At 33.8% G+C, this 72,089-nt stretch overlaps 1 protein-coding gene across 1 annotated transcript; it reads left to right on the forward strand.

Annotated features, from left to right (window-relative positions):
• The first annotated feature begins 11,433 nt into the window (after positions 1-11,433).
• LOC146998879 (uncharacterized) lies at positions 11,434-53,770 on the forward strand. Its single transcript, XM_085810262.1, has 3 exons — positions 11,434-11,561; positions 37,925-37,999; positions 53,516-53,770. The coding sequence occupies exons 1-3, from the start codon at positions 11,434-11,436 to the stop codon at positions 53,622-53,624; spliced, it is 312 nt and encodes a 103-aa protein (XP_085666388.1). The 3' UTR covers positions 53,625-53,770.
• Positions 53,771-72,089: the final 18,319 nt, after the last annotated feature.

The raw sequence follows: 72,089 nt of genomic DNA on the forward strand, positions 1-72,089 counted from the left end.
ACAAGAATGTGGAGTTTATTTGAAAATTCAACATAAATTTGTGATCCAAAGTTAAGGCAAATATTGATCGTTACGGTTCAAGAGCAGACAAACTTGGAAATATATTACCTCCGTAAATTTAATAATATGTTTTAAATATATTTACACATAAAGGTAGCATTTATGATGGAAATTAAAAAATAACGAGAAATATATCTGAAAATTATGAATTTATTTGGTAACACCGAAAAACATCATATACGCCAAATGTCAGGAATTGTCTTAAAATTTGAGAAATATCCTGAAGCAATTTCTCGATAAAATTGCTCCAGACAAAATTTATAGATTCTGTCTCGATAAAATTGATAAAATTCCGTTCTTATGGTGTACACTTCAATATATTTTAAAGAGGTTTTTAGAATGAGATGAATCTAGAGCTTTAACTACAGCAACTCAATTCATAAAATGCTACTCCTGCGTTCCAAATGAGACTGATAATGAACGCAATGAAACCTTCTATCAAATTATTCATAATTTCATATTCTCTTAGGTCAGTTTAGCCGCAGATGCTTCGAGAAGTTTTGATAGCGATAGAACTTCCATCTAAGCTGTTTTTATTTTTCTTAAAAACTTTTTTTGCAGTTGGATGAAATAGTGACCCAAATAATTGCTTAAATTCATGCTGAAAATAAAAAGGAATTTTACGTAGTCATCTTAAGAATTTTTTTTTTCATGTTTTGAAAAATTTCAAAAGATGCTTATCTACCAACCAGTTTGGTACTTAAGCTTCCGAAGAGTAGAGTCGAGGTAAACGTCATTTAGCAGTCTCATTACCGAGAATATTGCCGAAGCAGCACATGAAGGGGCGAATTTTTACTGGCTATAATAAAGGGGAAGTTTCTCTCTAGTTCTGCTGAAGAACGTCTCAGAGGACGAATTCAAAGGCTTTCCAGCCTCTCTCCTATTCTAACACTCTCTAGAATATTTTCGACTCGATAATAACTCATGCCCCTCAGCGGGCTAGAGATAAAATTGCTGAACACTGTTAGCTCCGGCATGGCTTCGTTTAATGGCGAATGGGCTGGCTGCGTGAGTTTTTATTACCGTATGTGTAACGTGTATACGTACAAGTTTCTTTGGAGAGTCATACAAGAGAGCATCCCTTCCTTAGGCAGATAGCCTAGTCAACTGAACCAAACCAAACAAACCGACAGAAGTTTAAGTGCATTGTCACAAATACACTGTACACTTAACGAACATCCACGCCTTCTTCAATTTACTGGCTATAATAGAGCTTCTGTTTGTCTTGAAAAAGATTTGAACACGATTCCAAAGCTATCGCAACCGGCTTTCCTATCTCGACGACAGAAAGCGGCTCAAAATAAAATATTTTAAAATTCTAGTACGTTTACTTGATCGTTATTAAAAGTCGAATTCTGTAAATGTTTCATTTTATTTTACATAATATGAGTTTTAGGCTAATGTGGTCTTGGTTTGTCCTTTGTACCAGAATGCGTATCCATTAAGTAGATTCATGTGAATATATAGTAGATCCATGTGAATCCCTTAAGAATGCTTAATGTATAGAAAATATTCCTCTTTGAAATCGGCTTGGTGAAAGACAGTCTGAAAATACGAATTACCTCAGCCATGCAAATATAAAACTATCAGTGAGTTTTAGAAAATCACGAACAATTCTATTTTTAAATTATTAATAGCGTATTAAAGTCATGGCGCGGAAAGACGTAATAAGCATTAGATTTAACAACGAAGCATTAGAACTGGATTTTTTTTAATATATTTATAAGTTATATTGATTAAATTTACGGGGTTAATGTATTTCAAAATCTTTCTACCCTAGTTTGACCCTTAAATGTGATCAAATTTTAATATTTATTATTTAACTTTATATTATATATATTTAGTATTTAACTTTGAATCACAGAAAAACTCTACTTACCTTAACTCTAACCAAACTTTACTTTGATAACAAAAATTGTGCTGAATAGTTAAACAAATCTCATCATGTATATACATATTTAGATATTTGTCAAAGTCCATATTGTGAGACCCACTGCTTTTTCAAAGAACTGGATTCCAAATAGAATGTTTATTTCGATTGCCTGCGAGGGAAGTCTGTTAGAAGGCGGTCGGTTCATTTGTTGACGAATAAACCTAAGCATTCTTTTAGCAAATTAAAGACGTAAATCTCGTCATGTAGATAAAAATTTCTTCCAAGCATATCGAGACTGATTTAAGTCCTTGAGCTTTTTAAAAAAACAAAAAACATCCGTTTATTTCCAACCGCAAGCTTGGATTCCAATATTAAAACTAATTTCGAGCTTCGGAAGCAAATAAAAGAATTTCACATTTGGGAAGTTTGCGACACCTTTTTATATGTTTCACTAACACTTACATATTTATGTAGGCCATGCTTCTTTGCCATCATTTTTTGCTCAGATCAGAAAGTTATACAAAAGTAAACTATATGTGGCACAGCTCATAGGTATAATTTAGCTCAATTAGTGGGGTGTTGGCCACTGCCTCAATAAAAGGGTAGCTCCTGCTAGATTCAACTCAGAAAAAATTAGATAGTGTCTGTGCTACTGGCAAGCTACGTAAGAGTCGCGTAGACCTATCGGGTATTTAAATTTTAATTCAACTTTATATTTATAAATATTATAATAAAACTACAAAAGTGAAGCAGACTTTTCCTTGTCATACTAGTTTTATTACAACAAGTTTCCTTTTTATATTTGTGTTGTATTTTCAGTTATAAACCAGAAGAATGGGTTAATAAACCTTAATTTAGATTTTCACCAAACTTGCTTTGTGTTTGAAGTTTGTAAGATTCTCTACTGTGTATATTAAGTTGAATGTGACGAATCTTAAGAAATAGTAAGCGAATAATCGCTTGAGTTCGTTACACTGTAAATAAAACTTGGAAAGGGTTAAAAGACCCTTTATTATTCAAATAAGATTTAACAGAACACCGGCTTGGAGTTTTATAATAAAGCCGACACTGAGGCTTCAACTTGAAGAAACTAAGAATTAAAACTTAACTAACCTTAACTAAAAAGATATAGCCGAAGCTATCAAGATTCTAACAAAGTTGGCCCCTTAACGCTAATTGACTGCGAAGCTATTAAGGGCCTAAAGTACGGCCCAGCGTAATAATAGCTTAAGAGAGAGTAGCCCAAAAAGGCGGACGCGTGCTAGCCAGAATCTCTGGTTCTCTCTGGATTAAGACAGTAGAACTTCGCGGTTAAATACCGCTCTTCCTCAATTTGCATTCAAACGTGATTCTAAAACTACCTTCTGGCCGGAAGTGGTAAGTTGAAATTAAGAAGCGATAGGAAATGAAGTTTAACTCAAAATTTAACTGTTAATAAAATTAATATAATCTTTACAAGTTAAATAAATTTTAATGGGACTAATTTTTCAAACATTTAGGTAATTTTGAATGTTAGTTCATAGGATGGGTGTTTACAGATAGTTCAGGTTTGTAATAAATTTTAACCAATTCAAGCGAGCGCAGTTTTTAAATTAGGTTCCAATATTGTTTGTGCTATTTCAGACTAACAAAGCGAATGCGATTTCCGAGTTGATAATACCAACATAGTAGAGTCCAAGTTGAATCTCGTTTCATAATTAGCATTTCATAGTACAAAAAACCTCTAAACCCATAAGCCAATTGTCTGGAAGTAGACAACCATTGTAACAATCTTACGTGGCAGAAGAATACATTTTCCCTTCAGTTAATTAGCATTAATCTGACATTAATTATTATGGCAAAGATTTCCAGAAATTTAAACAGTTTAATAGTTTTGTATCAAAATGTAAAACTATCAAAAAGGAAATAAAACTATTAAAAGTTCATTAAAAAGGAACATGAGTAACTTCTTCCAAAATCTACAAGCTGCGATATAAATCTTATTGAAAGATTTGAAGATAGGGATTTGATTATTGATATGACTTGGCATCTAATTGTCATTAGAATATTTTATTTTCATAATTATGTTTTACTTTAATTGCAGCTTGTATAATGATGATTAAGAGATGATAAGATGTATAATTAAGAGATTTTCCGGCATTAAATCAGTGCGCACATCGATTACACATTTTGATTAAAAAATTAAATTCAAGAAAAAAGTCTTATAACAAAACTGTGATCAATTTTTGAATATCAGAATCAATTTTCTATTCCTGTTTGAAACACGTAAATTATGTCAAATTTATAGAGATTAATGTTAAAAGGTTATAATTGTGATTTGGTCTCAGGAAATCTCACAAGTACTTCTTTCTGTTTCTTAACAAATGTTTGATATTCTCGATCATTGCTATTGATCAATATGAGCATTTATCTGTGTTAAATTTTCAAGAAACTCTAACAATTTACTTACTTTTGAAAATGAATGCAAATTATATAGGTTGGATTGTCAAATATTTCTGAAATTTAGTTCTTCGGATTCCAAAACATTTCAATCTACTTTTGATATATATCTGTCATGACAACAGGTTTCAATTCGATGGTGTCATGTATTTTTAAAATTAGAGTTTCAGATTAGAATATTTCTGAAAGGAATTTCAACAACTTTGTTAGTCACTAGTTTTTTTGTACACTATTGCGCTTCATGTATTTTAAAACTGGAACCTTTCACAACTGAACTGGTAAATATCGGAAATTGTTAAAACAAACTGCTCTGCGTAATTTAGGCAGAGCGGTGTCTTTCGAATAAATAGAAGTTATGTTATTTTCAGTGTCTTGTTTTTTTCACGCTGCTGTTCTCCGCAAAATATCTTAGGATTTACTTCGGAAATATTATTGAAATGGTGTCTGTTGTTAACTGTGCATTTGAAGTAAAATTGATAGAATTTTAAAGAAGTTCTAAAATCCTTATCTAAGGACGCATTCATTGATGCTTCATTGAGCGCTTTTCTAAAGCCCCACAGGAAGTTTTCCTTAATTTAAGTAATTTAAATAAACGTTTAGGCTTGCTTTTTCAAATATGAAAACGTGTTCTAAACCTAGCGTATTAATTACCACTATAGTTGTTCTAGAAAATTTTCTACACATTTTTACCTTCCCGAAGATCCTTTCCCGTCCGTCGTTAATAGGTCCTCCCACTATAAGTAAAAAGAAGGACCATTTCATTTTCCACCTGCTCCAATAATACACGAGACTGCATATTTATGGTGACAAAAAAAATAAAAAAGAAAAGAAACGGAAATACTCAGATACTCGCTTGAATGTGGACTTTCAACAGTTATATCATGCAGGCTGGTTTTAATTTGAAGCTTTAATCCAGAAGTGTCCAATATTTTAGCTTCCTTGGGCCATACTCTCAAGAAGATGAGATATTTTTGGCTTCACATATATTTACCAACATTAGTGGCAACTCGTGAGCTCTCAAATAAGCTAATCACCAAATTGTGTACGTTTCATTTAAAGTTCTCGGATTGCCTGAGGTTTTATTTCTGGAAGAATGTTTTAAAAAGAAATGTACGAGTTTAACTACTTTATTCCAAATTTCCCGAAAATGTATAAAAATCTGAATGTCAAAAAACGTAATGATAATACCAGTGTATCTAATTCTACTTCTGTTAATAGTGTAAACAAAAAATCAACTGTGGATTCAGGTGTTACTTATGCCGATTTTACCATATCTGGTTATCTGTCTAATATTTTCTTTCTTTTTAAGGAAGATTTTCAAAAATTCACCATTAATTTTGACGGCAATATGTGGTTTGGTTTCATTTTTTAATATTTTAACTGAAAATTTAGCAATCGGTTTAACCATGACTGGTTCAATTTTAGGTGGACGAACTTCCATAACTTAAGGCTCACCCTGTATATTAATTTCATTTACAGTATTTATACTTTCGTTAGTATTTAGTCTAGGTTGAACAAAGCCATCTGCATCCTGTAACTCATTTACACATGTTTCACCCTTTTTTAGGGCCCCTTGGTCTTAAAATTTAACTTTCTGTAACATGGACATATCGATGCGCTTGCTGGATGTTGTGTGTCGAAGGTGCTACTTGACTTCTCGTTCGCTAGGTTGCAGTTGACACCGTTCATGGTAACTGAGTCACACTTTTCTATCAGGTGACCTCTACCACACTTGGAGCAGGCTGTATCCGACTTGCAGTAACGTCTAAAGTGCCTAAATTCTTGACAGTTGTAACACCGTTTCACTTGGAGATATTCTTTGAAATTGCAGGTGCAAAGTCCAATGTAGACTCTTTTCTTGTCTAATAGCTCTTTGGCCTGTTCCCTTGCAACACCCACTAGCCAATGGCAGGTGTTGTCCTCCTTTGGGTAGGAACGAATAGGGAAAATAAACTCTTTCGTGTTACTTGGGAATACGTTGGAGAAAGCCTCTGTGATGTCTGTAGCTGTACTGTCCTGTGGCACTCTAAAGACTATTATGGTACGCCTAGGTGGTCTGGGCACTCTTACACTTAATGAGTTATCTAATTCCAAAATTTCATTGATGGCGGTCCTGAGTTTGTCTAGGTCTGTCTTCTCTCTACACCTGAGGAGTAGTTCCTGCAAGCGCTTAGGCCTTACTTGGACGACGTTAATCCCCACTTTGTAAGGCTTAATACTACTCACTAGCTGCTTCTGAACACTTTCAGTAGTGCGACTCGTGTCTTTACTCGTTACTCTTTACTCGTCTGGCAATGTATTATCCAGTGTCTAACATTAATTAGCTTTAACGCCACTGTATGAAGTACCAAATTTGTATGTATGTTTATATATTAGTATATTAGCACAATGAACACGTATGGTTATCTAGATAAAGGTGGACGTGGCGCTATACCGATTAACCGTATTGGTAGAGGGGTGGTGCCCACGTCCTCCGTCGCATGTCGCATGTATTTACTCGTTTTCTTCGACTCGTGTCCTAATGAGGAGTACGTGGTCAGGAAGCTTTGTATCTGGAGAAACATGTTTTAATCTTCTGCGTCTATTAACTACAACGGTAAAGCCTTCGTTTGCTGCTGCTTCTTCCTGCTGCTGCCTGCCCTGTGCTTGCTATGCTGGTGAAGTTGCTGCTACGTATGCTGAGGACTGTCGTTTAAAATGTAAATGTCTTGTTAGTTCCAGAATTTGCCCCTCTTGGTTAGCTATAGGGATCTCTTGCTGTGAGGCTAAATCCAGATCTCCAGTCTTGAGGCCTTAGACGATGGATTGTCGGGAGTAATCGAGTTAGTAACATCTTTGCCTGAAGTAGAAGAGGTATCGAGTGTCCCCATTAAAGTTGGGAAAAGAGCACTGCTTAGTACACAGTTGTAGCAAAAGCGAAACTCCATAATCAAGAAACCTGAAGCTGAATGTATTAAGTGCTGTGATCAAATATGGCTGCTGGTAAGTACTGGTACTACTGATATGAAAGCTGTAGTGAGAGCCGACTGCAGCAATTATACGAACTAAACAACTATTGTAAGAGCTTATTACTGCAGTAATTTTAATACTGAGAAACTAACAATAGTAAGTGATATGCTTATATACATACATACATGAAATAAATTAATACCAAAAATAAAGGGGGTAAAAATAAATTAATACACAAAAAGCTATGAAACTAGGTACCAAAATGTTTAACAATGATAGCTGAAATGTGCTTGTGTTGCGAAAATATCACAAGACCAGCGAAAATAACAGAGCGCTGTTATCCGAATTGCACATAATTTAAGTTACTTTACATATACACAGAATACACTTCAGTTATGTAAGAAACCAAAGCAAATTGACACACAATAATGAATGATGATTACAGTAGTTATATGTTGGTAGTAACTATCATAAAGTTAAATCGAAAAAGAAAATTGTGCAATATTAGTTGCAACAACAAAATAAAAACAACAACAAACATTTATAATTTATGCTTATGCGCTTTTATAAGCACTATGCTTAAAAAAAATAAAAGTTCAGAGATCGTAAAAACAAGAATTGCAAAAATTAAAAGAAGAGAAATAATAATAATAATAATAACTAAATAAATAAATAAATAAGCAGTCCAAAAATTAGCAGTGAATGTGCTACAGGAAAAGTGCTTATTGATGAGAAAAACACTGTATTCAGAAAATGGACATGACGTGCTACATTAAAAGCTCTAATTCTAAGCTCTGTAAATAAACAGTAGTAATTCTAAGCTCTGTAAATAAACAGTAGCACATGGGAAGTTGTACTAGAGCAATCCCATAAAATTAAAACTATAGTAGCTAAAAATTTAAAATGCACATCAAAATGTAGATAATAGAGTGCCCTACCTTTTTACTGTTAAAACGCTGCAACACTCCCAGTAGAACAAGAGATATTAAAAAATTAAACGTGAAAGTGGCACTTGTAGAGACACTTTATAAAAACATATAAAAAGCACTCACGATCAGACTACAAGGTTGAGACTTGTAACGGAAGCAAGCGGAAGGTACCAGCTTACTGTTGGTATGTAGATTGAAGTTGGATGGCTAAAAGGTGCCGAGAAATCCTTTAATATAAATTCGCCTCTGAGCGGCACTTCACTGAGCGGATCACTCCCCAATTCCTTTTACAATGGTAATCGCAAAGACAATGGAAATAACATTATATTAAACCATATCTCTAGAACTGTTCGGCGTAGTCACGAGTAGTTGACACCAAACTGAAGTTCTCGACAAGATATTTTCGTTTATATAAAAATTATGCACTTTTCACTTTAATACAGCGCTTTTAGCGACTAAAACGTAGAGCTCACTTCTGCACGCACGCGCGGGCAAAAGTCTTTTTATATATTTTAATAACTGTAAAAATATTACTAATTCCTACGGAAAATAAAAATCACATACTATTTAAGCTACAATATTTATATCTGTTATAAAAAAGTACAACTGTATAAAATATACTGTATATTACACATTTGATAAAATCACACGTTTCTTCCTAAGTGTTTTTCTCAAACACTTTAGGCAAAATATTTATATGACAGATATTTTTACTTTGATGAGCAATGCGCTTTTATAATTTATAAATAAATCAATATCTGGGGAACAAAGACAGTAAAATGTCGTGCAATATCATTTTAGTCCACTTTCTAATTTCTCCGGGTTAATTTCTCCGATGCACAGTCTCGTACGCTGGAGAAAAAACATTTTTCAGCGTTTGAGACTGGTCATCGAAGAAATTAAACCGGAGAAATTAGGAAATAGACTGATATGATTTTTTTTCGTAAAGTGTTGCCATTACTCGCTTTGAAATCGTTGAGTTTGTTAATCAAAAATTCGTTAAAGTTTTACGAACTATGAAATACATAATAAAATAAAATTCCAAATTTGGGCTTCCATATTTCTATATTCGGATGGAAACGTGCGTTATTTAAAATTCGATGGCTTTGTGTACCGTTGCTTTTTTAGTGCAAGAAATATACATGCATTCATGCAGATTCTTCATTATTTAATTTCTTTAACTGTAATGAAGGGCTCTATTACTTGTGGCAACGATTTGAAAAGGGAACCGACATTTATAGCGAATCAACGCAAAATGCCCAAACGAAATTAATAGTTCTTCTGGGAAAATTGCCCCTTTGGTTAATAAAACTTTCTGTTGCTGATTATAGGCGCTTGTTACAAGAATTTTTATGGACAGTATTTTAAAATAAATTCATTTTACTTACAATCTGAAAGCTTTCAGGTTTTGCATTACGCCCAAAGGGGCATCCCTTTAACGTTTAATGTGTTACCTTTATTTATTAAATATCATGTTCTTCGCACTTAAATCATAAAATTTAATTCAACAGCAATATCGCAAAATAAGTTTTAAATGGGTAAAGCTTTAGAATTTCCGATATACAGACTCGTGCGCTGGAGATATTTTTTTTTTTTCATAAAGTATTGCCTTTGCTCGCTTTGAAATCATTCAGATTGTTAATCATAAATCCGTTAGTGTTATAAAATATGAAATCGATCATAAAACAAATTTCAAATTCCAAGTCTGGGCTTCCATATTCCGTAGAACATTAAGTTATTCAAAATTGGATGGCTCTAGGTACCGTTGTTTTATCCAAATGCGAGAAACAAACATACATTTATGAAGATTCTTCATTACTTAATTTCTTTAAGCCAAGGCGATAATATTTGGTGGCAACGATGCGAAAAGTAAACCAACATTTATAGTGAACCAACGCAAAATGCCAAAACGAAATTAATAGTCCTTCAGAGCAAATTGCCCCTTTGGACTAAAAATAAAAAAGTCGTCTGCGACTTTAATCAACTTTAACTTTCCATGGCAACTTTAATCGTTTTCTTTTTCTTGATCGCGCTCCCACAATAGAAAAGTACAACTAAAAGATGTTACAAAACGGTATATTTTCACGAAAATGAGTTTGTCTTGTAGGAAACTTGTGCAGGTTGGGCTGTCAAACACTTCGGATTTTGTATTGAGATTTAATTATTATGATAAAAATTATTTAACCAATTTGTTACTCACTAGTTTCCTCATATACTCATGTGATTTATGTGTTTTAAAATTACAATTTAGCTACGTCATTTCATGAGATCTCTTTCGTTCTATTTTTAATGAAACTGCTTTGCCTATTTTTTTAGGCAGAGCTGTGGCTTCAGAATAAAATGTCCTTGTCTTATGTCTGCTGCTTTGATTCTGCTTAACACGTAAAATAATGCTCATAGTTACCATTTCGATGTTTCATATACAGAAATTTTGGCTCTGATCTAACAATAATTTAGATTTGCTTTCTCAGCTTGTTTATACTCTTATAAAATTCGTTCCACACAAATGATTCCACAAATTATTACAACATTTAAGCATAACCCCCTTAGTCATATTCACGTTCATTCGGCTCGAAAACTCACTAAAGGACTTCTCACTACAACGCCCACAGTTGGAGAATCTGAGGTTACTGGCAAATAATACCTAATGCTGAAATAATTGCTTTATGAAAAGGTATTCAAGATGTTTTATGGATAAAAAATGTAGTAAATGAAATTTCCAGTGTTAAAAATGTTTATATTTTTGAGGATAACGAGTCATGTATCAAAAGTATTGTTAATGAAAACTTTTCAGGTAGGTTGAAACATATAGATATAAAATTAAAGTTCACTCGTAAGACTGTTAAGGAAAATATTATTAGAATTGCATATGTACAATCAGGTTTACAAATTGCAGATATGTTAACTAAGGCTTTGTCCAAAACAAAATTCTATGAACTGTTATCATTGAGCTGTTTAAAAATTGTGTAATTCTTTTATGTTTCGTATAACATGCGATTAAGGGGGAGTGTTGAGATATTTGTAATCGCATTCTTACTGGTTAAAAGGAAGTATAGCTTTCTGTCACGTCCGATACATTCATTAGCTTTCAGCCAGGTCCGAGTTATTCTGAAACTTAAATCTCATTCTGTATGTTACTTTTGATTGGTTATTTATTGTGTCTTGTTTAGGATTTGTTAAACCATGATCTGTTATAAAGTTATATATATGAACTCTGTAACCGCTTATGGCTGCTGCTTTTTCTTAAATGTCACGCTTTTTTGGTTTGGATTTGCTTCGAGCTGGTTGTCTTTCACGCATCCGGATTCTTGGTAAGCATTTTCAAGCTTTGTTCTAGCGATTGTTTTGTTTTGATGACCAATGCCTTGCTTCGAGTTACGTTAAGGATCTCGTAAAGTTTAGGTTTTTGTTATGGATTTAGATTTTCTTAGGAATAGGGATTTAATTCATGATATTATTGATAATGGCACTCCGGAGGATAAGTATAAGTTATGGATTAACTTAAATACGCATCGTAATCAAATTCTAAATGAAAAGGTTACTGTTGCTCCTGATATTCTTGATGAAATTTGTAAACTCACTGGAGTCCTTAACTTAGGCATGAAAATGTTCAAAAATGTTGATGAACTTAATGAAAATTTTCCCATTGATAATGAATCTTCTGTTAGTAAGCCTAGTACTAGTAAACCAACTGATTCTCAAAATATGCAAAGCATAATAATACCTCCCGATAATATTCAGAAGGCTACTGCTGATAAACAGAAAGAGGAATGAATCTATCCCAAAAAAAACCCACAAACGCAATCTTAGCGAAGATAGCAATCATTCAACCACATCTGTTAAAAATAAATATTCCGCTCTCCCTAACGAAGACGATATGGATGTTCAAGTCATCAGTTCTCAGAACTCTCAAGATAGCGAAGGATTCGTTAAACCCAGAAAAACCGCTAATAGAATACCTCCTATAATCATTTCGGACGTAAACGATTGGAAAAAACTCCGCGATGAAATTAAAAAACTAACTTCCTAAATGGAATGCAACTTTAAAGGCACTGATATACACATCAAAGTTAAAAGTTCAGATGATTACAAATTAATCACTAAACTCTTAGATGATAAAACTATTCCGTATCACACATTTCCTCTGCCAACTGAAAAGCCCATACGCGCTGTGATTAAAAAAACTCCCAGCACACACTAAAACAGAAGACATATTTGAAGAGTTAACTGAAAAAGGAATCCCAGTTAAAGCTGTTAAGCAGTTCACCAAGAAAATTAATGGCGAAATTGTCAAAATGCCCACCTTCTTAGTGGAAGTAAAAAGAAAAATATTTATAAAATTACACATATCCTAGATTTAGGAATTAAAGTTGTTAGCTTCAAATCTACGCCAGGTCCGACACACTGTCACAACTGTCAAAGGTACGGTCATAGTAAAACGCACTGCAAGCATAAAACGCGCTGCCTAAAATGCGGCCAAAATCATGCTACGTATACTTGTACTAAAGACAAAAATCTACCTGGTACCTGTGCCCTTTGCGGAGGTCCGCATATAAGTTCTTATCGTGGGTGTGTAATGCACCCTGATAATATAAAAGAGAAGATAGCCCAGCAGAAATCAAGAGAAGAAAATCGTAATACCAGAAGAAATAACCCACCCCCACCTCCAAGGGACTTAGGAAATTTTCCGCCGCTTCCTACTCAAAATCAAACCCAAAATGTTGAAAATAATAACAACGAAAATAATACAAGTCAAACCAATCGGAACACAGAAAGTTCAGGAGAAGAACAAAACTCCGCCCCCGGATTCTTATTACGGTTAAAAAACTTATTCAACCAAGGCAAATTACTTTTCCAGAAATTTATGACAGCAAAATCACTAATTGACAAAATCCAAATCGGATTTGAAGCATTTGAACTCTTAAGCAATATGAACTATGAATTCTAATCCTTATATTAATGTTAGTAGTTATCATATCACTGCCTCGAGTAGTTTAAATGTCGCATATTTTAACGCAAATGGTATAAAAAATAAAAATACCGAGATACTTAATTACATTAATCGTCATGATATTGATATTTTTCTCGCTAACGAAACTCATCTTAGAGCATGTGACAAATTTAAAATACAAGGATTTAGAACTTATCGTTCTGACCGCTCTCATAATAGAGGAGGCGGGACTTTGATTCTTGTTAAAAATTATCTTCGCTCCACTCCATTTATCCTCAGCGGCAATACCAGCATCGAACACACAGATATCATTATGCACTCTCGTACCAACGAACCAGTGGTTTTTATCTCTGCCTACAATCCACCAAGGAACACCATCAGTGGTCACGATCTCATCAGCTTTAGCAACATCGCTTTTCCGGTTGTCATAGCCGGCGACCTTAATGCCAAACATAATTCATGGAACTCAAGAATCAGGAACACTAATGGTAACATACTCTATAATTTCGCACTAAATAACGATCTCAGAATTTATGGCCCTACTGACCCTACCCGTTACCACCATACAGGTACAGCTGATGTTCTTGACATTGTCATTACGAAAAATATTCTTCAAATTCCATATCTTAAAGTGAATAATGAAATGAGTTCAGATCACCTTCCAGTCAATTTCACATTTTATGGATATGAAAGGTCACTCCCTCTCAAAAGCATCACTAACTGGACTAAATTTAAGGAAATCCTTGAAACACTACCTGCACATCCGGTTTTAGCTGATATTTCACACATCGAAGAACAAATCACTAAAATCAACAGAAGAATTAACACTACTATTATCAATTCTACTACTTTTAAAGAATATCAGAAGCCCAAATTACCTGACTACTTAATTGATAAAATTAAAGACAAAAATAGGACTGCCAAGCAATGGAGAAGGACGGCTGATCCTACTATTAAAAACGAATTAAATAGAAAAATCCGTGAAATTCAAGAAGCTATCTCTGAATATAGGTCAAATTCTTGGGATGATCTCCTTGATTCCATGGACTTTAACCCACGAAGTGTCTGGAAAATTGCAAAAACACTCCATAAAAATCAAGACTATAATATTGGTCCTATTAACACTAATTATGGCATCGCCTACTCTGAAAAAGATATTGCAGAAGCTCTTGCCGCCCATCTGTAAAATACTTTTACTAACAACAATTATTACAATGAGGAAATAGAAGAGGATGTTTATAATTTTAATATTCACCTTTCGGACCGCATTGGTAATGAGCATATTAATCCCATCTCACCTAATGAAATTTATGACATAATCAAAAATCTAAAAATCAGAAAAGCTCCGGGTTTCGACGGGATTTCAAATAAAATTCTAAAAATTCTGCCTAAAAGCTACATTGTCCTAACAACTAATATCATAAATGCGTGTCTCAGGTTAAACTATTTTCCACAGCAGTGGAAACATGCAAATATTGTTAATTTCCTTAAACCCGGGAAAAATCCAAGAGAGCTTAACTCATACCGTCCAATTAGTCTGCTTCCTGGGTTGGGCAAAGTTTTCGAAAGGGTCATACAAAGAAGACTTACAAAGCACCTTCAAGATAAAAATATCTTAAATAGTGGACAGTTCGGCTTCAGAACTGGACACAGTACTGTTCATCAACTGCTTAATGTAACAGAGTATATCGCTGATTCATTCGTTAAAAAGAATACAATTGCAAGTTGTTTTTTGGACTTAGAAAAAGCATTTGACAAGGTGTGGCATGATGGTTTAATTTACAAGCTACACCTTCCTTATCTGCCAATTAACTTCATTAAACTTCTAAAAAGTTATCTGAGAAACCGTACCTTTCAAGTAAAAATTAACAACACTTATTCTACGAAGAAATATATCAAAAGCGGAATTCCACAAGGAAGTGTTCTTGGATCCAGTCTTTTTTGCATTTATACAAATGACATGCCCGTCCCACTTAATTCAAAAATAGTTAAGTTTGCTGATGATACAGCGATATTGACCAGCTCAATGAAACCACAACTTGCTGTTGATAAGCTTGAAATTGCAGTGAATCACGTTGTGCATTACCTTAAATCATGGAGACTCAGCATTAATCCCTCTAAAAGTAACATTCTACTTTTTCGCCGACATCGAAAATTCACCCCAGTTGAAGTGAACATTAAAATTAATAATCAAGAAGTTCCTGTGGTTAACAGCACTAAATATTTAGGTATCTATTTTGGTTCACAATTGCTCTTTAAAGAACATTCCGAATATGCACTCAGAAAAGCGACTGTCGCAAAAATTGCTCTTCAACCCTTGATTGGCAGAAAATCCAAATTAAATGTGAGAATTAAAAAGAAAATATATATTACACTTATTCGTCCGATACTTCTGTACTCTATCCCTGTTTGGGCCACCGTTTATAAAACCTACAGAAGAAGACTACAAATTTTTCAAAATAAAATTCTACGCGATATCATCAATGCGCCGTGGTTTGTCAGAAACTTAGATTCATAAAGAATTGAAGATCCGGCCCGTTCCTGATGAGATACTCACTACAAGCCACCAAAATTTTCAAAATAAAATTCTACGCGATATCATCAATGCGCCGTGGTTTGTCAGAAACTTACAGATTCATAAAGAATTGAAGATCCGGCCCGTTCCTGATGAGATACTCACTACAAGCCACAATTTCTTTCAAAAAATAGCTAACTCAAGATATGACCATATTAGGGAGCTAATTAATTATGATCCTACCCTGGAATGTGCTGCAAAAAGGCCCAGAAGCATCTTCCATAATGTGAAGTGGTGAATTGTAAATAGTGTATATAAAATTTTTATTATATGAGACTATACAATACCCCACAGCATCGGACTTTGGATTAAAGCTCACTTATTCTTCGTATTTTCAACTACCTCAGATGAACATTGCGACATCCTAATGGATAATGGCATTGCTCTTTGGTAGCTTTTTATATTTTTTATGTTCAATTTGTTTTCTACTACTTATGATTGACTTTGCGACACCCAAATGAGTAATGGCTTAGCTCATAGGTACTGATAGCATATCATAGGTCTCAGATAGATTTTGTGTACATATTGTGTATATAGAGAAATTCACCACTTCGCGTTTTGAGAATAACAGCTACAGAGTACAAAACTAAAACCACTGTCTTGTTGGTTGATCAAGTGTTCTCTTGCTGTTTTTTTGTGTATACATTTAATTTACTATGCTTTACAAGTATTGTGTGTCTTCAAGTGTGAATTCTTCATTTTCACTTTATTATTTGACTGTGCTTACCTGCAAGTACTGATTTCTTTTTCCACCGGAGTGTGAACTTCAAGAAACACTGGCCGGGGTTCGTTTACGGGAGGGTGACTCCTGTCGTAACTGCCGCCGACCTACGACGTTTCAAGCCACACCCACTGGGTAGAACTCATTGCAATTCAGCCTGGCAAGTGCCATTTGATTTAAACTATGAAATTCAAAGTATTAGTGATTTAATTATGATTGTTCATCACTATTTTACTACATAACTTAATATATTTTCATATTTTGTTGCCAGCTCTAACAGTTTCCCAGATGCACTTCTAAATTCTAAATTTCATTGTGTACTCATGTACTATTCTAGCTTCTCCTATAGAGGCGCGGCGGTTACCGCCTTATTCTCATTTTTCCAAGCCATGACATGACAATACCATGACAGGCAGTTAAAGCAGTGGGCTGCTAAATGCTGTCTAAATCAGATAACTGAACTGAACTGAAACGGTAGCAAGATAGAAAAATGTTCTTTATTTTTTAAACTAAATTGCGCTGTCTGCGGTGGTTATGTAATGAATTGTAGTTTTATTTCCTTTGTTGTTTGTTCGCTGCAAAAGCTTTTAAGAACGTATTTCGTAAGTTTGGTTTACAGCGTGTGCGAGGCTGATTCAAGACGTGATGTAAAATTGATAGAATTTTGAAGAAATTCTAAAATCACTATATGTGGATGCATTTTCGAGAATATACAGAAAAAAATGAACAGTTTGAAGATTTAAAAATTTTTGAAAACATTGACTTAGGCTTTAAATGTTGAATAATGTTTCACTCAGAAGCATAGTTCAATAGCCTCACCGGAAAGTTTTAACAGTTGAAGTATTTCAATTACTGTAAAGGTTTTTCTGCTAAACTCTCAAATGTTAAAATGTATTTTAAGGGTGTTACGTAATAACCTAGTTTTCTCTCCTTTTTTTGTCTTCACGAAAATCCATCTTACATCCTTTGTTGATTCGAACTGGTTCAAACACTTAGTGATCAGCAATTTCAACCTTTGGCTGCCGGTGAGTCCCCCCCCCCTGTAACAAAAAAAAAAAAAAAAAAACTTTCATTTTTCTACGTACCCCAATAAATCACAAAGCTGCATATTTATGCAGCAAAAAATAAAAAAAATCTTATGTGTACACCTCATGAATTCCTTGTAAGGAATATTCAATTACACGTGTTTTGTGCATTTCATTTAAACGTTTTTCCTCGAATTTCATTAGAGATATATTTCTCGTTCAATTAATTCAATTCTTGAGGGGCAAAAATACATAAAACCCTTAAAATACCTTCAATTGAAAACTCAAAAATTTAAGCGAATATTAAACACCAAATTCAGTTAAAATAATTTAAAAAACGGTTTTTCCAATTAAAATTAGAGTTTCTAGGCAAAAACAAGCAATTCGGGCAGCGGGCAAGAAAGCAAATTTTTTGGTGCACAAAAGTGAAAGTTTACTTTTGGCACTATGCGGGAAAAAGACACCGAAAGTGCAGAAACTCACATAATTCACTATTCTGCTAAGTTTCAAATGTAAACAAATATGGTTGCTATGGTTAAAAAAAATTAGGTTTAGCCTCTATAGAAACTCTTATAAATTGTTGATAATGCTACATCCTTTGAATGCAGATTAATTAAGGAATAAATACCTTATCCAGAAGATAAAAACAACATAACTCAATCATTTTAAAGCAAAAATTTCAGAAATTTACTAACATATAATGATAAAACAATTGAGCTCATGGAGCCGAGTATTGAAGGTATTTGTTCACAATATACGTACTACTATATAATGATGACAATGAACAACGAATGATCATGCATTGAAGCATATTTATTTTTCGGTAGGCATGACTGATAAAATTCCGACAAAATGATGACAACATGACAAAATGACGAAGTGATGACAAAATAATGAAAACTGAGTGTCAGAGAAAAATTGCTTTGTATGCTATCTGAAAATTTGTTGACAATATCTATATGGAATATACAAAGAGTTGCGAAAATGCAAAAATTTTGATTTCACTTACGAAAAACTTGAATTTTCATAATTGTTTATTGAGCCAAAAATTAATTATCGAGCCTATTACTTCTACATTTTTAGAGTTGTCTTTGTCTAGCTTATTGAAGTGTAAATAACTGTATGCATTTATGTAGTCTGGCTTTATCTCATCATTCAAAAAAAACCCAGGACATTTATTTCAAGCATTTTATTTCAACCCAGGACGAGTGTCAAATAGCCCGTCTGTCTATGGGCCGGGTTTGAATCCCGATGGCAGCGTAAAGTATACCATTGGGGCGGGGTCTTAATATTTCTATGGGACTTCTCTCTCGCTTCGTGGGTCTTATTTATACTCGATTTCGTCAGGGTATTTGAGGCCTCTGCTTTAATGCTTTTCTGATAAAAACAATGATAAGTTTATGAATATAAACAATGACGTTTGAACTGATTAAGGAGATGCAAAAATACAATAAATTCGGTACCATTTCCAAAAATCTTGAATTTTAATATACGTGTATCAAATGAATATGTAAGCCCGCGTATTTTTTCCTATTTATGTTTGTCTAGCATATTGAAATATAAATTCTAATTGCATGTATTTATTTGGGCTTGGTTTATCTGGACTCTGAAAACGCACTTTATTTCAATCTAGTTCAAAGGCGTAAATACCACGTCCGTTTATGTTGACGGCCAGCCTTGAACAGCCACTGCTGCAGTTAAGTATGGGGCGGGGTCTTCATATTTCTGTGACGCTTCGACCACGTTTGCCCACCAGCGGCCGAGCGGTAACGTCGCTGAACACTGGTAGTTAAGGCCGAGGTGCGAATCCCGTGAACAGGCTGGCTGCATAGGTGTTTTCGTGGTTTTCCCTATGTGTAACGTGTATACGAGCCAGTTTCCCTTAAAACCTCCTCCACGAAGGCATCCCTCCCTTAAGGCAGATAGCCCTTGAGTGGTTTGCCGTAATCTAATAAACCAAACCAAACTTCGCCCACGTTTACCAAATTTACCCCCTAATACCTGCTTTAATACTTTTTTTTCCAATGGCAGATGGGGAACAATTGCAAATGTAACCCAGTCCATTAATCTGTACAAGGCCGGATGTGGTGGTCTCCTTATTATGAAGGCACTTAATAGGTGGGCCATCATCGCTTTTCCTATGACGGGACGGAAAGTTACAACCATGCCTTCTCCGGGATTCGAACCCAGGCACTTCGGCGTCGCAGTCAGCTTCCCTGACCACTATATCGACTGGGCGGCCCTGCTTTAATACTTTGTTGGCTTATTTTGACGTTCATCTGGAATCTCTCCGCTTTTGCTCAATGGCTTACGTACTTTATGTAAATAACTAATCATGTTCCATTCAAAACTGCTAATTTTCTAAACTGTTTGTAAATTTGTAAACTTTGTAAATTTATCTTTGTATGTCTGAAAATGGAAGTCATTCGCATCGCTATGAACTGATTACTGTGCATCAATTTACCTACTTATGGTGACATAACTTTCAGTGGGTTTTATAACTCTTCCTCCCCCCCCGCCGAAATTAGACTCAGTGAACGCATGTTGGGCTCCTTACTACCTATGGATACACCGACTATACTCGCTGGTAAAAGCCAAACGTGTAGCCTGCAATTGCCGGGGAAGTAATGCAAATGAAAAATTCTTCGACTGCATCCTTAGCCATCCGGTAGTTATACATGCTCCTAATGAATTTACTTTTCGACCAGCCAGGCTAGAGCAGTCGGACATTCCTAACATAGCTCTGCCCAAAACGACAAGAGATATCATGCTTAATGTGTTACAAAAAATGTCTTCTGATCACCTGCCAATCATAGCTATTCTAAGAGTAATCAAGCCTGAAACAGTCACCACACGAGCTGTCACAAACTGGCGCTTAACACTGGAAATTCCCGACGTTTTCCGACGTAACGAACGAAAATGTCATAAATTTCGTAACAAACAGAAACAAAGCATTTGTGAGAGTTCTTCCACTTCCAAATCTCAGTTTTAAAATTTTAATATTAATTTCTACAAGTAAAACTTAATTTACGTGGGTCAACGAGGTGCACAAAATGGATGCAGACTGTGGAAACACTTATCTGCATTTTGTTACATTGTCTTTTTAAATTTAGTTTCTTTACCACATGTCTGTAATCAATATGCGCACCGATTTAATGCTTAAAGTTCTCTGAGACTATACACATTATAGAAGCTCCAATAAAAGTAAAACATAATTATGAAAATAAAATATTCTAACAACCATTGTAATCCCAATGCATAATAATAATCAAATCTGTAGGTTCAGATCTTTGAATAAGATTTATGTCACAGCTTGTAGAATTCCAGAGGCGTTACTGATGTTCGTTTTTAATGGCATTTAATTTCATCGTAATTTTAAAAACTTTTTGTTATCAGGTCTAGGATATGAGAGCGAACAGTGGCAACAACTTCCGAAATAAAGCAGATTTTCCATCACCAGCTTGCGAGACTGTTGTCGCTCGGAAAAATGAAGGCAAAAATTACCGTTTTTTCAGGTTTTTAATGAATATATCTGATTTTAACTCCTTTTCTTTGGAAAAAAGCGGACGTCGACCTTTTCCAGGACCCAGAACAGAATTGTAGAAAGTTTGGTAAAGATAGCTATAGTAGTGACTGAGTTATTAGCGAACAAACTGACTTTCTTCTTTACATATATATAGATTACACTTTTCTTTTCATAATTTTTTGTTTTTTTGTGTTTCTTTCATGTTATTTATTGCTTATTTCACTGTTTTTAAGATATTGAAAAGTTTTGCATGATTTGTTTTAGGAAACAAGTTCCGAAGTTCTTTTATACCCTTTAAATTCTTAAGATTTTGCATCGGGAAGTTGACTAATTTATTTATTAGGATAATTAATATTTGTATTAAGGGGCATTGCTTATTTCATTGTAATTTCTTTTTATACATAATACATATTTATTGATTTTTTTTCCTTGATAAAGTTGTTCTGCAGAGTAAAACTGTGCAGTTTTTTAATTTAATGTTTGGTGTTCGCTTTTTATCATTTATCTGGTATATTTAAAGGCTAGACGGAGACTGGCCGCGTAGCGGCTAGTTGATAATAAAATTAACCAGGCGCATTGAAAGCATTGCTACCGCTCGACCTTGCCCACATGAATGGGGCACCTATGAGGACTGTTAGTCGTTATGTGGAGTTTTCACAGATGGTTCAGCTTTGTAATCAGGTTTACTCAACTCAAGCGAAGATTCTTTGTAAATTAGTTTCCCTTCCGGTTTGCACTTTGTCCAGCTGATGGTACAGAACAGTAGAGGCACGAAACACTACTTTTTGGCAAACATACACTGGTTATCATAAATTAAGGAAAAATCACAAACATCACGATTACTGAAAAAGTTACATGTAGAATTTAATGAAACTTACCCACAATATGCAACATAAAGTAGCGTATCAAATAGCATAAAACGAAATTACCAGACACATATGGTAGTATAGAAATTAACACATGTATAAAATGAACAAATCGAAAGCGTCAGTTTGCTGTAGGAAAAGTACCTTCACTATGGAATATGAGCGCCTCTAGAAGCAAAACACATACAGCGATGTGTGATGCTTTCAATTATGCGGTCTATCAGTTCCATAAGAAGCGAGAGCCATCGCTCTTGCAAAGAAGTTGAAAGCGCGACAAAGGTCTGAAAGGGCGGATTGAGAGCAGCTAGACGTCTCCCTAAAGCATCCCAAACGTGGTCGATAGGATTCAAGTCCGGGGATCGAGCTTACCATTACATGCGTACAATTGTTTACTGTTGAAGATAATCATCTACGATGCGAGCCCTGCGTGGTCTTGCGTTGTCGTCCTGTAACAGGAAAGCATGACCTATTGCCCCGGCATACGGGCGCACATAATATCAAGGATGTTATTTCTATAAATCTGAGCATTCACGGTTCCGCTTGGAAAGACATGGAGGTCTGTGCGTCCATCCAAAGAGATGCCACCCCAAACAACCTGAAAAATGTAATATTACTACTTTGTTTACTGTAAGCAATTTTCTTCCCGGAACAAAATTACATCAATTTTATACACAATTACCGCTAGCTGTGCCGCTTGAAATTTTGTACAAGAAATTCAGCTTTGTTAAATTTTGAAATAAGTGACTGCATGGAGATACTGAATTTTGAAAAAATAAAGCGCTCTTGAAGAAATTTAATAGCAGTTTCATTTGTAAACTACTGTTAACGAGAAAATCAAGAAACCGACATACGCCATATACAACACATCTCCCAAGGAATCTTGCACAATTAATCCTGTCTCCCTCTTTTAGATATTTTTCAGCTTTATGTTCACCCCATGATCTCAAATGTATACAGTGTAATATTTTTGCATCAAAAACAAGGGAGAAAAATCTCTTAGTCGAAATCGAGAATTTAAAATTAATTAGCAGTTATAGCAGCTAGTGTCTTTCATTTCGCCATCGATAGAACCTTTCAATCGGTTAGGTGCTCATTAGCCTAACAGATTCCTGTCAATGGAATCAATAAAAATTAGATCTTAGTGCAATCTCTTCCAGAAAAAGAACACTTTGCGAAAAACTGCCAAAATGTTGTCATTGCTATTTTTTCTTAGTTGAGGAAAGCGCTCTGGTTTACGCATACCTTTGTGAAATATTTCTCTACATCAGGCTTTTTGAGTATTCTAATGAATTCGCAAGCTTTAGACTGAATGGAGAATTGTCGGCACTATATTTTGCAACAAAAGGTCGGAAGTATGTTGCTGAAATATATACAGCTAATAAAAATGCAGAAAAATCTCCCAATTGCGTCATCTTTTGTTATAAAACCACCGCTTTGCGCCTAACGGGCAATGCAGTTTCATTAAAAAAAAATGCTTCGTAGAACGGGCGATGCAGTTTCATTAAAAGAAAAGAATGCCACGTAGAAAGCAACATGTCGTTTTCGGTCAAAAGTAGCTAAATTGTAATACCGTATATGTTGACGAGAAAACTGGTATGCAAGAACGTTTTTCTATATATAGTAATTTAATACTCTCGCCGCCCCAAATTGGTAGCTACATTTAGGAAAACATTATGACGTCAACTCGTACAAAATAATTTATCTCTCTTAAGCAAAAACTTCGTCGTCAAACTCTTCTTCCGCGAAACTTGGCATTTCGTCCCGAAACTATATCATGAACAAGAAATTCCTTAAATATTAATGAAAATTGTTTTATTTGTGATTAAATTTATCTTAACTTGGCATTTTCATTCTCAATTTCTACTTTCCACAACTGCTGCGCTTATTTTAGGAAACTTTTATGACGCTAATTTATAGCTTTTGCACGCTGTTAAGCGACGCCCCATTTCTTAAGGAATCTACCGCTAGCATATTACAAAGATTATGTTTTTGTGTTTACGGCAAAGCTCTGAGTGCTGTCTGTCTAAGGAAAGGGATGCCTTCGTCGAGGACTTTCTAAGGGAAACTGGCGCATATACACAATAAAGACCAGTTCCAGTTTTCCCTTTATATGGCACAGATGGTACAACGTTTTCCGACTCCATAAAAGTTAGGCCCGAGGCCGCTTGATAGTCATGTGTTCGTGAGCGTGAATCTCCGAACAGCAAGCAGTGAGGGGTAAAAGGGGGGTCACACATCATTACAGGCCGGGTAAGACATAAATTTCTTCTATCACATTAAATAACAAGTCCGTAAAATACATAAATTTCCAGCAGTATACACTGGTAATAATGAGTACACTTATAGAGCAGGATGTCATCGCATTCGCAGTAGATACCGATGCATAAATCTTGAGTTAAGGGCACCTAATGCCCAAATGTTCAGGATATGACAACTAACCTCTTAAAATGGTCCTAACGGTATAGGCTATGATCAAAAAGTGCCTAGCGGACATTAGGTAACGTTAAAAGCAATGAAAGCAAAATTAATTTGGGGTAGTCTAAAGTCAGCTTCTGGGCGCGATAGTCATATTTGCATCAGTAATATACAAGTAATGTATCTTGAATATTAATCTGTAACGCTGTAACATGTTATTTTGTATGTCTTGTCGTGCACGTTGATTACCTTTCAGGTGGCATTTTGTATTTTGAAGGGTTGCTATAGATAGTACAAATAAAGGTGCTATAGATAGTACAATAGTACAAGTAATGTAAAAGTAGAACATTGATCTGTGATATTTTAATTCGCAATATTTTGAGTCTCTGTAACGTATTATTTCGTGGATTTATTTAACGACATGTGCAAAATCTTTCTCATTTAATCAGTAATAATATTCAGTGTTATATCAATAAATCAGTACTGTAGCAGTATTAATCAGTGTTAATATCAGTATTATATCAGCCTTTTATCAATTCTGCATCTATCATATTTGCATCAGTAATGTACCAGTAATGTATCTTGAATATTAATCTGTAACTCTGTAACATGTTACTTTGTATGGCTTGTCGTGCACGTTGAATACCTTTCAGGTGGCATTTTGTATTTTGAAGGGAAGCTATAGCTAGTAGTGGACGTGGTGCTATTTTAATTAACCTTTGATAAGTAGATAGTGCCCACGTCCTCCGTTCTTTCTCTCTCTCTCTGGGCGCAATAAGGTCATTGAATTCACAATTCATTAGGTAGTGTGATTACTGGTGGAAACGTCCTTACGAAATGGGGCGCGGCTTAAAGGATGTGCGAACCTTAGATTTTTTACATTAATTTGCTACTGATTTAAGAAGGGAATGCTTAAATGTTGTTGATTGATTACGTAGAACCTTGAAATTGCTTAAAAATGTTCTAGGGACATCATAATCAGGATCAATAAACAGTACAAAAGTATTCAAATGTCGCAACTGATTTGGGACAGAGGTTGTATTATAGTGCGTTTCGTGAGCATGGCCTATTTCCAGAAATTATCTGTGTTGCCGTCTCCGGTTTGCGTTGTTGAGTATCGACCTGCAAATCATGATGAAAACTTTACGTAAATTACCCTATAGGATTTGTGGTGGGCTACAGTACATTAATTATAGAAACGTGCAATCACAGGAATAAAAGCAATACAACTGTAAAGATATATATATACTAAGGCATGATTTAAATTATTAAATGCAAGAGAAAATTAAAAAAATTATAATAAAATATCAAACGCAGTGAGTGTTGATAAAAACAGCGGCATAAAATTTGATTTATTAGTATCTATAATATTAATAATTTCATATAGAGAAACACTGCTGATGTAGCTTCGCTTCAATCACATTCATTTATTACTTCAACATCTAGGTTTGGATACAGTTAAGTTGAAGTGGAGTGGCAACATTAAGTCACCATGAAATAAAAAAAAAAGGCTGGTTTTTCTGTTTGTGAAATTCGATATGAAACAATGTAAATAAAAATTATTCTTATCGGAGTCAGAGCAGTGCTTAACATCCTTCTATATTCCAGACATTTCAACTCCAGATATTATCTAACGTTTTTTAAAAACTTCGTTCGAGGTTCGAATGCCGCGAACGGGCTGGCTGTGTGGTGATCCACGGTTTGAAAATGGTTTCTGAATCAGAAGAGATTCGTGCACTAACCTAGTGCTTCGCATTAGAGAGTAAAGAACATCTATGATATAAAAATATACTTTTATTTACACAGCGAAAACGCGCAGCAACATTATTAACGAAAGCTCAATTCTCCTAATAACATACTTCTTTTTACACTCCACTTGCGCATGCGCATTGGCAATTACCAAAGGAGCTTGGCAGATACTGCCATCTGTTGGATAAACTATTCGCTACATATTCCTCCCACCTGAATTTACTGGGAGGTAAATTCACACATATGTTAAGTATAATATATGCATAATAGTACAGTATACAACATTGAAGTATAAAATTATGCCTACCAAGATGTTCTAATTAAATTGAAATACAAATTTACCTGGAGATGCAGCATTCCATAATTTTCTAGACATATTAACAGATAATACTAAACCTAGAAAAATAAAAATAAATCAAATTATTACAAAGTATTCAAACAAGTACAAAACATTTCACAGACGTATCACTGGTTTCACAGTTCTACCACTGCTGGTAGTCATAGGAATATTTTCAGTCATATCCTTTTGGACTGGGTTATCCAGCTCAAGTCTGTACAGTCTTTGCACTGGTCTCAGAAACTCAGAAGTCTCTGTTTTTATGACAGCAAGTCTTATTTGTCCATCACGACCAGGTAGCAGCTTTATGACACGCGCCAGGTTCCAAAAAGCCCGTTTTTTGTTGTTATCTTCAAGTAGAACAATTTCACCCACCTGGAGAGGTTTAGCTATAGAGTTTTTAATTGACTGCTGACGTAACTGTCCTAGATATTCCACACGGAATCTTGCTCCAAGTTGTTCTCTCACCTTTTGTAGATACTTAGCTCGTTTACTCAGTTTTTCCTTATCCACTGTATCGATATCAGGTACTCCTGATTTGGAAATCTCCCGCAGGAACATTTCTGGAGTTAATGGGGATGAATCTTCAACGTCTTCCGACACGTAGGTAAGTGGCCTAGTATTGATTACTCTCTCACAGTCGCATAGTACTGTAAGCAACTCCTCGTAATCCAGGGCAGCGCGACCTAGAACTTTTCTCAGAATCTGTTTCACCATTTGAACTAAACGTTCCCACCAACCGCCCCACCAAGGTGCGGAAGGAGGAATAAATTTCCACTGAATTCTTTGCTCAGCGGCTTTTGATCGCAGACTCTCCCAATCAATTGTATGAAGAAGGCTCTCCGCTCCTTTAAAATTACTGCCATTGTCTGAGTATATTATAGATGGTCTTCCGCGACGAGAAATGAAACGTCTCAATGACTGGAAAAAAGCTTCAGTTGTCAAGGATGTTACTGACTCCAGATGAATGGCCCTATAGACCGCAAATGTGTAAAGAACAATATAAGCTTTTCGACCATCTTTAAGGTAGAGGGGTCCTGCCAGATCGACACCCACCATCTCAAAAACATTTGCATCACGTACTATATCTTTCGGCAAAATTCCTGGAGTTACATCACAACTTTTGGATTTAAATCTTTGACATTTAACACATTTTCTAATGCAGTTTCGCACTGTCTTACGAGTTTTGAGGATCCAATACTTTTCCCGCAAATGAGACATCACCATAGAAGTACCAGCATGCAGCAGCTCATTATGTGCATTCATTATTAGTAATTTTACTACTGCATGATCAGATGGCAAAATGACAGGAAACTTAAAGTCATCAGTATCGTCGCGATAAGAAATATTGGTTTTAGCTCTGATCAAACCATCACGATCAACTATAGGTCTGAGGTCTTTAATTTTATCATCGTTCACACTCTTAAATGATTCTCTTTGAACCAATAACATAAGAGTTATCTCAGCTCTTTTAATTTCCGAAACTGACGAAATTTTGGAGGTTTCGTTTGTAATTCTTCGTAATTTAAAGTAAAACCTAAGAATCCAACCTAACATGCGTACAATTTTCTTTATGGATGAAAAGTACCTGTAATACCAATTGTCAGGTTTAGAATCTTTGTTAAGAGTTGTCAATACTGATTTACGCCTTTCTGAATTTATGATCTCTTCGTCCGGCAAATCGGTGCCTCTTGACCATGACGATTCTGGTTCTAACAGCCATGATGGGCCCTCCCACCATTTCGACAGCAAAAACTGTTTAACTGAACAGCCTCTAGAAGGGAGATCGGCGGCATTCAGCTCCGAAGGGATGTAATGCCAATCTTGTATTTTTGTAAGTGTTCTGATTTCTTGGACACGATTCCAAACGAAAGTTCCCCACCGTACGTCTCGCTGGATCCAGCACAAAGCGGTTGTTGAGTCAGTCCAGAAGAATGTTCTTAAATTTGGCATGTTCAAATCTGAAAAGACCATACGTCCCAAGCGTGCTCCGATTAAGCAGGATAATAATTCCAAACGAGGAATGGATATACTCTTTAAAGGCTTAACTCTAGTGCGTGCTTGCACAAAATTTAAATAAATCTTATTTTCGGTCTTCACTCTTAGGAAAATACATGTAGCATAGACATGCGTGCTGGCATCGCTGAAAACATGAAGACTTACATCTTCGTTAACCGATCTGTCAATATTAAGCCATCTAGGAATTTTGACATCAGACAGCAGTTTCATTTCCTTTACCCATTGTATGGACTTCTTTTCTAAATGTTCTGGCAATTTTTGATCCCAATTTAATCGTAATTTCCAACACTCTTGCAATATCACCTTTGGGAACAGGGTAACGGGAGAAAGGAAGCCTACTGGGTCAAATAACTTATGCGCGCAAGAAAGGAGTGTTCGTTTACTCGCGACAATCTCCTCTTTCTTTAGTGACTCAATTTTACAGGAAAGAGTATCATCCTTCAAATCCCAGTTTAACCCTAAAACGCAAACGAATGTATCTAATTTAGAATTGGGAATTATTTCGGTTTCACAATTCGACTGCCATCCTCTAAGATTAAACTTTTCCAGTGACAATAACATTCTCGATTCTAGTACAAATCTATTCAATTCTTCAACATTCTTAAAACTAGTCAGGCAATTATCAACATAGAAGGACTCCTTCAAAATGTTGGCTGTAACTGCAAACTGATCTGGGGCACGATTTAAATGATAGTTCAACGTAGCGGCTAACAAAAATGGACTACAGTTAAGCCCAAAAACCACGCGACAATGTCTGTAAATTTTAGTATTCTCTTCTTCTGCACCTTTCCAAAAGAAACGCAAATAATCTCTATCCTTCTCTCTTATACCAATCTGCAAGAAAGCTTTCTCAATGTCTGAAATTACTGCAAGAGGATATTTCCGAAAACGATTCAACAATGTTGGAATTATTTCTATTAGGTTGGGACCTTTCTCAAGACAATCATTTAAGGAAAGTTCTCCTTTGGCGTGTGCCGAAGCATCAAAAACTGGCCTTACTCGCGTAGTTTCACTAGATTCTTTAAAAACCGGCCTATGAGGCAAATAGTGCTCTCTATCTACTTCGCCTTCATTTACCTCTTCAATAATTCGTTCCTTCAACCAAGTTTTAAATACTTCCTGATAAACTTTAATTTGATTCGAATCTAATAATTTCCTTCGCGTATTAGTCAGGCGTTTTTCTGCCAACGTTTTATTATTAGACAAGCGAGAGGGGTCCAGTACCCAAGGTAATGCAGTTTCATATCTCCCGTCTGAATCCAAATTCAAATTTTCCTCAAAATATTGCATGGTCTCCTCATGAATTTCAGCTTTCTTTTTAGACACAACTGGGTCATTTATATCAATAACGTCTAACTTCCACAAGTTTTCTGCTGATCTTTCGTTTAGCAATAAAGAAACATATGCAAGAGAATCATTTATACCCGAAGATTCCTTCGCTGGAATTTTACCCATTAAAATCCATCCCAAACTTGTTTCCATCGCGACCGGACCACTTTGTAAACATTTAATATTTCCGGTGAATAATTTTCCAGCAATATCAGAACCTATCAACAATTTAATGTCACTTTCGTTTTCGAGAGCATTACCCTCTACATCTGACACTTGAATATTTAATTTACGAAGTTCTTTCAACCAAGGACCTTTAGGTATTTTCTTAACATCAGAACAGATAACAGATTCACTTAAACAATGCACACTACATACATATTTATTATCAAGGCTACTCAAATTAACTATATATTTAGAATGCAATTTTTCTTTTGTTTCTACACCTCCGAATAATTTATGAACTAATTTCACTTCACCAACACTGTTACATTTCAAAGAATCTGTAATATCTTTCGTTAAATAACTTCTCTCGCAACCCGTATCTATAATCCCTCTGACTATCCTTTCCCTGTTGCCATTTTTTACCCTTACGATTAATGTTTGTAGTAACACATCGGAGCTCGCGGATCTGCTAGCCAAAACATTGACCTCATTTTCCGCCACAGGCTCTACTTGTTTAGTCTCTTTCAATTGAGAAGGAACTTGTTGACACATTACTGCCAAATGCCTTTTCTGGCAAATTAAACACTTAACCTTGGACTTACAGTTACGAGAAATATGGTTTTTCTTCAAGCATAATAGACATAAACCCTTCTTAAATATTAAATCTTTTTTATCCTGATATGTAAGCGTACTAGCTTTAAAACATTTTTCTGTTAAATGTGGCTTATCACAAAATAAACACGATTCCTCAACTTTCTTAATAGGAGCATTTTCTTTAAATTTGTCTCCTGTATACAAATCATTACAAGTAGGAATATTAGACTCATCATTAATGTAACTTTTAGATTTTCTACTTTTATCAAAAGAAAAACGCGCTAATTTAATTCTCTCTTCAGATATCACTTCATTTTTCAACAACAGAAGAATAGATTCAAGATCGCTCTTACCTTGTTGTGACGAGCTCTCCCGTTCCCTCTCCCACACGCGTAAGATGTCAGGGGGCAGGCAAGATTCAACTAACGGAAAAATAACACTAGCGTATTTATCTTCAGTCACACCGAGAGATTCCAGAGCACGCAGTTTTGTTTCTAAACTGTCGTACAACGATGATAGCGCAAAGTCCTTTTTGGTTGCATTATTATTTATCAACACAAGATTCAATAAATCCCGAACGTACACTTGTATAAGAATATCTTCACGTCCAAAACGGTTCTTTAAATGTTCGATGACTTTCGGATAATTTTCTTTAGTTGTCGGGAAACTCTGCACTATTTCCCGTGCTTTCGATTTGGCAGCAGTAGCCTGGATCAGATATACGAATTTCAAATGATCATCTAGCACTGGATCTTCGTGTATCTTACTAAAGGTATTCCAGAAATTCAACCATTGTCGTGGATCACCTGTAAATTCAATCAAATTTATTTTCGGAAGCTTCAAATTCGTTGCCGTTGTTCTTGAATCAACAGTTCTGGTTTCATTTACCGATGCATGAGTCAGCAAATTTTTCTCTATTTCCACAGTGATTTGCTTCACTTTCATCCTGGCTGCTATTAATTTCTCCTTGTAAGTCTCACATGACTCAAATTCTTTAGTATATTCTTCTTGCGAGACTTCTTTCGATTTTGATAGGAGATCCAATATTTCTTCATCCAACTGTTGTAGTCGAATTCCTTTATCTTCCAGGATTTCCAGGGACGATAATAGAACATCACTGTTCAATTCTGACTCCTTCAAATGTCCATGTAGGCTATTATATGCTTTCGTGAAGGCTGCACGCAGTGGTATTCTTCTTAATTTCAAGGCTTCCATTTCTGCTGTTAAACCATCAAAAGTGTCCTTTACCTAACTAATGCGTCCTGTCGCGGACGCCACTTTTTATTGTGGTGATCCACGGTTTGAAAATGGTTTCTGAATCAGAAGAGATTCGTGCACTAACCTAGTGCTTCGCATTAGAGAGTAAAGAACATCTATGATATAAAAATATACTTTTATTTACACAGCGAAAACGCGCAGCAACATTATTAACGAAAGCTCAATTCTCCTAATAACATACTTCTTTTTACACTCCACTTGCGCATGCGCATTGGCAATTACCAAAAAAGCTTGGCAGATACTGCCATCTGTTGGATAAACTATTCGCTACAGGCTGCATGGGTGTTTCCGTGGTTTTCCCCATGTGTAACGTGTATACGAGCCAGTTCCCCTTAGAAGGTCCTCCACGAAGGCATTCCTCCTCTTAGGCAGATAGCCCTCGAGGCTTTGCCGTAATTAAATAACCTAACCATATCAGTCAATCGGTGGGTTTAGAAATTAGGTGTAACCAGAGTTTGATGACTTGTTGCCTTTGTTTAGTTCTTGCTCGCATTCATGACAGGTTCTCGATCTTTATTTTTTTTTTCTAAATTAGACAAGCCAACGAAAAAAACTAGATTGTCTATTCTGCTCCGGCCATCATCCGTCGATGAATATCCGTCGGTTTAACGTCTTCCACAGAAATATGGTAATATCTCGCTGCCCCTTAGTCGTCGAATTTTGCATTGAGAACACCAAGATGACATCACACGTACTGCCGCATCAATTGGACAGAACACACAACTGCCTACTTCACTCTGGTGTCATCTGCGGGCACATATGCATGCGCACAACCATGTCGGATACTGCATTCACTACGTTTTGCCAAAACGGCATATTCAAATTTCAAACGGTTTTATTGTTACGACGTTTCATATTTTCATTTGATCAACCCTATGTCTTTTTTACATCACAAAATGTTGTGTTTTTGTCATTGCTTCTCTTTAATAAATCCTTGCATCAGCTATAATTGCTATTAATCAAAATGGTTGAAAATGTGTATTATCCTTTCACCTGCATGTATCATAAAGGTAATGTATCAGTAACATTTCATTTTCTTCGCACTCACGTTTATAATTAATAAGCATATTTGCAATATTTTCACATCAGAAATGACAGCTTTTTTTAGTTTTCATTCATTTTACACGACTTAAGGTAAAATGTGATTGTCTGCATGAAATCACTTCCTTGTACTCACATTTATAATTATTAAACATATTTTTCATATAAGATACATCAGAAAATACAGTCGTTAATTTTTCATTCATTTTAAGACTTAATGGAGATGTTTCTGATTCAACAGTTCCGTCCCACCAAATTACAAACATTACCCCTTTTCACTTTGGTTAACCATTTTTTGAAGATAAATACACTTTCTGAAGTACATACATATTTGTTAATGGGATCGCATAGAAATAGATGACATTATATTTCTTCTCTCTCTCTAAAATTAGGGATATCGAAATTACCAAAATTAAGCCTCCATCAAACGAATAACTTTTTCTCAACCCGCGTACAATTCTACTAATTCCTTCACTATAAATTACACACTGAGAAAATTTGAAATAACGCAGCCAAACCCGTAAATTATCTCTTAGAGGTAAAATTTAGAAAAACATTCAGTAGTCAAATCTAAGCAAGTGCGAGAATTCTTAAATAAAAGTCTGCAATTACGTGATTTGCTTATTTGGGTTGTCATGTGTTGCCACTGATATTTGAAATTAATTGTTTAGTCCGGGACATCTCCTCTTCTTCTAATGTGGCACAGGGAAATTAAACGTTTGGACTTTTCTGGACTAAAGCGTCAAACAGATAGACTCTGTGCTACACCTACTGAATGCCTGTATTCAAGCAAGAATCAAAGTACGAGATGTTACTCTTCGATTAACTTGCCGGGATAAATATGAAGCTTAGTGAATTATTGTAATTCGTGGAAAATTAAATGTTATGTTCTTTTCGTTTATAGTGGTGGAGCTAAAATCAGGTGAGGGGTGAAATTGCCGAAAATTGGTAAATTAATCCAGGTCAAATAAAAAAAAAGGAATAAGATGGACATTCGTAAAAATTAAAAAATCTAGAAATTTCGAGAAACCTATATAAATGTGAAGGGTTATAGCAGAAAGCTTGTACTTTTATTTAAAATTTTAAGTGACAGACCCTTCCTGTGGTGGTCTTGAAAATCGCTCCTAAAGAAAACATAATTCTGCTTTTCAAAGCATACATAAATAATTTTTGAAAAATTTTTAAATCTTCAAACTTCAAATTTTGTTTCACTTGAAGAATGTACATTCAGCATTATGTTCAGCATCTTTAGAAAATGGCTTTTGAATTTTCCTTAAATTTCCGTCAATTTGACATAAAGAGTTGAATCTCATTTCTGAATTAGCTACTTGAACGTTTTTGCGGTAAAAACCACACGAAGGAAACAATTTAGAAACAAATCAAACAGTGAAAGAAGAAATGTACAATTTATTTCACAGCCACCGCTCTGCCAAAACAGGTGTCGAGGTTTTATTTAAGAAGAGAAACCTGCCGACTTTAAACTCTCTGCGTTTTTAAAATACATGTATAACAAATGCATATGAAAAAACTAGTAAGTAAAGAATTGCTTATAGAGTTTCTTCCATAATAAAAGCAAACAGAGGCTGTAAATATAATTCATTGCATCATCGAATCGGAACCCATTGCCATCTCTGACGCATTTCATGAAGAAATTGATAATTTTTTTTTTAATTTGAGAAACAATATTTTCAGAGCATTTGACAGGCCAACCTGTATAAATATTATTCATTTCTTTAAGTGCTATTAAAGGGTTATCACAGATTTTTGTCAAACCTTTATCAAGCATACATGCTAATACTGATCAACAGCAATCTCCGAGAATACCACACATTCTTTTAGAAACAGAAATGAAGGTTTTGTCAGATTTTTCTGAACGGCTAAGTCTCAATTTGTATATTTTAATAATAATCTGACATATGTGACAAACAATGAATGGAAATTATGAGAGAATTAAGTCTGACAAATTTTACGTATCTCAACTAGCTACGAAAAATTGACTCAGACTGTGAAAGAAATTGATCTGCATTTTAATTGAAGATTTTTTTTCTTAAACTTCATAAATTACATATCTGTAATCAATGTGCGAACTAATTTAATGCCAGAAGTTCCTCAAACTTTAGTCATCGTTATACAAGCTCCAATGAAAGTAAAACAAAATTAAGAAAATGAAATATTCTAATAACGTTTGTAATAGAAAGTCATATAAATATTAAAATCTGTATTTTCAAATCTTTGAATAAGATTTGTATCACAGTTTGTAAATTTTCAGAACTGTCACCCATGTTCCTTTTTAAAGGAAATCAAACTAATGTAAAACTGGAATCAAAACCATTTAACTGTTGAAATATCTCCAAATTCTTGCGATAAAAATTAATGTCATTATAATGCTAGTTAACTCAATGGAAAATGTATTCACTGGCCGTTTAGAATCAGTCCAATTGTCTTTAGATTTAAACCTGTAACTTTTAGGATTCATGTTTGTTTCATACTATGAAATGCTGATTCTTAACAGAGTAAAGAATTAATATTTCATAGTATCTAGACATGACTTGATAACCCTTAACAGAATTAAGAATTATCATTTCATAGAATTTCAGTATAGTACATCATAGTGATGCTGATCATTCGATGCCTGTGCCGGTCAGATAGCACCGAAGCCGAGGGAAGCTGCAACGTTACAATGTAAATCTGAACGCATCGCTTTTGGCATCCTGTAACCTCATGCACGAACTGCCCCGATTGCAGCAGATCCCATTTCTCAATAACAACTTCACCAAGTGGCCTGAAGCGTATCTTAGGGTTTGTTTTCCATGGATAAATGATACAGCATTGAATTTCCGAATTCGGAGTGTCTCTTCAGCTACATACCGTTCAAGGAGGACATTTTGCATCAGCTGTAATTAATTAACTCTGCAAGGTATTCGACATCGACAAAACGCAAATGATACCTTAACATCCACAGTCAGACAGCATGGTAGAGAAGATTAATCAAATCTTCTTAATAACCTTTCACTGATAGTTTCTAGAAAGCAGCGACGTTAGCTCTGCTCTTACAGGCCTATCGCAATGGCCTACGATATTACCAGCTCTTTCCCATTTCAACTGCTCTTCGATCGTGACATGGACATGGTAAAGTCATGGTGCGATAAGAGGTGTATAAGATGGTGCGATAAGAGGTACCACACAAAAACAGCGTTAACAACGAAGAATCAAAAAGCGGGCATCCAAAGGGCGGACCAAAGCAAGTATGAATGAGACCCAAGAACAGAGTGCAAAGCGGAAAATAAATACTAAAACTCATCTCCGATGACGTACTTTATAAATCGATCGTGACTTATGGCTGGCGTTTACGAGAATGGCTCTTTAGCGCTCCGAAATGGATTAAAAAATACGCTCTCTGAATGGTCAGAAAAAGCAAGCCCAAATAAACGCATATAATTACGCATTTCAACACGTTTGACAAGCATAATATGAAAAATGGGAAGAAATACGTAGCCTTTCTTTTTTATTTAGTAGAAGATTAAGAAAAGGAATTTCAAGGTTCTTGGAAAAGAAATTAAAATTTTTATATTTTTTTACTCTACGTGCAATCGATATAGGTTTGCTTTAAATATTCGAAAAGAATGCACGGATTTGCTATCACATATTCAGTTCAAAGAAGCATTGATGACGTCTCTTTGCTGGACTTTTTAAATAAGCCCTAGGAAGAGATAAAAATGCCTCACTGTATAGTAACGCGTTATTATTTGGCAGTACGTATGTTTGTGAGCGAATATTTTGAATAGTGAAGCAAGCTAAGAATAAAATTAGAACCAGGACATCGGATAAACGTCTTGAGAAATCCCGGAGAGTTTCAGCCACTTCACTAGAACCAGACATTAAAGTAATAGTTTCTTAAATTTAAGGTCGAATAGTATCTTATCTTTATGATTTATTGTAATTACAACCAACATTTACAATGAAAGTTTATGCACAAAATGCGAAAATAATTCTCTTTCGCTTAAATATATTTTAAAGTTATTTTTTGTCTTCAGCCATCATTTGTATTACGCAGTGACAGCTCATCGAATCAATCGAATAAAAAAGGGATTCACTTACATTTTCTCTATCTGCGATACAGTATATACACTTTGTTACTTATTTATTTATTTATCACTTCTGAGCAGGCTTCTGACCTAAGGTGTATACCAAGCAGAATAGTGCCCGCTGAGCAGCTGCCGCCACCACCAGGGTAGGTCTGTACATATTTTTTACAAAATCAGAGAGTGCGTATACTAGTAGCAGTTTTTCAAAAGCAAAGACAACTTGCATTGATATGCTACATACAATAATTCAGAATTAGAAGTTGGTACTCAACAAAATAAAAACAAAGTTGCTGAATAAATTTTAGAAATACTTAATTTATTAAACAACACAGAATTTCTTTTCCTTTTTTCTTGTTGACTAGTATAATTAATTTAGAATCATGCGCCTACATATAATAAGATGATGTATGTTACTACAGATAAGTATTAATATAAACATATATAAGTCTGTGCATGTATATGAAATCATAATTCTATTTAAACCAGTTAACAGTTAGAATTGCTGAACAACCATGAAAGATTCCCCAAGAATGAAATATAGTGTAACAATGAACACTTAGTTTAGAAATTCGATTCTATTTTATATTGTTGTAAAAGTCATTGTAAGAGTGAAAATTCTTCATTCTGCCTTAATGCGATTTTTTGCGTTTAATGCGTTGTTTGGAGATTTTATGATCCCGAATTATATTGATGTGATATATTAATACTGCATTTGTAGATAAACGGTTTTTGAGAAACGAGTCAAAGCGATTGATTTTTTGGTAAAAATTTGGATTTATCCTTATTTTATTGACGTGCACCAGCACTGAATTGAGAATGGCTTGTGCTATGCTTCGATGGATGAGGAAGCGTTTGTAAGTAATGAATACTATGAAAGTTTCAGCATATTTAAATGTATAGTATTAAAAGTATATATTTACTAATGTCGTATATTAAGAGTTTATGGTAAATGTTTCATTATAAATCTCATCATAGTTTCATTTCTCATTCTATTGCAGTTCTATAGCGGTACATAAATTTTTTGGTTTACATATTGTAGATTGCATCAGTTTCACCGCGCAATTTATTCCTCGGTAAGTTACCTATAGTGTTGTTAGAAATTCCATTATTTTTGTATTTCTTCTGCAATTGGTAGTATCTGATTAGGAAATTTATGTTTTATTTCAAGATATATATGAAATTGGTTATATCAAGTGTTAAATAAACGTTGTTATTCGGGCAATATGGTTAGCTTTATCGAGATAGATAAATGCATTTCTTATTTCTTAAATACTCAAGATATAAAGACACATTCGGATAGTAGATTCACTCACTTTACGCTTTTTAAGGGGTTATATATATACATTAAGGGCGTGTTCAAAAACACCATTGACGGGTAGTCTTGGCGTAATTCGGATTCATACCAAGATTATACATTTCTCAAGGCAATTATGTTTGCTATTTTTGCTAAACCGTTTACGAAAATACAATTTTCCGAATGCTGAACTCTTATGTATGAAAGGCAGATTTTAAGATATTTGTTTTGCAGTTTGATGCAAAATTCGTATTTTTAAAACACAGATGTATATGTTCTTATTTTAAACCTCTGCCACTATATAACATTATATGACATTCTTGTGTTATCACCATTTATAGATGTCGCTTGCTGTACAGCCTGCTGAATACACTTTACTTTCTAGCTATCTACAATTACATCGTGTTGTTTCGGTATGAACAGGGGCGAAGTATTCATCACTTATATACATTTAAATGTAATTAATTATTTTTTTTTCTGATTTTGATATCTATAATATATAGACAGGATTATTTATAAAAAATTTAAGAAAATAGTAAATGAAGAAGTAAATAGAAAGTAAATATAATACCTTTCAGGTATTGTGAGATGTCAATATAAACTTCATACATTTTACTAGGGGGCTGTTGCCAAAGCAAAATCTTTACTATATATGTCTACGAGCTCTACGTATACAGTGTGTTGCTCAAAGTAAACTTCCTGCATTGTGAAGATTACTACGTGTATGTCGTGATGGGTTCATGCGAAGCTTGTTTCCTCGTATCAGCTCTGCCTCTTCGAACCGAAATTGTCCGTAATCTGCAGCGTCTTGAGTTGTTTATGCAGGTTCTTGAGCTGTTCTGGTATTTCCTGTCGAATCTGACGATGACGCGGAGAGTGTTGTATCCTTCGTTTACTTGCAACTTCTTCTCTTCATCGCGCATATTCTGTTGACGTTCCACTTGCTTAATGGGCTTCCGTTTCGCTTCTGCTTCCCTTTCCGGAGCACGCAGTGTTACTTGGTTTTCTGAATTTCTTTTGTGTCTTCTACTAGTTTCTGATACAGTTTGAGCACGCGAAGTTTCTTGAGTTGCTGCTTGTCTGCTGGAACTCTTATTCGTTTCTTCTTCAGTTTCTTGAATGCGTAAGCTTTCTTGTCACTATGCTTGCCTGCTGAGTTTCTAGTTGTATCTTCATTCATTTTTGAAGTACGCAAGTTTTCTTGTACTTGCCTGCTGAGTCTCCTAGTGTTTTTAACTTCATTTTTTCTGTAGCTCGCTGTAACATTTGTGCTGTCTTCTTGCATTCAGACATTTTAGTAAATTAAAAAAAAATTATGTAACTGTAGTAAAGTAACATTGCATCTAAAATACTACGTTAAATACCTACAGAAGTTTAAACTTCTACTCAGAAAGGAACTGTACAATAAAAGAAATTAATTTTTTATAAATAAAATTAGAATAGCGTAAAATGCATAGAAACATTTTATTATGAAGAAAATGTATTCATTCTTTCCAAGCAACCAGCGATTCGTAAATAAATTTTTCTTGCCAAGTCAGGAAACAAAGACCTTTGACACTTCAGGTAATACATTTGAGGTTATGATTTAAATTTATTTTAATATAACAAATTTTCAAAATCTCAATAAAAGAATTAACGTAGAGATAGCATATCGTGTCACGTATCTAAAGGTGAAACATAAAATTTGCCAAAAGCAGCTATTCATTTAAAATACTGACATTAACAAAAGATTTTCGACATACAATGACGTTATATGGAATCACGTGCTTTCTTCAACTTCAGAATATAGCCGTAAATAATAATAACAATAAGTTTCACTTTTGGCAATACTATTTATTTAAATTTTTTTTTAACTTAAAAATTTCTCTTAAACAAACTGTACGATTTGAGAGTGAGAAGGGCCAACATTTTTCTAAATAAAACATTTTGATCTCCAGCGCGCTAGACTTCGGCCACTTGGAAAAATGATGGCGAAAAATTAGCGTTTTAAGAAATTTTATATAATATCTCGAGTGATAGTCGTAGGAAGATAACAATATTCGAAAAGTTCTACCATGAATTTTTGATATCCGAGGGTACCTCCTTCCAAACTCAAATTCCCCCACCCGTTCCGAAGGATATGATGTTACGAAGGAAAAAAACAAAGAGGCAAAAACCCACATATATTTATATTGTTGATTCCTGTTTACAATATTCAATTTCCTTTAAAAATATTAAGCTTCATTTAAATAAAAGGAAATTAAATTCAGACATTTTCCCTAGCTTTCAAGCTTTTATTGTATTTTTAAATATTCTTTTTGTCACAGTTGCGCAAGTTTTCCGCGGGGTCAATAGGAGCCGTAGGTCAAAATCATTTAAGAATCATTGCTGTAAATAATGATCATATGATAAATTGCAATACATATTCGATTCTTTTGATTAGAATTTGAGTACAATTCTTTATACATCAGCTACTATGCCCCTTTATGTAATGACAAAGATTATTTTCAATGATTATCCGATGAGAATGATTCTTTACAATGATTATTCGATGACAATGATTATTTGCAACGAATATTAAAAGCTGATGATTAGGATTACTTAAATAAAATATGCATGTCATTCGATGACAACGATTATTTCCAAAGAATCTTCGATCACGTCACTATTGTATATCGCTATACTCCTGGGCTTGGGGCGGGATTGGGAATTGTACTACGGCCCTGTAATTAAGCGTTTTAAATGACGTCAGAAATGTCACTGATCCAGATATTTTACTAGTAACTGCTGCGTATTGTGATCGAAAACGTTATTTAAATCTTCTGAATAAAATTTGGGATAATTCTTTTACATCAGAGAATAAATCAATTTGTAACACGAATTTCAACAAAATTACATGCATCGAATAACAGAATTACTTAAACGGAAAAATCACTATTTGCAGCTCCGCTTTTGTCCGACACTTGTTTTTAGCTATCGTATCTACCCATTTCAAGATACCATGAGAAGAACCTTTTTTTTTTTTTTACTGTGTAAATTAATTACATGTATGTTATGTATATATATGGAGATATGTTTTGGAATTAGGAAAGCACCAATTTCTTTTAACGGAAACAACCGAGACATTATCTTCAGTCCAATTTAATTTTTTATCTAAATCATTTCTTAACTACAAAAGTTCATATTATTTTTCTTTGCAAAGGAGACTAGGTGTGCTGGAAACAAATGAAATACCAAACATCATAAATTTATTGAAGTCAACAGCAGAAAAGTGTTAAACAATTAATAGATTACTTCAGTGAAATGTAATTGCATTTAAACGTATTAAATTGTTTTCAGCAGATGTAATAATCAGGAACATAGGAAGATCCGATGAGATATTGTGCGTTTAATATTTCTTTTTGTTTTCGTTAATTTTTTATACATTTGAGTTAACGTGTAAATCTATGTTTTGAACGCATGGCCCGTTAAGAAGTCTGTAGTAAGGCAATTTTTAATCCTGTGCGGAAATTGTCCAAACGATTGATCATTCATCGGCTCAGCATACGTAGCCATCAGGTTGAGAGCCCGAACATTGATTAATTGCGCTCGACTGGAATTTTGATCAGCCTGGTCAAATAAAGCCACCGTTTAAAAATTTTACTTGTTCTTAAATACTTGCTTATTCACTCTTGTAATATGTTTAGATACTTATAATGACAGTTCCTTCACTTTCAATAATATATTTCATAAATTGTTGAAGTGCAGACACACACTTCATATTGTAGAAAAAAAGTTTCTCTGGAATTTTTGATGCAAATCCTAGTTATTTTTTCTAAGAATGGAAAGTAATGGAGAGTGCCATTTATAAAGCTTCGGTTTTGCTAGATTTTCAGGTTTTTCGCGCTCGCATTTTACGTGCCTTTTTAAGAATCTCTGGAAATAAAATGGAAACTTTCCATGATTTGTTGCCAATCTAATTGGAGAAAAAAATTTATTCTTTATAGGGATACTTCCGGGAAGTAACCGTGGAGCAATCTTCTTGTATCTTCCTCGTCCCATCCTGTTTGTTATTTTATTAAAACGTGTTTGGAAAATTTTTTCCTAATTGCAAGGTTTGATTTGAGATGATAGATGTCAATCAGACCTTTTAATATGGCATCCTGAGCTGCTGGTGCCAGCAGCTTCATTTCCTATTATACCTGTATATCCTCATAATGGAATTTAGGCTAATAAGACGAATATTCATTTCCATATTTATTGTTTTTTGAAGATTTTGAATAAGTAAAGATATTTTCTTCGTGGAACATAGCCCCTTTAAAAATCTTTAACAATGTGTAAAAATGCTCGCAAACTGTAACTTACTACTTTTGACAAAAAACGTATAAATAATCATTTATTAAATTAATGACTTCAAATATATGAACATATATATTTAATAAAGTAAAAATATTTCAGCGCAAATAATTATCGACGTATATTTGAAGAAGAAGAAGGAGAAGCAGAAATATACTTCAGCGAACAATTACTAGAAGAATTGGATCCCCAATGTTTAAGATTGCAATACGTGTCGGAGACGTAAGTCATTTCGGAAAAATAATAAAACAAAACATAGTGTTTCAGGTCCAGTTTAGTTATACATTTAAAATTTTTTGACAAAAACACTGGTTTGGAAAATAATACGTTTTCAGATTTATAATGCGTAATGTTTTTTTCATTCCTTCATTACAAAAAGAGATTATAAATGTTTAAGTTGGAAAATCACATTGTGAAGAATTCAAATTTATTATAATACCTTTTGATTATGAGGAAACTTTATTGCATTAACTAATGAAATATCTGAACAGAAAGCTAATATACAAAATATACGTGTTTAAACGGCCAGTTTGCAAAATTTTTGAATGAGAAGTAACTGTCAAATAGTTAATATAATTAGAGTAACAAAGACAAAAAGGACTTTATGTTTATAAATAATATGCATATATATATGTATGTAAAACAAATTAAGTAAACACTGAAATCCATCCCATACTCTATTCGGAAAAAAATGAATATAAATTGTTCTCTTCACCTGTTTCTGTTAGAATATATATTTCTAGATTTACAGAGATTTATGATATCATTTAGCTCGAGTTTTGAGAATTTACTCATCCAACATAATAAAAATTTCGAGATTTTAACTTTTCATTGCAATTATTTTTTTTAATATGTAATATTAAATAATTTTGAATTAATAACAAATTAAAAAATAAAAATTAATTAATTAAAATATATGTTTATGTTTATATATATATATATATATATATATATATATATATCCCCATCACATGATTTCAGTTAAAGATGATGACTTAGCTAAGTGGGAAAATAAAATTTCCTAAATCAAATATTTCTCTTACTAAACCACAATATTGTAGAACTATGCACATTTTTTCTATCTCTGTCACCGCTAACACGGCGTCGTGCCACTTTCTTCCTATTCCAACAATATGAGAAATATAAATATTCTAGAAATAGGCAAGTTTAGAATTTCAAATGAATTGGGGCCGCAAATGTGAATTGAAATAAATCTGAATATTTTATCTTATTCATCTGCCAAATTTGCTCTCTATTATAGATCAATATGTGCGATCAGAATTCCTAACATTAATTCTCACACACACACATATACATATATATCTATATATATATATACGTTTATCGTATATATGTGACGGTGAAACTCCGAAATCTGGTGAATGTCGACTTTCACCGGTGAATGTCAACATTCACATAGTCTCTTGGTGTATGTCCGAAATATTTTCCAAATACTCTTATTTCTGACTTACACCGGTACATGTCGACATTCACCATGTACTAATGGTGAATGTTGAACACATAAGAATATTATATTTTCTTCTCCGTAATTCGGTCGCGAAAAAACGCACTTGAAACTTAAAATAAGAACTTAAGAATATAAGAACTTCAAACACACTGTACATTCAAAATGAGAAAGGAAAATAATAGAAGTTAAAAACTTACTAAATTACGTGATTCAAATCTTATTTATTGCAACAACTTAAACTATTAGGACACTTTCAATTGCACAAGAGGGCCTTGATTTTACAACTGCATTTATTTGTGGAACACTTCCTTTTGCAATGAGAGCGTGTACATATTCTCCTCTCTTTTTGACCTACACCAGAGCATATATGTGATTGTCTACATACACCGGTGAGGGTCCGAATGTACAAGAATATAATGCAATATTCGATCTTTCACCGATGTATTTGGTGAACGTTGACATTCTCCGGTAAAAGTCGACATTCTCCAATTTCGGTCTTTCACGGTAACATATATATATACGATTATATATATATAATCGTTTATTGCAATGCATGGTCGGAAACGCTTTCCTGGCGCCATAGTGACGAGATACAACACAAGAAAAATAGGGTACGAACAGTGTAAAGGTATTTCTTTATTATTCTTAGCCCAGCGGAAACTAAGAAATAAGAACAAAAACAGGGGATCGTCATCAAAGAAAGTATTCGAAAGTTCCTTCGGAAAGTATCCTAAACATGTGTTTGGCAGGGATAGTCCAGTGCATTGTTCAGCAGGATCACGAGACCTCACTTGCATTACACTTCCTCTCAGGGTACGTCAACACATTAGTGCACGAAACCCCTGTTAGATGTCACACAGGAACTTGTGGCACATATCGTGGCAGCTACTGAGAAAGTCCTGGGGATCCACGGTATTTTCCAGAACATCTTATGTTCGATGTGATACCTGCATCAGGGTGCAGGTCGTAATTTCGAACACCTTCTTTGAGGTCCATAAGTGTCTAATTTTGTTCCTATTTTTTAATTTCTCTTGTGCTAAGCATAACTGGTGTTCGTTCTTTCTGGAGTTTTGTGTTGTTTGTATCGGCCAGGATAGTGTTTTCGGCCGTGTTTTGCCATTTCATTTTTCGTCGTCGTCGTCGTCTCTCTCATATATGTGCATAATTACTTATGACTCAAGTGTTGCTATTATGATGAAATTTACAAACACGGTGTTTAAAATGCTACATATTCCCATCCGAAAATTTCTTTTTTTTTCCTCTTGCCCTTCAAATAAGAAATATGTGTCCTTCATTGTAAAATCTCCTGGAACTTTAATTCTTCTTTTTTCGAGGTCAATGGAGAAAATATTTCAGTATAGGCAGCTGTCAATATTCAAAAATTAAATTGTAAAAGCCATTAAAGTGTAGCCGAAACGCTCAGAAAGGCTTAATTCGCATAAGGATTTAGGAAATACATTTTGAAAGAACAAATTTTCCTTCAATAAATTTAATGGAACAGGCAAAAGAAATTACAGGGAACAATAAATATAGGAGAAAACAGATATTTCTTTTCCTGATTTGTTTTGCTTTGTTTGATTTCTTTCTTTCTTCCTGTATAAATAATTCAAACTTAAGAATGCAACTGAAAAATGAGAATAAAATTTTCATTTGAAAACAAATGGTGGGAAAATCCTAGTGCTGCTCTGCTGGACGACGAAATAGACCAGCAAGTCGGAATTTTTCCGAATTCGGAATAACGAGAGAAAATTTGAAACCTGTGCAGCCAGCGATGCAAAAAGATTTATCTGCGAGATAGATGACTTAAATGAGGAAACTCGGAGATAATTTAATGATGTGTTAGGTTACCTCTACTGGGATAATGATAAGAAAATGTTAAAATACAAAATACGTAAATAAATTATACAAAAATTGAAGAAATTTAAAATATCTGGCATGCGTAATAGTAATATTATAGTATTGATATATGGTATAGTAATTGATACAAAAAATAAATTAATCCAAAGCTCTCAAACGTATACTCGTTTAAATACAGGTTTTGCTGATTCAGAAAGAACGTTACGTGTATATCTTCTAAAATGCTTTTACCATCCTTTGTTTGTAGTTGATTCATTTTGCATTTCAATTTCATTTTTCCTCCTATTTTGCAATTTTAGCCATTGTTTCCCTCTGTTTTAAGCCACCTGTTTATTATTACTATTATTATTATTTCAACTTATGTAAAAATTAAGTAAGGAAATTAAGGCACTGAAACTTTGCAAATTATTACGCTTTACGTGAGATTCATGGAGGTCGCTTATTGCATACAAATCACGCCAAATGCTTTAACTTCTCTGCTTGGCTTTAGGTCAGAATAACGAAAGCAACAAATTCGCCCTACATGTTAAACTTGATCGTCGTTGCACTACTTTCACTTTTTTACTACTGAAATAAAGATATACTGATTATTTTGTAGATTGGAAAACCCTCCTTGTGATCATGAAAATGAGCAAAAACTAGAAAACGAGAAAGAACTAGAAAAGAAGCGAGAACCGCAAAAGATGCAAGAACTGGAAAAGAATAAGGAACTGAATAAAAAGGAAGAACAGGAAAATAAAGAGAAACTGGAAAAGAAGCAAAAACTGAAAAACAAGAAAAATCTGGAATTGACACAAAAACTAGAAAAGAAGCAAGAACTGAAAAAGAAGCAAAAGCTGGAAAAGGTACAAAAACTAGAAAAGAAGCAAGAGCAAGAAAAGATACAAGAATTAGAAAAGAAGCAAGAACTGAAAAAGAAGCAAGAGCTGAAAAAGAAGCAAAAACTGGAAAAAAAGCAAGAACTGAAAATGAAACAAGAGCAGAAAAAGAAGCAAAAACTGGAAAAGAAGGAAGAACTGAAGAAAAACAAACAGAAACTGGAAAAGCAACAGAAACTAGAAAAGAAGCAAGAACTGAAAAAGAAGCAAACACTGGAATGGATTCAAAAACTAGAAAAGAAAGAAGAACTGAAAATGGAGAAACAACTGAAACAGATACAAAAACTAGTAAACAAAGAAGAATTGAAAAGGCAGAAGAAACTGGAAAAAATGCAAAAACAACAAACAAAGAAGAACTGAAAAAGAAGAAGAAACTGGAAAAAATGCAAAAACTGGAAAAGAAGCAAGAGCCGGAAAAGATGCCAGAACTGGAAAATATAGACGAGTCAGAAAAGACGCAATACCTGAAAAAGAAGCAAGAAACGGAAAAGAATCCTAATCTGAAAAACAAGCTGGAACCGGTAAAGAACTGTCAAACCGGTAAAGAACTGTCAAACCCGAAAAGGAAACCGGATGAACTGCGAAAAGAGCCAGAACTCGATAACGACTGTAGAACGATTGATTTAATGACCAAACGAAGCAAGACCAGGAAAAGAAAAATAGAACAAGTAAATCATATACCTGCTTCATTTTACCAAAATTTATTATCAATAACATTTTTATTATCAAGAACTTTATGGTATTCTTAGTATATGGACAGCATTTGATAATATTTTGCTCGGTAAGTGTAACTACTGATATATTATTAGCTAGTAATTAGTCATGCTAACTTTAAGATATCAGCATTATTTTAGCAGCAACTAAGTACACTCTTTCGTAGTTCAGATCTATGTTTTCAGTGCCTTTCATGGCTGCCAGGTCTTTCGGTTTAACCTGGAAAGTCCCAGTTTATTGACTTTTTTAACTCATAGCTTTACACCTGAAAGTGGTTTTCAACAATACATTTATGTTGTGCTACTGGCTTTAAATTGAGCAAATATTACAGCGTTTATATTTCATAATTGAACTCATGAAATTAATTTATAAAAATTTCCTTCATACACCCACTAGTGATATTCTAAATAATCATTCTTTTTAAAATTTTTTTGACCCTGAGCTGTCTTATCCAACTGCAGATATTTATAGAACTTCATATCAAGATTCAAAGAAACGTTCAAAAAGGAATGTTTATCCGCTTTTAATTATGTGTTAATCAGCTTGAGTTGCATTACTAAGATTGTAATTCTAAACAAATTAAAAGCTATTGTAGTATGTACATTAGGTTTTAATTTGCTTTCACCTTGTTTAAATGTAGTTTGACATACCACAGTTTCGGTGTCTACTCAGGATTTTTCCAGTGTAAAAATTCAAGATTACAAATTGAACTGAACGAAAGAAATAACTTTTAAAATGTGTGTGTACATTAAATCAGAATCATAATATAATTAGATAAATAAACTGAATAATATGTTATAAAGCGAATTTATATCAATTTCGATTTCTTTCAAAATAGAGATTCCTTCGCACCTCACAAATCTCACAGAAACTCTCGGTTTGTGATTCGTGAGCTTTAGTTTTTTACACTCATGTCCATAAATTAAGGATAATGCAAAATCAGGCAAAGGAAGAGTTAGAAGCAAAACAAATTTGACTTATTTGTAAAGCTTATTTATTAAACAAAAGCTAAAGAGCAAAAAATTATGCTTTATGTTTTATATTATTAAAAAAATTAGCGATTTTTTCTCCCTGGAGCAAATTACAAAAAAAAAAAAAAAAAAAAAAAAAGAACTATTTAAAAAAACCAATATTACATGGTTGGTATGATCGTTAATACATTGTATGTCTCCCAGACGATGCAATAGAGTCCGTACAACGCCTAGGCATGCTGAGTATCAAATTATCGATCTGATCTTGGGGGATATTACACCACTCAAAAAACAATGCTCTCGAAGTTCCGGTAGACATGTAGGAGGAGGTTGACGGGCTGCAACTCGTCGGCCAAGCATGTCCCACACGTGCTCTACTGGATTCAAGTGCGGTGAGAATGCTGGCCAGTCTATACGGGTGATATCCTATGATTGAAGGCATTCGCTGACGATGTTTTGCACTGTGAGATCGGGCGTTGTCATCTATAAACACAAATTGTTTATAGATGTACACAAATCGCCCCGAAACAAATGTACATGTTGTTCCAGAATGACGTCCCGATAGATTTGGCTTGTCATGGTTCCAATTTGAACATGCAGGTCAGTTCTGGAACCCAGAATAATTCCACCCCAAACGAGCACTCCTACACCACAGTAATGGTGCCGTTCAATTATGTTTCTTGGTGGTAACGGGTACCTGGAGCTCTCCATATGAAATTCTGGCGAGAATCAGACTGCAAGCTAAACCTCGATTCGTCGGAACGCATCCGCAAGCCCACTGTTGCGGTGTCCACAACGCATGCTCTCTACTCCAGCCTAACAGCAGGCGACAGTGAGTTGCAGTAAGTGGAACGCATCTGACAGGTCTACGAGCATATAGACCAATCTGCCCTAAGCGTCTGTACACGGTTTGCCTTGAAAATGTCGTACCAGTGGCTGAAGAGAGCTGACTAGACAGGTCTGAGGCTGTGTTCCGCCTGTTTCTTTTGGCAGTAACTGCCAAATACCGGCCCTCTTTCGGCGTTGTAACTTTGGGGCGACTGTAACTTCTACTCACATTACCATCATCTTGGAATCGTTGCCAAAGCCTGGAGATGACACTCTGGGCAGTTCCATGTTCGTCTGATACTTCCAGTTGGGTACGCCCACATTCCAGACGGCTGATAATTCTACCACGTAAAAATATCCTCCAAATGCGTCCTATGTGTCATAACTATTCAGTTATTGCACTGAAATGCTTGCAAAGCTCCTGCGAACAATTTTACTTCTTTGCCTGTATTCCTTATATATCATTCTCTTACACTCTCGTCATTGTGACGTACCAGCGGTGTCATCTGGTTACTTCCTGAAATTTCCATATCATTCTTGAAGATGTGTGTAGTGATTTTACAGGTGATATATTTATTTTAGAGTTCGATTTCCGCGTGACTCCGAATTATCCTTAATTTATGGACATGAGTGTATATTTGGAATTTGGCAGCAATATGATTCACTGTTACGATACAAATTCTTGCTTGCAAATTGGTTATCTAACTACAAAATGGTATAATTAAAATAAAATCAAAATTATTAGATGGAAATGTTGGTTTTGCGTTTATCTGAATGGTATCGGATATATAAACCTGTTGGAGACGTTTTTTTCCCACACATCGAATAGAGACACATAGTCACATAATATAAATAATATGACTACATTACTATAGTGTAAGATGAAGCTTTACCACATTTCTTTATTACTTAAAACTGCGAAAGATTTGTTAAAGCATTACAGGATCATACTCTGAAGCATTTCACCGTTCTGTTTCATTTTCTGCCCTCGAAAACACATCTTCTTAACACAATAGATTACTTTTGAAGGAATGGATTATTTGAAAACCTTGTAACTGTAAGAATTATTCTCTGACGTTATTACTGAAAAAGCGGTTGAGAGCCTAATCTTTTGCTATGCGCTTTAAGATATATAAAACCATTTTGAAATGTAAGGCCTACAAAACGAAACGTAATTTTATCTTATTTCTGTACTATTCATTAGATAATGTAGATACTGAATGGCTAAATATTCTGGTTACCCAAATCAGTTCTTTTTTTCCTCTCTTCTTTTTCTTAATTTTAAAGAGTCCGGAAAGTAAAGCTATAGAACATTTCACTTCTTCATTAGAAATCTGATTTGGAATTTTGTTTTCCGAGATAAAAATTTGAATTCATTATCTCTTTTCTCAACACAAAGATCGAAAATGTAACATCGAAATTTTGAAAACATTTGTAAACTAATAGAAGGGAAAAAACAGAATATAATGGTTCAGCAAGCATATAAATATCCATATCACTAAACTTTCAACTCTGTTTGTTACCGTATATTCAGGCTTATAAGACGCACTGTTAAAACAAAATGTAAGATGGAAGTTTATGGGTGCGCGCTGTCCGCCAGCTATAAAAATGTTATGTTTGGAAATATGGAAAAAGTGAGCATACGAAAATTAGATTTCTGCGTGTAATTAAATTATTTTTATTTAAAAGAAATAACACAGTTTATGTACTTAAAAATATTCGTTATAAAAATTCACTTTCATTTTCACCTTCACATCTGATCCTTACTTGGATCTATGTATACTGATAAGTTAAGTTATACCTTCAAGCACATCATAGAATTCTGCTTCATTTTCGCCGTCACTTTTTCTCTGATCCACAGATAAATAATCATCTTCCGTTTCATCTAGACCGTCAGATATACCACATATATTAAATGGGTTTAATTTTATTCCGTGCTTTTATTATTTACTGACACACTATTTATGGACTGCCATGACGTATTTGGTCACCATTTGTAATTGTCTTTTTCACCTTCACGTTTGTTCGAGTATTCTACTAACGTTTAAAATATTCTATCGATGATTTATTGACATATATGTCTAATATCTGAACTAATGGCAATAATCCGCCTGGATAAACTGTCATATCTGTATAACACTCTTTCAACAATATATTTGTGTTATCCGTTAGATGGAGACTGAACATGTCCCAAAATATTGGACTTTCTTGATTATCTGATACAAAAGGAAGCTTTTGCCAAATATTTCTTATCAACAGTTTCACAACATTTTTCTCCGCCGATCATTTCTCGTGAATACGGGTGAAAACACTTTCGGGAAAATGCACATTTCGTACACTCGGCTAAGCAGGAGATCAGTACGGTGAGTTGAGATTTCTCGTTGGCCTATTGTTTCGATGTTAACCGTTATTTTTCTTTCATATCATTGTTTATTTATCTCCTACTGTATCAAAACTACTGGAATGACATCCATATTTCCATCCTGATAGTAATTAAAATTTTCCATATTTTTAAAAACTCATCAAAGTTTTATGTCTATATTTCCGAAGCCTTTGAGAAAATTTTGCCTTTTTTTCTCAGAGAACTGAATTGTTCCGTGAAGTAAATCGAATACACAAACTGAGTTTGCTTTAGGGTTTTCACTTCCATTTGCATTCATTTTTTCTATTTTTAAGGGAAAGAAACGTACGCTGTTTCTTGTTACAATTAATCCATTCTAGTGATGATGGGGATTTTCTACAATGCAGTTTCCAACACATTCGCCGACAGTAAGCTATTTCATTACTTCTTTATGCAATACACATTTATTCTTTGGCGCAATAATCATTGTAAAATTTCATGCTTCTTCCACTCGTGTACGAAGCATTCACGAAAACCAAACTGCATGATTTCCATTTTCTTTCGCAAACTGAATGACTTGGCATTTGAAACTTGCATTGTGTTTGTTTCGCTCGGCGAAAGCCATAACTACTGCTGAAGAAAGCACTGGATGAACTGCACTTCACTAAAATCAAATGTGATATCGTTAAGTCTTTGATGTTCACATCAGAACCACGACTTCAAATCACTACAGAAAGAAGAAACATATGACTCCTAATTCCGCAAATTCACTCTGGTCGAAAGTGCACTCTTATCCAAATCATGTTCCTTATTTCTCGAAACCCTAGAATAACATTCTCTTCCACATCGAAAATGAATATAATTCACCTCCTACCTTGCCGAAATATTTTCCCCGAATATCATTTCTCCTGCGCAACACCTTATCGCTTGCCAACCTGCAATGTTTCCGAAATTCACATATTTACTCCTGTTCCCTAAGGTATGAAATAATAAGAAGAGTTGCTGCAGGATATGATGTTTTTGGTATTGTTAAACCATCATGTGTATTTTATTGCTTTCTTTATTTACTAAAGATCTGATGCATTGTAATGAAGCGATATAACAACTTAGTTTATATGTGATCACGTTTTCGGATACGAAATGTTCCAAAAATGTGGTTATGCGTTGTAATTTCATTTATTCAAAACTCAACCTAGTTATATTTATAAAATTTTCAATAGCAAATGAATGTTTCAAGAAAACAGTTTAAACATTTTGCGTCAAGATACCTTTCAAAAAACGTCTAATTCAAGAATTATTTATATGAGAAATTTTTATGTAAAAACAAATGGCGCACATTTTTACGTTTGAAATTTATTTGCATATTCCATGCCAAATTTAGTAAGAGATTTCAGTTTTTTACAGCTAAAGGAAGTCAAGGATTTCTAGAATAATTTACAAGGTCAAGGAAGAGTTTTGTCTATTGTTAATTGATATTTTCATTTCCGAAAAAGGACGTTAAGTATTAAATTTTGAAAGAGGTCTTTTTATTTTATTTTGGCACGCTGCATAATGGGTTTATTTGAAAAAAGCTGAAAATAAAAGTGCCAGTTATCTACATTTTACTATTTAAATAATAATAAATAACTTACCAAAGTAACTTAAGTATAATAATAAGTAACTTACCAAGTACCAAAGCGCAAACATTTACGTTTTTCAAAACACTTTTGTACTTGGAAGTCAATGCCTACCACAAACGACCAAGATCCGGTCTGAACTTTTGCAGACAGTGCACAGACATGCGTTTCGAGTACCTTTCATTTTGGTTATTTGCGTATGCCATATAACCTTCTCAAATATTCTCATGCTTGTGACTCAGAATTGAATTATCATTTTAACTGATATTTTTATGTGATGTGTAACAATAATTTTGTTTATTTTTCAGGATGAAGATTCAGGCCCCCTTTGCGCATACCGACTGTAATTTGAATAGCCAGTTTACAATAACAAGCTTAATAGTAACCGACCGTCATAGGGATGCGCCCGAGGCTTAAAGGAACGCGAATCTCTATCAAATTTGCAACTTGTGCAAATGTAATTTTGACTTTAAAATTCTTTTATTTTCCTTTTCTCGTGTCAAAAATGTTTTTCTCTTTAATATTTAACTTTACTAACGTGAAACTTTCATTTAAATTTTTCTTTTCGCTATTTTTACTTTAAAAAGATTTTAAGTTCTTTCATTTTACAAACGTAATACTGATTTTAAAAACTATAAATATTTCCTTTTGGTTTTTTATTTTAAAAAATTACTTTTAAATTCTCACTTTATTTATTTTACAGAAATATTATATACTCTTATAAGCTAAACATATTTCTTTTTCTTATTTCCATAAATGCCATTTTTTAAAAATATTTTACTCCTTTTTATTAAGGGGTGTTGGAAACCCTATAGCAACAATGTTGAATTGGCCATTTTTGGATTACCTTTTCTGAAAAATCTACTGTTCTTACAGGCTTTAAGGTTTTTACGTAATTAAAGTACATCTATCACCTCGCGCTCTTTCAAGCACGAGGCAGGTTCGTCTATGCACTCGCCATAGTAAAAAAATAATCTCTATCTTTGAAATTTTATCCTCTAATTTATTACACATAACGGTACGCAATACACAATAAAACAAATATCACTAGTATAGTATACATTCAATTATATACATAATATAAGGCGTGCAAAACATGTTTTAAGTAATATCATCTATATACATAATATAAGACGCGCAAAACATGTTTTAAGTAATCTCTTTCCACACGGCATGGCTGCCGGTCCAATCGCTAATGTACCAAGTCTCGTATTCACCCCACCACCCTGCCTCGATCGGTTTTTCCGAGGAATCTCGAATTTTTTTAATACGGTGTCTTTAATCATAATATAGTTATTTAAATCCATTTCATCGAGAGTCGCGATCAAATTTTTAACTTTTTTTTTTAAACTCTGCAAAATAATTTTCCCTTCTTCAGAAATTTTATAGAGATTAAGAATCACTTCAGCATGATGTAAAAAGAACGGCCATTTCTCAGCTTTCGATGGTGGGTCAATCATAACTCCTTTCATTATTTTCAAATGTTTCAATAATCGTTTCCCTTGCTCTAAGAATCTGAAACCCCATCCTCCTCTGATTGCGATACGCTTCCTTCTTTATCTATTTTCCTACGCTCTATTTCTTTAATTTTTATCTCGCTCTCTCTCTAATTGTGTTTCCCTAAATACCATCTCTTTTAACCGCTTTTTAGCCGCATCTGCCTCCAACTTACACTTTTCTAGCTGTAGCCCCATTTCCTTTAACTTAATTTAAGTCTGCATGGATTTTATGACTTCGTCTGATTCTTCTGCCACCCTATTTCTCCTTTTAAGACCCTTATTAATCTGTGATATTTCCGTTTTACAGCGTTACACATGCAATACAATAATAACATTTGATTATAGGCAAACGTATATATTTCATTACTACTGAATACTACCATTATTCACTTAGCATACAATATCATTAGGGAACACAATAATGAATAATAGATTCTCATATTAAACTTTTAACATATATTTAACCATATATTGTTAAACACATAAATGCAAAAAGAAATATGCTAATCTTTTAAATTATCCTGAAAATAAAATGTTTTGAATACTGCTGCATTGCGCCGTATCGCATTTACGCATTCCTGTACTTACTGCTGCATTGCGCACGGCAATGCAGCAGCATAAGATTTCAAGAGGTTCAAGAGGCCGTTGCCTAAAAAAAAAGAAAACAATTCGTCGTTTTGACATGAAACTTTAAAAAATATTTTCGTTGTCACAAAAACAAAACTTTTTGAAACATTACGTTATTCAAACTCTTATGTCACTTCCGAGTGTCACGTTATCTAAGATGGCATAGGTTTCGGCTACGTACCCAAGCCTCTGGCATCTCCTGAGGGCGGTTGGTTACTACACCTGTACCAACGATAGTGAACTTCCGGTGATATCTTTCTGTCTGTACCTGAATGAAACTGGCTCTTTTTGACACACATATTAAACGTATTGTTTCAAATGGTTAAACGAATTAATTTTTAATCAACTTATTAACTTCAGTGACTAAAACATTTTGGTAAAACAAGACAACAAACAAGTCCGTTCGACCTTGCTTAGTAATCTGAGTAAACAATCAAATGCTTCAGAATCACTTCTGATATCATATTTCCGAACTATTTTAACTTTCATTTAACAATCAATATCTCCTATATCTTGATAAAAATAAGAACCTTAATTTCTCATTTGCATATAAAAAATACTTTCTCGGCGTCTACTGGTTTTAACGCCTGACATTCGAATCATGTTATTACCAGACATAAAAACAATTTTAATTTTCCAAGTTAATATGGTTAATATATAAATTAAGAAGGACTTACCTTTGATCCCGATAGTGAAAATGTCGAACGAAGAGCACAACTTGACGTTGTAAACTTTAATCATGAGCACACTGCACTGGCACGTAACTTGACATGATTACAACACGGTAATTCACGTTACCCTGATTTAACTTTTCACGATTTCACTAGGATGATGAACACTGATGATCACATTTTACCACTTACTGGCTGTGAACGTTTTAGCACATCACGCTTTCAAAATCTGATGATTTATTCGCACACATTGCCTTAAACGCGCCATTTTCTTTCGTCATAAAAATCTTCTCATACCGTAGATCCATTCGTGAACTATCACCGAATTTCATTTTATAATTTTCAGTAACGTTTTACGATAATATTTATTTATTATTTTCACTATTCAGTGATTTCCTTTTTCACAATCTTATCCTATGGACTGCGCCGATTTGCACCTCGCGCCGTTTCAACTCCGAGGCGGGTTCGTCTATTTCTCATGCACTCGCCATAATAGGAAAATAATCTCCATCAGCTTTGAAATTTTATCCACTAATTTATTACACAATACACAATAAAACAAATACCACTACTATACATTTAGCTTAAGTTACCTCTTTGCACACGGCATGACTGCCGGTCCAACCGCAAAAGTCACAAGTCTCGTATTCTTCCCACCAGCTTGCCTCCACTCTGTTTTCCGGCGTAACTACGTCCCTTCCTTTAACCGTCTTTCGCCCCTTGCGGATAAAATGTTCTGGAAACGTCTTTCGCCCCTCGCAGATAAAATGTTCTGGAAACGTCTTTCGCTAAGGGAAGGAACATCACAATACCTAGCTGAATATCCTGAAACGAGCTTTTTTATCATTTTAAATTTTAGAGTATTTTACAGAATATTTTGTTACGCATAGTAAAATTTAGCACTGATTATAATCAAAAGCTCAATTCGGCAAATATTTGGAAACGTAGTAAATAAGGTATAAACATTTCGGATACCTGTGAGCAGTAGTTCTTGAGAACAGGTACTACATCGAGTATAAAAAAATCACGTTCGAAAAAGGCGATTTTATGTAAAAATTCTCAATTATCAAAGCATTCAATGACAAATTAAAGCTAGATTTTGTACAGTCCTAATTTTCATAGAGATTAAAGAATGGTGTTTTAAGAAAGCTAAAATTATAGAGAATTTGAAAATGCAAATATCAGAAATCCTCATTTTATGAAATGTTTTGGCTTTCAACACCTGTATTCTATTAAATTAATATGTTTCACAAACTATAATCAATCAACAAATGAACTGTATTCCTACACTTTTATTAAATTACACTTGTCAGCGATGCAAAATAATTGATACAAAATAAGTGAGCCATTCTACATGGCTGTCACAAACACAATTCTATCAATCAATTATCTTGTTGCCACACATAAAGTTCAAAACTAAAGGAAGAAAAGCAAAAGGAATTTACGCTGTTTGCAACAATAAAATGAAGCAAACGATACTCACATAAACAACACCCCTTTAACTATTCTATTCTTTAAAGTCCTTTCTCTTTTTTTTCTATTCTGGTAAAACTTTATATATAAATTTAATTCTTTGTCTTTTAATTTTTTATTTTATATCTCTGGTCGCATTTTTCATTAACGATTAACATTTTGCATTTTGCTTATTATTATTATATTAAAATTATGCAAAATGAACAAACAGTAAGTAATGAGATGCTCAATTAAAATCAAATACAGATTTAATGATAAAAGGGAAATTTTTAATGTCATTACAAACAAGATTTCAAGAGATTCAAGAGGCCGTTGCCTAAAAAAAAAGAAAACAATTCGTCGTTTTGACATGAAACTTAAAAAAATATTTTCGTTGTCACAAAAACAAAACTTTTTGAAACATTACGTTATTCAAACTCTTATGTCACTTCCGAGTGTCACGTTATCTAAGATGGCATAGGTTTTGGCTACGTACCCAAGCCTCTGGCATCTCCTGAGGGCGTTTGGTTACTACACCTCTACCAAAGATAGTGAACTTCCGGTGATATCCTTCTGTCTGTACCTGAACGAAACTGGCTCTTTTTGACGGCACACTAGCGAAACACTAAAAATTCATGATTTAAATAATTTAACTGGTATTTTAAGGACGAGGATTTAGATTAACTGCTGATGATTTTTTATTTAGGTGATCGTGAGTATATGGTTTAATGATGAAGAGTATGAATATTTGAGTAGGATGATAATAAAACTTGAGGTGATTGGGCTTTGTATCTAGGTGAAGATCTTTTATTTTGACGACGACTTCAATGATGATGATGAAGATGATACATAGGATGGTTTAAAATTTTGTGATTTGGGTGATGATGGTTTATCTTATTCTGACGATGATCATGGTGACGCGATATACATGATGGTTAAAATGACGATGTGTATTAAGTGATGATAAATATTTAGATGAATTTGATGGTGACATAGTTTTGACTGATGACGATTTTATACATGATGTGAGAGTGATTTATATAATAATTTAGAGGAGTTAGGCAATGAAGACGATGATTAAATGAGGATGAAGAAGATGATGATTTGGTTGATATTGCTTTCTGTTTAGATGATCTGGAGGATTATGATTTATCTCTCTCGACGATGATAATGGTGATGATGACATATACGACGGTTTAAACTGAAGGTATGATTTCGATGATGATGATTATTTAAATGATGGTTTTGAATTATCTGGTGATAATTTTATAATTTCTTTCTTGGTTATTCAGATAACAATTTTGATGGTGATTTAGACGGTTGAGGTGATGAAGACGATGATCAAATGAGAATCATATTGTTGATGGTGGTGATTTAGATGATACTGCTTTTTATTTAGTTGATTTGAGCTATGATGATTTATCTTAATTTGGCGATATTTTCAATGACGATGATGATGATAATATATATATGATGGTTTAACATGAAGATGTGTTTTGGGTAGTTATGCTTAGTTAGATGTCTTAGATGATGATTTAAATTTAGCAGATGAAGTTGATTGGATTTAGAAGGAAATTTATATAGATGATGATTTCAATGAGTTAGATATTTATTTAGATGAAGGTATATTCATTTGATAATGATTATTTAAACAATAAGAGGGTCGTCCGAAAAATTACTTTGCCGTAAACCATAAAAACAAAGTCTTATTACCTGGAAAAATCTATTGCAAAAGATACAGCTATATTTCTGCTACTTCTCAGCATAAGAAACATCGGAACTATACCAATTGTCATAGCGTCGGTTACCTATTTCCATTAGAGTGTCATAGAAGTCTGTCGCCTGGGAAGAAAGGAAGCCCGTCACAGTTGTCTGCAACATTTCACCTGTAGGAAAGTGTGCCCATACAAGAACGTCTTCAGGTGCAATAACACGTGAAAGTACTTGACAGCAAGATCGGAGCCATGATGGTCAGACATCTCCCAGCGAAATGTCTACAACATATATTCTGTGGAATTCCCCGTATGCGTCCGATGTTGTCGTAGGACACCACAACACCAGCACTGAACATCCCAAGCCATTTGTTCTGAATGGCTCTTCAGATGTTCTCTAGTAAAGCATAATAAAGATCAGCTTTCACCGGAGCACCACTCGCCAATACGTCAATGAGCAGAATGCCTTTACTATCCCAGAATACCGTGCACATCAATTTCCGTGCATAGACTGAGGATCGTCCGGCGCGTGGATCCCTGTGACGCCAATCAATCGTGAGTTGCTGGTTTCTGTGGTGAAGTGAGCTACCCACATCTCATCACCTGTAACGATTCTGTTAAATTGCGTTCAATAAACTGATTTATGTATCTGCTGGCTCTAGTTCTTTGTGTTTAAGTTTTGAGTACTCGAAATGGAACTCAAATGCAATCAATCATATATATAGATTACATATTAATTCATATATTTGAATTAAATACATATTTACTTACCGGCCCGAAACTTTCTTAACACGTTGATCGCGGCGCCGCTCTCTGGGGACCGACAGTGAACTTTCCGTGTGGCCGGCGTCGGTCCCTGGGGACTGGCACTGGAATTTTCGTTTGCCTGGCGTCGTTCCACGGGACCGACAGTATAAAGTTAATAAACATAGTGTCAATGAAATGTGATCAAATTTAGCTTTAATGAAATGTATTGAAACATTCTAAACAATAATACTGCTTAGCTTTAAGGTTTAACTCGCTGCCGGCTGAATGGAAAGGACAGCAAATTCGGCGCCGAACTCAGCGTGTTAATTGGAAAGCCACCGCTCAGCCTTAAAACGCAGAGCAGTTTGATTTAAAAAACCCTTGATAACACTATTCTATAACGTTCTTTGTACGTTAAAGTACATATAGCACAAGAGTGTGCAAGGAAACTAATAATTAACAAATGTATTTAATATTTTTTGTATAATGAGGATAATTTCAAACTGTAAACATAATTCTAAAAATCCATGACATCATCGAATTGAGACCTGTTTCGATGTCAGATATCTATGAGATATATCTCGTAATCAAATCTGAAATTTTTTGAAATTTAACAACTAATTTTTCGAGGTATTTGACAGTCCAATCTGTATAAGTTTCATTTATTTGTTTAAATGTTTGTAAAGTGTTATCACAGATTTTTATAAAAAAGTGTGTGAGAGATAAATGATAAAATTGATGGATAGAAATGAAGGGAATATTATGCATTTGTTCAGAAACATAAACGTAGTATTTGTGAGATTTCTCGCACAGCCAAGTTATAATTGTTTTGTTAAATTCTTTTTTTCATATTTAATTCTTTTAAATTCATTTCTCAAAGTTTGTCATAATTTATGTGACTCAACTAGGTACGGAAAATTGATTCGGAATGTAAAAGAAATATATGTATTCTGTAATATTATTTTTTGTGAAGTTTATTTTTTTTTAATTAACAAGGTCTGTAATCAATGTTTGCACTTATTTAATGCACGGAGTTCCAAGCAATTTCACTCATCATCCTACAAGCTGCAATAAACACAAAAACACAACTCTGAAAATGAAATATTCTAACAAGGATTGTAAAGCCAAAGGCATATAATTAGTCTCCTCTGTATGCTCAGATCATTCAATATGATTTCTCTCACAGCTTATAGATTTTCAGATGAGTTACTCACGTTCGTTTTTAATGGTAATCAAAATATGTAAAACTGCAATTAAAAAGATTAAAATTTCGACAAATTGACTAAATGAAAAATATATTCGCTGGTCGCTTAAAATTGCTTCAACGGTACCTAGTTCCAAATTGCAAGACGGGTATTCCACACACGGATAATCGAGAATTAGTATAACATTCTACAGCAAAATAATGCAAATTCCTGGTTTTTTTCATATAATGCATTCATGCTGTCAGATTTATTATGTCTAATCTTATAATATTATTGTAAAATTACTGCCGGTAGAAATCATTCCTTGAAAATGAAGGCCCCTTGCCACCTTCAAATGGATAATTCAAACGTGGTCAAAGGAGAAATACTAAAATTTTCAAAAATTCGTGTTTACGGTTTTTTAATACCTAGATTTACCACTGCTAACTAATATTATGATATAATAATATATTAATAATTAGTCAAACGAAATTTATGTGGCTTCGTGTCAACCACTTGGTATTTTTAACGCTGTGTTTGAGCAAAAACAGAATATTGTTTATTTAAGCTATAATAAACATCCTACAGTAACATTTAGTTATTGTACATTGTTTTTTATCAGCACTTACGAGCTGAAGTTTCGTCTTATTAAACTATCCATATTGGTGTTTTTCATGCTCCTATATTGTTTTTGTATATAAATAATGGAAATTACAATTAGGATGATCAGTTCCATAAAACTCTCAGTATTCTGCAATCCTAACCACATGACCAATGGTGCCCCAAACATACAAGAAACAAACAGGTATTTACAAGTAGGAATGATTTTCGAAACGTTTGCTTGAACAAAACTCAAAACAAAATAAAACAAAAGGGTCGAATCAAAATGTTAATGTTTCATAAAAATGTGCAGGATAATGTTAGATGTAAAGCCAGTTTTCGTTTCCCTGGCAGACGTACTAGGAAGTTTCATAAATGAAAGTTTTCTCTTTTGGTGGGATAGTGGCTGTGACCTATACATCGAGCATTCATTGGTGGACAGTACGTGTAAAATTAGAGATAGATAGAGATAAGTAATTAATAGAGTATTTGACATATATAAACTCATCATTCAGATCTTCGAAAGTGTTCAAATAGTAAAAACACGATACCGTATGCTTTCACCACTTCACTTATGATGTATACTATGCCCATATGAGGTACTTCTCCCTGTTAGAGTTAACTAAATCTTAGCTATTGAAATATAGCATTTTCAAATTCTTTCCATTTGAATTTAACATGAATAATTTTACTCTGATCTCTCTCTTTCTTTTCTGTTTGTTTCTTACTTCTAGCCATCTATATCCAGTTCTATATCTTCTATTTGTGCCTCTGATATTTAATGTAACGGCATTTTGCTTTAGAGTAAATAGATTTAAAATAATTAAAAATTACATTCCTATTTTCAAAAAACTTTTATTAATATTTCAAGGTAAACATTTTGATATTCGTCAAATAGAACTCGAACCTAAAATTTAATTTTTATTAAATCTTTATTCTATTTCCAGCACTATGCATAAAAATGCCCTTTCTTGTTAAAATAACGAAACTGATTTCAGATTTACTAGTAATGAATCAAATTGCAAATTGCTTAGATGACATTTTTCAGCTCTCAGAATACATTCCATTTAACTATGCAGTAAATCGAATGATTGTTTCAGTTAACAATATGTAGAAAGCTGTTTGGGCCAAGTCGAGAAACAGGTGGTTTACATCTGGAGGAAACGAATGTTTGACAATGTCTATATACTATATATAAACTAATAATTAGAAACTTCCGCGTAATGCCCTTATGAAATAATTCACTGTATATTAGAAAAGTACGAGAAACAGACGCATATTTTTTCGAATGAAAAAAATCGAAAAATTATGTGCTTACTAAAATCAAAAATCTCAGGCGAACAACAAATAAGGCCTTGTAAGGCCTTATGTGTTGTTCCTTATAAGTTATGTGAATTTCCTTATAAGGCCTATTAAATTATACACAGTTTTTGCTGCTGATCATTTAAATTTATTTCTTCGAATTGCTCTTTCAAACTTGAATACCCGATTCCTAAAAGAAAGTTGCTGATTTTGAAATTACGTATACTGCACAATTTTGGTCGTGCGTTTATGAATTTTTTCTAATTTTATTTCTTTATTAGCGGAAGTACCCGATGTCAATTAAGTTAGATTGAAAGCAATGTATCTAACAACAGAGAGAACGATACCGTTGTAATCCTTCTCTAACGATGTAAAAAATACGATTCATAGTTATACATTTTTCAGTCTGGTGCGATATGCAACCCCACATAAAAAATTTCGATAGAAAAATATAATTCTCTCTCATTGTATCAGAAGCAATGTCACTAAGCTTTTAGTGATTTTCGTCTTTCTAATCAAATGGCCATAACAGCTCAAGTTCCATCCAATATTTCACCTATATTCAACTTTAGTCGATTCAATGTCGCAAAATATTTATCATAATTGATCAGAAATCAATAACGCAAACAAACAAACAAACACACAAACAGACATTCTTCTTTATATATATAGGTAATGTAAAATTTACAAATTTTTTTATTAACAAAATGTACGATTTGCAAGCGAGCAGTAGCAACACTTTTCGAAATAAAACAATTCTATCTCCAACGCCCGAGACTGTTACCACTAGGAAAAATGAGTGCGAAAATTAGAACTTTCAGAATTTTTAATTAGTATTTTGGCTCATGAAAGTAGTTAAGATGAGAATAGTCGACATGGCTTCCCTCGAATTTTCGGAGTCGGGAATAACGTATTTAATGTTTGGGAAAGCTATTTTTATTTCATCTTTTGTCTATTTTCGTATTTTAACAAACTCTAGGATTTGAAAGAGAGCAATGGTAACAACTTTCGAAATAAAGCAGATTTTCGTCTCCAGCTTGCGAGAATGTTGCCACTCGAAAAATGAGAAAGAAAATTATCGTTTTTCCGAGTTTTTAATTTATAGCTCTGATTTTAGCTACTTTTTTTTTTTTTTTTTTTTTTTTTTTGGAGAAAAGTGACGTCGACCTATTCCGGGAACGATAAAAGAATTGTAGAAAGTTTGGTGGTGATAGCTATAGTAGTGACCTAGTTATGAGAGGACAAACACACAAACTTTCTTCTTTATACACTATATAGATAACAAGTATGAAACTTTCCCAAATGTAAGTATACGAACCGCGAGACTGTATTAAAATTTGGATTTACTTATTTGTCAAAAAAGAATTTTTTTTTTAAAATTTGACATCGCCAAAACATGAATATTTTCGTGATTTAAAAACATTTCGATAACTGGAAGTATATTACTACAAGCAACGATTGTAAAAATAAAGGTCGTGTAGGGACTTTTAAGCCGGATAAAGGATGTTGGTGTACATATACGTGAGCATATACATATACGGTTGGTACAGCTAACCTGCAATATAAAGAGAGAAGCAATCCTACTCTTTAGAAAATTTCAATATTCTTCGGCTAAACGTTTTTGAGTTATGCGAGATACATACACACATATATTATATCTACATACATACAGAGAACACGAAAAAATCCCCTTTGAATGCATTATAAAATATATTATGAAAAGGAAGATGTCTTTATTCTGTCCGTATGAGATGTCGCACAAAAATCATCCAAATGGATTCAGATATGGACAAAATGGATATTTCCACTGAAATGTGATATTTAAAAATTTTCGTAATTATAATACTTCCTTTATATTGTAAAATACAGTAATAAAATATTACCTAAATGGGAAATCTTAAAAAGATGAGAATTAGTACCAGAATTCCACAGCTATACTTTTAAGAAGTGGTCGTAAAAAAAAGTGGTTCGCTGAGAACTAAGTTCTAAAAATTCAAGCAATAACTAAAACATTTTCGAATAAATTGTGTGTGAAAACTGTATGTCCCGTCGTTCAAAAGTAGTGGACTGTATATTCACTTGATGTTCCCTCAGTGTAGAACCCAAGAAACCTCAGAGTCATAATGTTGACCGAAACTACTTTATTGGCTTTCAAACATTAAGTTGGCTGAGGAACGGCGAAGAACTCTTTGAAATCTCCGACTTCAGTAGCAGCTCACCAAGTAAACTCAGGAGAACCTCTGCTTAGTTGAAACTCACCGCAACTTAAAAGCTCTAAAGCCGAGCTTTACGATCCTAACAAATTTGTGTCTGCGCCTCTCCTCGGTACAAAGGGAGAAATACAATTTGCGTAACATAGAACTAAAATATTTAATCCTTTGCGGCGCACTGTACGTTAAAGTCGGAATTTCAGCAAGAAACGTTGTATTCAGTCTATTTAGACCTAAATAAGTATACAGGTAAAATATTGTAAAAATTGCACATACCGTTTTAATTCTGTGGGTGTTCCATGAGGTGGAACACTGCGCCGCCAGAGCTTTTAAAAGTGCGACTAAGCGAGCATTGCAGTGAAGCACGAAAATGAGTAGAAGCGTTTGCATAAGAATGAAAAAACTCTGTATTATGGCTGTATACATGGTTCCCTGGATATACACAATATTCTTGAATATATACGGATAAATGAGATACATATCTATATACACAAGTCCTATATACAAAAATGTTTATAAATTTTCCTATTTCTTAGCTTCGTGAAATTGTTCAAAGCAAGTCACACCTTTTTGATGGAAGCACAAACCAACTAAGATTAAAATAATTAACTACGATTAATATTAACAAAAAAGAGAAATAAGCTTATAATATAGAGATACACGAAATATATCTACACAATTATTGAAAATAAACGGGAATGAGACTAAAAAGACAGCAAAAAATTCGCGTAGGTCTAAGTAAAGATGAGTCAAGCTACTAATGAAATTCCCGCCTAAAAATTGCCCCCAAAAATTTCGAGATGCCAATATTAATGCTTTCATAACACAAAAACCACCTCGCCCCTCAATGCTGCTTTGTTTGAATTCATTCCCTCCCCAAAAAAATCAACGGAAACAGAAAACGAAAACAACGGATGTTCTCTCCTAAGAGCACAGTTGTTCTGATTAGTAAGAGCAAGAGATTGCTAAAGGCGCAGTGTTCCCGCTAATGGAACACCTGGTTTTATTCAATGATTCTGCGTATGATTTTTGTATGAAAGATTAAAAAAATAATTTGGAGTACAGCCAGCAAAATTATGCCTATTTTTTCTCTAAATAAAATTTTTATATCATTAAAAAAACAGAGAAAATTACTTGAAAAAATGGATTTTAATAACACATAATAAATTAAAGTTATGTGTCTCCTTTTGATATGCTGCTATCTACGGTTTAAAAAGAAAAGTTCAAAGTATATTATAAAAGCATTTTTATCTATTTACGGTTGAATTTAGAGGCTTTCGAAGCGATTCAATTTGGGTGTTCCATGTAGTGGCACACTGAGACACAAAAGCTTAACCATATTTTAGAATCATTTATAAAAATATATAAATGTAAAGTTAAATATAAAATATTCGTTTCAAAGCGATCGTTGACGATTCCATATCTCTTTAGTCTTCCGTTGATGCGGTCATCTTAGAGAGACATTGTGAAAAACCTATATTTACTTATTTTCTCAGAAACATCGGTCATCTTAGGATGGTAATCGACAAGAGGATTTATTGTACCTATGTTTTCTTTCTGTAAAATTCTGCGTTTACATTTTCTAGATCTAAATTTAATTTTGATCTTTCTCAAAAAAATAGTGTGAAAATGAATGCATTTCCGTTAATAATCTATTCCGTTAATAACTCTATCTGGCTGCAGTGGTCCAGAGGTAAAGTCGTTGAACGCTGGTAGCTAGACCCAGCACAAAAACACGCTGCTTGATAATTTTGTGGTTTTTCTAATGTGTAATGTGCGTACGAAACTTTTCCTGAGAAAGTCCTCCCCAAACGCTTCCCTCCCCTTAGTAAAAGAGCCCTAACGTGCTCTTCCAATAATCCAATAAATATAAATACGGTACTGAAATATTACGTAGTTCATCCTGACTTGTGTCATCACAACTAACGAATCGCAACATGCAAAGGATACTCATATAAAAGGATTACTTTGAAGAAGCTGAAGGAAAAAGAACAAAAGAAGTCTTAATTTTATTCAAAGAACATAATATTAGAAATTTCAGACATGCATAAAACTTTTAAATACATTTAATCTTAAGTAAATGCTCCTTTTCCCTTTTTTAATTTTTTAAAAATATATTGTTCATGAAGAACTGCCAATACAACTTTATGAAAAAACTGCGTAGTACTCCCATACGTATCATTAATTTTCTACTTCCTTTCAACTTTTCAATGCAAGAATTCCTTCTTGGATTTTTAGCAAAAAATTATTAATGAAAGGAAATATATGAAATATAGAGGTAAAAATATTCCTCATTCTTACTCGCACCTAGAATTCATTATTCGAATACGCACCAGCACCTTTTAAAAGTAGAAAAGATATATCTGCAGAATAATCGTCATGCGATTATTTTATTTACTCTCTTTTATAGGAATATATTTTCCACGACGATATTTTTAAACTGCGAAGTTTTGGAACCGCTTTCTGTTCTTCGTCGATGTTTTGTACCACGATTGTTTTCTTCGATGATGTTTTAGACTTACGATATGTTTTCCTGCCTTCTTTTCTCCCACATGTTTTCTACAACGAAGTTTCCGTCTTACGTTGTTTTCTCCGCTACGTTTTCGTCCGCGATGTCTTCGTCGGACCTCCTAGAATTCACTCGCAAGCAAGCGAAGTAATCGTTCCATTTAGACTCTTGTCCTTCGACAAAATAATACCTGGCCCATTATGGATTTATGCAAATGTACAGAGACGTATAAGATTATGGGGTTCATTTAAAAATGACTTTTCAGTCCACTTTCATATTAGTTTGATTACCATTAAAAACAAACATGAGAAAGGTGTCTAAAAATTTGCGTCTTATAATTAGGAATTTTTGAATAAAATTACAATCAAATTTTTTTTCTTATGGTTGGCACTTGCCTATGTCGGCATCGTCCTGCCCTAAGGCCAGATCGGTAGTCTCTTTATCATGGAGGCGGCTAGTAGGCGGGCCATCATTGCCTCCTATGAAGGGACATACAATTTTACATCCATGCCTTCTCCGGGATTCGAACCCGAGCCCTTCGGTATCGCACTCAGTTTTCCCTAACCACCATAACGCTAAAAAAGGCTTGCAGCTACAGATTTGATTTTATTCTTGACCTATCATTATAGTCGTTAGAATATTTTATTCTCACAATTAAATATTGTTTTTTTTTCTTTAGCTTGTACAACGATGATTCAAATTTTAGTGTTTTTCCAGCATCAATGCGGTGCGCACATTGATTACAGACATGTTGTTTAAAAAAATAAAATTTACGAAAAAAAATGCAGATCAATTTTTTAACAGTGGGAATCAATTTTTCGTAACTATTTCAGTAGTGTCAGTTAGGTCAGACTTGTAGAGATTAATATTAAAATATTAAAACTGAGACTCGGTCTTTCAGAAAGCCTCACAATTACTTTCTCTCTTTCCATAACAATGTATGTTATTGTCGTTATGATTGATCAATACCAGTATTGATCACCGATAATTTTTAAGAAAATCTGTGATAACTCTTTACCGACTTTTAAACAAAGGAATGAAGCTTATACAGGGTGAGCTGTCAAGTACTTCAGAAACTGTGTTCTTAAACGTTTAAAAATATTTCATATCTTTTAATGAAATACATCTGACACTGAAGCATGTCTCCATTCGATGTTGCCACCGATGCTTGAAATTATATTCACAGTTTCAGCATGTTTATAATAAAAATTGTAACCAATGTGCTACTCACTAGTTTTCTCATATACTCCTGCGCTTTATGTACTTTAAAATTACAAACGGCTACAACTGTGTCTCTGTTCACCTTGTTTATTTAATCAAACTACTTTGTCTTTAACTGACAGAGTGTTCGCTTTATAGTAATATATACTTCTCACACTTCTGCTGCTTTGTTTTGTGTTTAAAATGTTTCTTCAGTTTTATTTGGACCGTAAACTCTTCAAGAAAGTAATTCAGAAATCTGATTTAGAATGTGCGTGTTGATGATTGACTGATTCAGATGCTTGATTATTTTCTGATTAGATCTCATTTGCGTCTGCAAGAAGTGCCAATAATTAGGTAATAAATCTATGCAGACTTTTCGTCAGAACTCGTTGGTATGCAAGTAAATAAAATGCTTACACAAATGAATAAAATCCTCCTCATATTACCATTTCGACGTTTCATATACAGATAATTTGACTAAAACCTGATAATAATTTATATTTTCTCTCTCATTGTAATGTTTCTTTATACTTTTATAAACGTTCTTCCAAACAAATGTTTCCACAAAATTATTACAATAGGTTCTCAAGCATTACCCTCTTAACCTTCTAAAACCGAGCCGAAATTCTCATATTATAGCTTTCAGACCAGCGCGATCCGAAACAGTTTTGCCCCCTCTTTGACATTTTCCTAATGAGAAAAGTCGTCAGTTCCCCTCCATGGATGAAGTAAAATTTACATGTTTGTCGGACGCCTACGTCCCATAGTAGAGGAGTTGCAAGATTTGCAATTTTTTCGATGATTATTTTGTTTTCATATTTAAATGAAAGCAAAATTCTAAATAAATAGTGCGTAAATAAATGTGCAGTACTGGATGCATATCCAGTGCACACTTTATTTAGAACAAAATGTATGCAATGTTTATATTTCATTCATTATTTCTAATCAATCTCGTAAATAATTTGTGAATTTTTTAACTTTGTTTTCACTCTTCATTTATATTCGCGTATTTTCGTATTAGAAATTAGAAAGCGAGAACAAAATTTAACAAAATATAGTAAATACAGACGAGATCTGTAAGTCTGCAGGCCGGAATGCGATTTTTAATAACATATTTTCATTAATAAAATAATGGTAATGACTAATTTAATGAAATAATAATAATAATATTTATTACCATTAGATGATTAGAATGAGATTCAATACAAATAGATTTTGAGATGAACTGACAGGAATAATAAAGCTTTACATAACAATAACAGAGATTTAAATCTGCTTTTTTCGATAATTTTGTTATTATAATATAAAAATCAAAATCCGAGATACATTGGTTGCGTTTAATAATTAATTTTAACAAATATTACATTGGACTATCAGGCAAAGAAGGTATATCTTTAACGAGAACTTTTCTTTGTAAAATTGGCTTTTGTTTATGTTAGCCGAGAAAAAAATTCGTGACTTATACATGCAATCATCAAAAGAATTTTGAGAACAGTTTTAAATGTTCATGAAGAATTAATTATACGTCAATTTCTTTCCATAGGTAGAAATTTCGTCTAAAACTATCGTTATATCCAAAAGTTGAAGTCTATTTCATTTTCAACGAATATTCTATTTGCACATAATATATTTTCTAATTTATTTTAGAAAGAGTAATCTTTCACGTTTTCAAAAGAATAAGGAAATATTCGGTGTAGATACCATGTAGTAAATTTGTTTTTTATATTTCTTCCAGTAATGAAAACGATTACACTGCAATATTTTCAAAGCAAAATTAAGAAAACCGTTTACGCCAAATTTTGCATAAAGTATCTTCTCGTGTATATTTTTATTTAAAGTGTGGAATTTTCTCTTTGAAAATATCAAAAATCATGAAGAGCAAAATTAATTCATGAGAAATAACTTTGAAATGCAATAATTCCATTGTAATATGACATAGTGGATAAAAGTCCAATACAGTTTATTTATTCACAAATAATCCCCCTCATATGCGTAATTTATATACTGCCGATTGAGAAATATAGGTTAGTAAATTAAACCGGTTAATTCAATACTTTTCCTTTATCAATATTTTTACCTGCTCTTCAGTAAAGCGGTAAAGGTGGCTGAACACTTATAGCTCGCTTGGATTTGAATCCCGGATAAATAGTTGGATTCATGGTTTTTGTGTAACGTAAATGCAAGCCAGCTTCTCTTAGAAAGTCCTCCGCGAAGACATAACTCCCCTTATACAGGTAATCGTTGGGTGCTTTGATGTAATTCAGTAAGCGAACAAATTAATCCAATCAATACCGAAGAACGGGTTCATTACATGTGGAGGTTTCCACCAGGAATTTAAATGCGAGCAAGTTTCTCTTAAAAAGGTTTACACGAAAGCATCCATTCCCTTAAGCAGATAGCGTTCGCGTGCTTTTCCGTAATCCAATCCTAATTTTCATACATTTAGTAGTAAGTTGACATACACCTTATTACAGACAAAATAACAACTTTTTTAAGATATTTTTTTATCAACTTGTCTGAATTCTCTCTATCTCTTGAAGAGTATAAGAATTTCAGCAAATAAAACTGGCCAAAATTTTATAACATTTAACTGATGTTTTGATTCAGTTTAGAAGTAACGTGAGCTTTACTGATATTTAAATATTTTTTGGCAGATCTCATCCTAAAATAGGGTGTAAAGATAAATTGATTTTATTTAATTTTTAATCAATGAAAATCATTGAAAGCAATCACTGAATGAATGAAAATCAGAAAAACTATTATGCATACAATTGTCTCTTATTTATCTCCTGATAAATCAGACAAAATTGCCTGCATAATAGAAGCACTTTGAAAGAGTTGACAGTTCTTAAGGGTTTTATGCACTCCACAAAACAATGTCAAAATAAAATCTTATTATTCATAAGTATGAAAATGAAGTAAACGAGTAAACGATAAAAACGGTTTTACCTATTTTCTAGAAGGGCATTAAATCTAAAATATTAATCTATTCTTATTTGTTATGATTAAAGAACATTAAATATGGTATGCTTAAAGAGCGTGCAAAATCGCTGACGTTTTAATCATAGCAAAAGTCAGTACTAAAAAAAGTAGCATTAAAATTATGAGACAGATTGAGAAAGAGATGGCCTCTATTTAATTTTCAAGTATATTGGCGCGAGACGAA

This window comes from Stegodyphus dumicola, chromosome 2 (genome assembly GCF_044657685.1).
Source record: "Stegodyphus dumicola isolate Sdum_Otavi_A_Nest chromosome 2, ASM4465768v1".
Taxonomy (NCBI): Eukaryota; Metazoa; Arthropoda; class Arachnida; order Araneae; family Eresidae; genus Stegodyphus; species Stegodyphus dumicola.

Bases quoted from the DNA above. Each gene is read 5' to 3' on its own strand.
- LOC146998879 (XM_085810262.1), top strand. From the start codon at position 11,434: ATGATCTGTTATAAAGTTATATATATGAACTCTGTAACCGCTTATGGC. The intron at 11,562-37,924 runs GTAAGCATTTTC...ATTCTATTGCAG, and splicing joins TTCACGCATCCGGATTCTTG to TTCTATAGCGGTACATAAAT. The intron at 38,000-53,515 runs GTAAGTTACCTA...TTTATTTTTCAG, and splicing joins ACCGCGCAATTTATTCCTCG to GATGAAGATTCAGGCCCCCT.